Source organism: Taudactylus pleione, unplaced genomic scaffold, assembly GCF_031769625.1.
Source record: "Taudactylus pleione unplaced genomic scaffold, aTauple2 ptg000547l, whole genome shotgun sequence".
Taxonomy (NCBI): Eukaryota; Metazoa; Chordata; class Amphibia; order Anura; family Myobatrachidae; genus Taudactylus; species Taudactylus pleione.
The window spans coordinates 4,081,702-4,153,790 of NW_028284949.1; the positions used below are offsets into that span (position 1 = coordinate 4,081,702).

Genomic DNA, 72,089 nt, shown 5'->3' on the forward strand with positions numbered 1-72,089 from the left:
AGAAGTCACTGTAGGGCAATCTTATACCCTTACACAGATCACTAATACCTCACCTTACTGCTGCTAATTGTAGCAATCCACATCAGGAGCTGTGACCTCTCCCCTATACAGATAGAAATCTCACAGAGAGATGTACTGTATTACTAATGCTAGAACTGTTTCAGTAATATTAGATTTAGGTGCAAACTTTGGTGATGTACTGTATCAAGCAGTGACATGGACCAGTAGAGCACTTGCCCATAGCAACCAATCAGGTTTTAGGTAGCATTGATCAAGTACACATGGGTGTAACTACCATGGGTACAAGGGGTACAGCTGCTATGGGGCCCAGAGCTGAGTGGGGGCATCATCCTTGTCATAGTTATGTGTGTTATATACATTTGTCACTATTGTGTTGTACATAGAGGCCCTTACACAATGTTGTTATGGTAATTAGAATGTAATTGTTGGCTTCATCTGCATGCTGGTGAACAATGGCCATTTTCTTGTAGCCCAGCTATCCCTGGTAAACACACATTATAGTAAAGCACATGGAGCCATTACATGCAGTGGTGGATAGCAGGCAGGTTGGGGCTGATGATGTCATAGGCTGCCTTTGTAATGTCACTTAGGTGTGAGAAAAAGGCCCTGCTTGGTACAGGACAATTAGTTATTGGATGAGAGTGAGTTGTATGTTGGTTATATTTTGGTATAGCTATATATACGCATTTTTTCATTACTTTAACGCGTTTTGCTGATACGAGAGTCTAAGGTAAGAATATTTGAAAGTAAATATTATTTGAAAATATAGTTTAATAACATGGCACAATTATAGTGGGACCATCTAAGCCTGGCATAGACTGGTGCTGGTTGTAGCTTTTAGAGGGACCTCACAACCAGGGCTGCCGTCAGGTGGGGACTGCCGGGACTGAAGTCCCGGGCCCGGACCCTGGCTGAAGGAGGGGGGGCCCGCCGGGGCCTGCTTGCTATCACCACTGTACAGCCTGGAAACAGAAGAAAAAGGGAACAGTCCCCAGCGCCACTGCTACTGGCCGCCGACCTGGTCCCCATGAATGGAGGAGGCAGCGGGCCCGCTCGGGCCGCTCCTCCACCAACCTACATGATAGACACTTCCTGCTTGCTATGGTCAATAATGTTTTCCTCTTTTGAAGTTGACGCGTGTGACGTCATTACGTCACCCTGCGCTGCTGGAGGGAGAGCCTGAGAGAGGAGGAGCCGCGGGCTGAGAGGAGCTGGAGCAGCGTATGCAGTGCTAGGGAAGAAGCAGAGTAGGAGCAGAAGCTTCTTCAAGGAAATAAGGTAAGTGACAAAAATACTGTGCACAGTAGGCAGAGACTGGATCTAATAATCGGGGAAGAGGAGGGGGGGGGAGTGGTATAAAAAAGCTGGACAGTGACTGATTCTAATAACCTGGGGGAGGCCCTGCCTATTTTATCAGTCCCGGGCCCCACCATTTCTGATGGCAGCCCTGCTCACAACCATGTTCCTACCTGTGTATTAGCTGTAAGTAGACCATGCTATGACCATTCATGCTTAGAGCTATGTTATATTAATAGTAGGGTGGAATATTTTTTTCCCTGTCATCTTTTCTTTATTTATTTCTAATTGTTTTTGTTACCAATCATCATTAATCATATTTTCTTCTGCAATTGGGCTTTCCACACCTATAATATAAAGAAGTGCCTTAGGGGTCTATTTACTAAGCAGTGTTAGGAGACAGAGTGAAAAGTGATAAGGTGCCAGCCAATCAGCTCCCAACTGTCATTTTTCAAACACAGCCTGTGAGATGGTAGTTAGGAGCTGATTGGCTGGCACCTTATCACTTTTCACTCTGTCTCCTAACACTGCTTAGTAACTAGACCCCTTAGAATGTATCTCATCAATTTCAGAATTAGAATTTCTTATTGTACTCTCCTGTTCTGTCTGTGTCATGCTGTGGCTTGTTTGTTCTACATCAGGGGGATTCAACATGCGTCCCTCCAGCTGCTGCGGAACTACACATACCAGCATGCCCTGCCACAGTTTTAGCATGCCCTAACAGCAAAACTGAGGCAGAGCATGCTGGGATGTGTAGTTCTACAGCCACTGGAGGGCCGCAAGTTGAATATCCCTGAATTACACAATCAGCTCTATGTGGATATTTTAAAACATAAATGACTGTAATACAATCTCTTGTATAGAATCACTGTAGGGCAATCTTATACCCTTACATAGATCACTAATACCTCACCTTACGTTGTGTCTGACACACTTAGGGGCCTATTCATTACCACTAATGGACCCGCTATATATTTCCACATGTTTTCAAGTAATGTGCCCGATAGGGCCGCCTAATGTTCAGCAAACTCTGATCACTTTTCAGAGTTTGTTTGCGGATATCAACGCCAACATTCTTTTGGTGCTGATTCCAGGTCCCCAATGATGAATAGGCCCCTAAACACATACATATACCAGGAATACTCTGTATATTACATATGTCACTAACTAATAACAACCATTGCTAAACTCATACAGACTACTAAGGAATGGCTTAGTACGCCATCTTATCCCCTCTGCCTTACCCTATACATTAAGGAGCTTATTCTGAGTCACATGAGAAGTGACTATACAGTAGTTGAATTCAGAGTCACTACCTTATGCTAATGGGGGTATACATTCAGCTCATGCAGGAGTTTGTGCATCTGTACGTAGAAACCTGCGCCGACCATTAATATTACGCCGGCTGCCGTAACCATCATCATTAGTATTTGCACCTGCACCAACTCCATGCTAGGTGCAAGAGAAGAGAGACAATCAGACACTGACTTCCATTCCCCATATGATCAACTAAGAATCACATGTGGCTTTTACAGTACTACATGTCCACAACAATCCCATGACACTCCCACACGTCAGGGAGGTTACGTGTGATCGCATTGTCACTGCCCAGTTCCTACTCTACAATGACATCACATGGTGACAGTGTCTGCATGCTTCATGTGCTACAGTGACAAGGGAGAGGGATCTTGGGATCCCTCTCTGGCCAATGGTCACTGCACATGTGAGAGTATAATACTGCACGCTGACACTGTCCTTCTACACTCCACATCTCGCCATTTGGAAACGTAATAAGTTACATAATGTTACCAACACTCACATGACTAAGAAGAAAGATGCCTGACTGTCAGGACCTCTTTCCTGGTTGCTGATATCTAATGAAGCCCCTGCAAACAGAAATACTGTAGGCCAAAGTTACCTACCATGACATAACTACTCTTTCCTTAATAGGCCAACTCACCCAGGCCACACTGACTTTATCATAACTGCAACCAAATAATAACCCACAGCTACATTGTCATCAGCCAGAACATAAAGGTGCTAGACTGCCATCTTACAGTGACATTTGTGCACAGCGGCATGAAGGCGCAGAATGGGGAAAAGCAGTCATGTGACGTTACGGCTTTGGCGATCATTCTTTACCACTCTTATATTTTATTGTGTAACTCTCCCCAAGTGCAACAGAATCTGTGACACTACTTACATTGTCGCAGACATCTGGATCGCTCAGCTTATGTGAAGAAAAGTTCCCGGTTTGCTGCAATACATCCGTAGGACCGGAGATCATATATCAGCATGTTTCCTTCATGCTATTTGTTTGTTACATACCAATGATTCATTTTACTCTCATTGGCTTCCGGCAAATATTGTGACTATACTGTTACATTGATTACATATGTAGTACGACACCACACCAGTATACCATTACCTAGTGTCCTAAGCAATGGGCCAATGCTGTGCATGTGTCTTTACAGCACATGTAAGTAACATTGGTTTAGTAGGTAGAAACATATTGCCATTTTTCCCTAATTCAAGTTTCTTCTTGCACATTTACAGGTCATGTGGCTGCCTCATTTACGGCTAAGAGATACCCATAGACTCACCCTGCTGGGCCGCGGGTCTGTGGAAGCCAGCACCATTGATGCCGCCCAGACCATACTGCGGAAACAATTTAATATACAAGGCTTGCAGAGCACATGGAGAGGAATGTATAGCTCCTACACGCCTGTCACTGGGCCAGCTGTACAGATCCACCCAGATAAAGGTCGCAGACACTGCTTCATGTCCTGCTTTCGTAATAGGCAGATACAAGTTGCAGACAGTGCTCAAAAGTCAGAGTTAACCCCATGTGCTCTCAGACAACTGTATGACCTTTACCGGATTGTTGTTCGAAAAAACACGCTGAAAAACATCAAGATCCTGGACGTGGAGCAACAGCCAAAAAACTCACGTCAATGTGCTATATATGCTATAGCAACTGCTGTGGAGATCCTCTTCCACAACGACGTTCCCGCCTGCAGCTATAACTATGAACTAATGAGGGAACATCTCATAAAGTGCCTAGAAGCTGGAAGCTTTACACCATTTCCAAAGACTAGGAAGAGGAAACGTCGTGAAGAGCATGGTAGTAGCAAAAGGAGGAGACTTAGTCCAGCATGCCTAGAGACTGGGTGCCTAGAAACTGGTATAGTTACACCATTACCAAAACCTATGAAGAGAAAACGGTGTGAGGAATATGGCAGTAACAAAAGGAGGAGACTTAATCCAGATTGTTAGATACAGGGTCACATAAAATCCCAGTTGAAGCTGTGATTGGCCGACCCCCTACAGACATGCCTAGAGACTGGATGCCTAGAAACTGGTATAGTTACACCATTACCAAAACCTATGAAGAGAAAATGGTGTGAGGAATATGGCAGTAACAAAAGGAGGAGACTTAGTCCAGCATGCCTAGAGACTGGATGCCTAGAAACTGGTATAGTTACACCATTACCAAAACCTATGAAGAGAAAATGGTGTGAGGAATATGGCAGTAACAAAAGGAGGAGACTTAATCCAGATTGTTAGATACAGGGTCACATAAAATCCCAGTTGAAGCTGTGATTGGCCGACCCCCTACAGACATGCCTAGAGACTGGATGCCTAGAAACTGGTATAGTTACACCATTACCAAAACCTATGAAGAGAAAATGGTGTGAGGAATATGGCAGTAACAAAAGGAGGAGACTTAGTCCAGCATGCCTAGAAACTGGATGCCTAGAAACTGGAATATTTACACCATTACCAAAACCTATGAAGAGAAAATGGTGTGAGGAATATGGCAGTAACAAAAGGAGGAGACTTGGTCCAGATTGTTAGATACAGGGTCACATAAAATCCCAGTTGAAGCTGTGATTGGCCGACCCCCTACATACATGCCTAGAGACTGGATGCCTAGAAACTGGTATAGTTACACCATTACCAAAACCTATGAAGAGAAAACGGTGTGAGGAATATGGCAGTAACAAAAGGAGGAGACTTAGTCCAGCATGCCTAGAGACTGGGTGCCTAGAAACTGGTATAGTTACACCATTACCAATACCTATGAAGAGAAAACGGTGTGAGGAATATGGCAGTAACAAAAGGAGGAGACTTAGTCCAGATTGTTAGATACAGGGTCACATAAAATCCCAGTTGAAGCTGTGATTGGCCGACCCCCTACAGACATGCCCACCTGCCCGCAAGCTGCCATGCTGCTAAGTTACCAAGCCCGGCAGATGACTACACGCTGCACCAGTGCCGAACTTCTGGCTAAACCAGGCATGACACAAGCCTGGAGGGCACCCCTTCGTACTACAGACCCTATTGCCACTACAATGGACACCGCTGCTGCCCAGAATAAAGAAGCAGGATCAGATGGAGACACACATCCGGCAGCTTAGCCGCCTATCTCAGCACAGTGAATGAGACCCAGACAGTGCTCACTTAGGGCTCTATTTACTACAATCCGCATTTTGAATGCAGATTGTAGTGTGATATTACAGGGATTTACTAAAAACCCCTTGCAGGGACAGAGCTTGCAATAAATCTCTGTCCCTGCGAATCCCCTCCGCACACTTATCAAGGTATTTTCTCCAAAAATACCGTGACAAGTGCCCGCGCATGCTCCAACCGGCCGTCGCTAAGCCCCGCCCCCGTGATCGCGACCCCCCCCTCCCCTTTTTTAATTTTTTTTTTTTTTCAGTGTATCAACATGTGGTCTGTTTTAGACCACACAGCTGATCACTGGGGCCGGCTCCGGGCTCTGCTCTCCCTGTTAGAGCGGAGCAGGAGTCCGGTAACCGGGGGAGACCCTGGATAGCGCCACCTACAGGTGACGTTATTATCACAGGGCTTCCCCCGGTATTTTTTTCACAATTTATTTATAGTAAATTGCATACAGATCGCATTTCCCATTACAATTATGGGAAATGCGATCTGATCACTAAAAATAAGTGATAATTAGGGCTTGGAGTAGAATTTTACGAATTCTACTTCAATTGCCCTTTAGTACATTTATGTGATACTAAAATAATGTGAAATGGGTGTGAACACCCTTTTTCACTTTATTTTAGTAAAAATAATGTTAATAAATAGAGCCCTTACACTGCTGTGTCCATCCAGGGGCTGCTGTGTCCATCCAGGACAAGGGCTGCTGTGTCCATCCAGGACAAGGGTTGCTGTGTCCATCCAGGACAAGGTCTGCTGTGTCCATCCAGGACAAGGGCTGCTGTGTCCGTCCAGGACAGGGGCTGCTGTGTCCGTCCAGGACAGGGGCTGCTGTGTCCGTCCAGGACAGGGGCTGCTGTGTCCGTCAAGGGGTGCTCTGTCCATCCAAGGGTGACAGTGTATAAATAAATAAACGCTATTAATTATATAATTAATAAAAAAATAATATATATATTTTTTGTGCTGTACCCTATATTATTATTATTTTTTTACTGTGATACTGCCTGTCAGACCGCAGTGTAATATTCATACATGTATTGTTTGTGACACTGTAAGTGGAAAACGCTGTGTATTCGTAAAAAATATTGTGACACTGTAAGTTGAAAAACGCAGTGTATTCGTAAAAAATATTGTCACAGTGTTAGCGGAAATGCAGTGTATTCATAAAAAATATTGTGACACTGTTAGTGGAAACAGTGTATTTCTAAAAATATTGTGACACTGTACGTGGAAAACACAGTGTATTCATAAAAAATATTTTCACTGTTAGTGGAAACGCAGTGTATTCATAAAAAATATTTTCACTGTTAGTGGAAACGCAGTGTATTCGTAAAAAATATTGTGACACTGTACGTGGAAAACGCAGTGTATTCATAAAAAATATTGTGGCACTGTAAGTAGTAGCACAGTGTGTTATGTTTTTCTTATTCATAAAAAATCTTGTGACACTTTAGGTCATTGATACCGCAGTGTAATATTTAAAATTGGTACAAATTGACGTGTGTGCTGTACTCCACTTCATTCATGTTTCTTAATATGGAGAACGATCAGCTGAGAGGAGAGCAGGAACCACATACTAGTGGTGGAGCTGCTGCCAGTGCCACCAGTCATGACGATACTAGTCCATCTAGATCATCTACTAAAGACGATGCCCAAGGGCATACAGGGCTTAAGTCAGGGCATCTAACTAAAATCAAGCAAGCAATATTTTACAGTGTTAAAAAAAAATGAAAAGCTAAGTTAGCTGCAGAGAAACAAACAATTAGCAATATGCCATTTACTAGACGAAGTGTCAAGGAAAGGATAAGGCCTTGGCCTTTATTTATGACTGGTGGTTCTGCATCTTATGATGATGTAAGCCCTTCTCCCTGTAGAAGTGTAAAAAAAAAAAAAATTTGCTAAGGCACATGAACCAACTGTGTGCTCAGAAAAGTCACAGATCCCTGAGGAGAGTCCAAATGTGTCCGCGGTTGCCATGTGTGAGCCTGACCTTTCTAATACTGTACTTGAAGAGGATCCTCCTTCCACCATTTGTGTGCCCTCTGCAAATGTGGGGATGAGCAGCACAAGTCAACATGCTGACGTAGAAATCGAGGTTGCTTCTGTGGAATTGCACCAGGAGGATGAGGAGGATATTTCTGTAGTTGGTGCTAACAAGGATGATGAGGATGTTGATGATGATGAGGATGTTGATGCCGAGGATGTTTGTGTAAATCAGGCAACAGTTATTGCCCACGATAGGAAAAGCCCATTGTTGTCATGCCGGGGCAAAATGCAAAAAAATACACTTCTCTTGTGTGGAATTATTTACACCCAAATCCGGTCAAGCCATCTGTAAAGTTTGCCAAGCAAGAGTGAGTAGAGGTAAGAGGTAAGGATCTTAACCATGTAGGAACCTCCTCCCTGTTACATCATTTGCAGCGCATTCATCAAATTGAAAAGCGTTTTTCAAATTTAGAAACTTTGGCTAAAATAAATGTAACAATCAGTCCAGTGTCACCTAGCTGCTCCCATCTCTCTGTTAGATCCAAGCGCCTGCAATATCCACCACCAACCCCTGCATCATCATCAACACCCTCAGTCGTGATTGGAAGTAGTCCTGCATCCAATTTCATAAGAATAACTGACTCCTCTCCTATCCGTGATTCCTCAGAAGGATCCTTGAGTGCTATGCCTGTTGCTGCTGCTGTGAGTGGATCTTCATCCCAGAAGGGAACCAGGAAGAAGCCTACTTTTAGTAGTTTAACAAAACAATTGACTGTCAAACAATCCTTTGCAATGGGGAACAAGTTTGACAGCAGACACCCAGTTGCACAGCGGATTACTGACGCCATATCAACTATGCTGGTATTAGATGTGCGTCCAGTATCCACCATTAATGCAGTGGGTTTTAGACAGTTAATTGAGGTCCTGTGTCCCCGCTACCATGTCCCTTCTAGATTCCACTTCACTAAAATAGCAATTCCCAGTCTGTACAAGGACATTAAAATAAAACTTATTAGTGTCCTCCAAAATGCAGTTGTGCCCACTGTCCACTGAACCACAGATATGTGGACAAGTGTGACAGGGGCAAACTAAAGATTACATGAATGACAGCCCACTGGGTAGGTGTATTGCCTCCAACAGTTCAAACAGCAACAGTAGCAGCATCTAACAAATGCCAGCTCATTCAGAGGCAGGCTACTCTATATAACACTGGTTTCACTAATAGCATACCACTGAGAACCTCAGGGAAATCATTGCAAAATGACTTACCCCACTTGGACTCTCCTCAGGATTTGTGATTTCTGACAATGCCACCAATATTGTGCGAGCCTTACATGTGGGCGAATTCGAACACATCCTGTGTTTTGCTCACACAATTAATTTGGTGGGGCAAAAATTTATTTAAATGACAGGGGCGTGCAGGAGATGCTCTCGGTGGCCCGAAAGATTTCGGGACAATTTCGACATTCAGCAACTGTGTGTCGAAGATTGCAGCACCAGCAAGTACTGTTAAATTTGACCTGCCATCAGCTGAAGCAAGAGGTAGTAACTAGGTGGAATTTTACCCTCTATATAATTCAGTGGATGGAGGAGCAGCAAAAGGCCATCAAAGGCTACACAATGGCCTATGACATAGGGAAAGGAGCAGGAATGCATCTTAGTCAAGCACAGTGGAGAATAATATCTGTGTTGTGCAAGGTTCTCAAACCCTTTGAACTTGCCACATGTGAAGTTAGTTCAGACACTGCCAGCTTGAGTCAGGTCATTCCCCTAATTAGACTTTTGCAAAAGCAGCTGGTAAAACTGAAGGTGGAGCTGAAACAGAGTGATTCCGCTAGATCAAGCCCTTCTTTCGCTTTGCCAGGATCCAAGGGTCATCAATCTCTTGAAATCAGATCACTATATTTTGGCGACCATACTTGATCCTAGGTTTAAGTCATACCTTGTGTCTTTCTTTCCGATGGACATAAATCTAAAAAGATGCAAAGAGCTGTTGGTGAAAAAATTGTCAGCTCAAGAGGCATGTGACACGGCAGCATCTTCAGTTTCTGCGGCTGCCAGGAGAAAACTAAATTTTCCTAAGAGACCCACTGCTGGTGGTGATGCAGATCAGTCAGCAAAACCTAATAACATCTGGTTGGGTCTGAAAGAACTGCCTACAATTAGTGACATGTCTACCGTGACTTTGTCTGATACGGTTACCATTCAGAGAATGGTGGATGATTATTTTAGGGATAGCATCCAAAATAGGCAAGTCAGACAGTTCGTTTCACTACTGGCAGGAAAAAGAGGCAATTTGGAGTCACTTACACAAACTGGCTTTGCTGTACTTAAGTTGCCTACCCTCCAGTATGTACTCTGAAAGAGTGTTCAGCGCATCCAGGAACCTTGACAGTGATTGGCGTAATAGGTTACTTCCCCAAAATGTGGAAAAGATGATCATCAAAATAAATTACAAATTCCATGAAGAAGACCTTTCCCATTAATTAAGTAAAAAAATTACAGAAACGCTTGTAATGGTGGATTTCAGCGGGGACAAATTAATATTGTGTGAAGAATAGGATGTACACACTGATGGGGATGATGATGATGACAACATCTGATCTTACCTATGTTGTAAAGCCAGTTTGTGTGTGGGATCATTGCCACCAATGTCCACTGCGCATTGGCAGCTTGTTTTGTGGGGATCCAAACAAACCAATCATTTCAGCCACAAGTGGCAGTCCCTGTCACTGAAGTAATTGGTTTGTTAAACTGTGAATGTCCTGTTTCATATATACAACATAAGGGTGGGTTGGAGGGCACAAGGACAATTCCATCTTGCACCTCTATTCTTTGAATTATGTGCTGACAAATAACTTCCAGTAGGCCCAGCAAACATCACAAATTCTTGGAATTCTAATTCAGCCGGAGAACTACAGGCTGCTTTCCTCTGATGTAAACAGCAAGTCTTGGTCCCATTATCCCTTACAACCTCCATGAGTACAAACTAGTAAATGTCTGTTTACAGTAGGTTCTTGCAGCACCACCACAAGCAAGGTCACCTATTTTTTTTATTAGATGTATAAAAAATTAAAAAAAGATCAAAGATGTATTTTATTAACTGAAGAACTTGATCCTAGATTGATCTTCCCTGATATATATATATTTTTTTCAAATATCTTTTTATTTTAGCTTTTCAGACAGAAAAATATAAAAAATAGTAACAAAATACTCATATAAATATAACAAAAAGGAGTAATTAAATATGTAAATGCAAACATATCAATTAAAAACAAAAAAGTCGACCAGAATTTAAACAATTATCAAGTATCTCAGACTGACTACAAATGAATTTAAACAATGTAGTAATAAGGAACTCTAAAAGGAATTCCAATCTCATAAATCACATAGAAATTGTAAAGATTGAGATTCCAAATTCTGGTATTTTGTTGAATAAACACAATATATATCTTTAACTAAATAATTAAAAATAGTACAATAATATAGAAACTAAAATTAATATAAATAGACAATATTCAATAGGAAGGGGTAGAAAGAAAGGGAATAGAATAGAGGGGGGGTACCCATATTTCTAGGTGCCTCTAGGGCTGAGTCTTCTATAGTTGAGACATTTTAATATTTCAATACAAAAAAAAAAAATTCTTCCAAATCTCTCAAGGGAAACAGACACAGTATATGAACTAAGCCAGCTTTTGGTGCAAGTACCACGTTGTGGTTTCAAAAATGTTGTTAATATGGGATTGAGTGGTGTTATCCAAATGTGATATATAAAATCCCCATTTTCTTTGGAAACGTTCTACACCCTTCTCTATATCTGGGAGAGTGTCACGCCGGTCAAAGTAGAGTACTTGAAGTAACATACGTTTGCCATCACCAAGAAAAGGAGGGGTCTTTACCGTCCAATTTATGAGAATAGCTTTCTTAGCGATCATCACTATTGTCGTAAGGAGTGGTATTACTGTTTTTTTTATTGTGTGGGGACACATCCCAATTACTAAAATTTGCTAAAATTAAAGCTAAAGGGTCTTTTAGCAGACGTAGTGATAGCAAATCATTTATGAAGCACATAAGTTTATCCCAGAATTTGCGGATGCGTCCACATTCCCATATATTGTGCCAGAAGGTGGCTTTAGAGGCTTTGCACTTCACACACTGTACTGTCTCATCTAATACCATATGAGCTCTACTACTCTATGAAATATAAGCCCTGTGTAAAATCTTCACATGGACTTCCTGTAGGCGAGCTGAGTGTAAGATTCTCAAGGTGGTCTCATGATATCTCAAAAGAGTTTCAGGAGAATTTACTGTGGGGATATCTACTGCCCACCTCACTGCGCATTTATGCCATAGGGAGTTTGCTTTAGATGAAATTAATTCAGTTGTCAAAAATTTGGTTTTGTAATTATTTTGTATTGTGAACGTAAATATAGATTCTAATGCATCTTTTGCACCTGGGTCTTTCAAAGCAGGAGGTATATGTTGAATAAAATGTCTGACTTGGAGATACATAAAGAATTGCGAATTAGGGAGATTACATTTTTCTTTAAGAGTTTGAAACGTAAGAAAGGTGCCCCCTGGGGCAAAAACATCTTTGACTTTCGCAAGACCCTTAGTTTTCCAGACGAGGAAGTGGGAGTTTTCTAAGCTCGGGCTAAACATAGGGTTACCCCAAAGAGTGTTATATTTAGTAGAGCAGGCGTTTCGGTTGAGTCTCCGGTTGATGGTCCACCACACCTTGTAGGTGTCACGAAAAATCTTTATTTAAAATTAAATTGGGGAGTTTGGGTTTAGGTGTGTGTAAAAGGGCACTTGGAGCAAAGGGAGAAAGTATTTCTGTTTCTAGAGACAGATCCGTGTAATCATTACGTTCAAGACACCAGTCTAACACATATCTATAAAATACAGCTTCTGAGAAGTCTCTCAGTTCCGGGATACCCAAACCACCCTACTCTCTATTACCCTGAAGCTTAGCGAGAGCTATTCTGGTTTTCCCACCGCGCCACAAAAATTTGGAGGCTGCTTTTGAGTAAATGTTAATATCAATTTGGGCAAGGGCAATAGGAAGCATTTGAATCAGATAAGCAATCTTTGGGAAGATTATACTCTTCAGGACCACTACTCGTCCCATCAGTAACAAAGGAAAGTCACGCCAATCCTCCAATTGCTTATTGATTTTCGAGAGCATTGGGGAAAAATTACAGCTGTATATTTTAGTAGTTATTTCGGGGATGTAAATTCCTAAGTATTTTAAAGTGTTCTGCGATCTTATGAATTGGGAGCAAACAGTGGGAAGGATAGAAGGGGAATTTGTTCCTAAATATAATAACTCAGATTTGTGGAAATTTACTCTATATCCCGGGAAGGATCCAAAGCGTTCAATGTTTTCTAAAATTGAGGGTAGAGATGTCTCTGGATGGGAGACAAATAACATCATGTCATCTGCAAATAGATGCAACTTGGATTCTACTGTTCCTATCTTGATACCAGAAAACTGCTCGTCTTTCCTCAGGGTGAGCGCCAGAGGCTCAAGTGCTAATGCGAACAGCAAGGGGGATAACGGACATCCCTGTCTCATCCCCCTGCCTATCGCAATAGGATGAGACAGATAACCGTTGCAGGCTATCTGGGTTGTTAGACTAGCATAAATAGCAGAAATTAGATTTATAAAATTTTCAGGGAACCCAAAACGTCTTACAGATTCAAAAAGATGATCCCATGTTAGTAAATCGAACGCCTTTTCAGCATCCAGAGAGAGAAGCAAAGGCGTCCCTTGGCTCTCTTTGAGTTCTAATCCCTGCATAATCGAAATAACTTTCCGAATATTGGTTACTGAGTGTCTACCCATGATAAAACCTGTTTGTTCTGTATGTATTACCGATGGAAGGCATAGCTTAAGACGATCTGCCAAAATCTTTGTAAAAAGTTTATAATCATAATTTAGTAGAGAGATAGGTCTGTAAGACCCTGGTGGTTCAAGATCTCTTCCTGGCTTTGAGAGTAATTTAAGAATAGCACTGTTAAAATAAAGTGGTAAAGACTTATTTTGAAGTATATCATTATACATTTCTAATAAAGTGTCTCCACATTGTGGGAAGAGAATTTTCAAATATTCTCCGGTAAGGCCATCAGGTCCCGAAGCTTTATTGGGTTTGAGTGAGCGTATAGCTCTAGAGAGTTCCAATATCGTAATGGGGGTAAACAGACTTTCCGCAATTTCTTGACTGATCTGGGGTAAGTGTAATCCCTCCCAGAACCTATCTCTTTGTGTGTAGTCTATTTGACTGTTTGCATAAAGATCTGAGTAAAACATCCTAAGAGTTTCGGATATTTGTGCACCGGTGTGTATTCGATTACCTTTTTGATCTATTAGGGATTGAATGATATTTGTTGTGTGAGGGCCATGTAATAGATTGGAAAGTAGACGTCCTGTTTTGTTGCCAAATTTGTGGCATTTAAAATCTGAGACATATTGTGATCTATCATGGTAGTTTGATACAATGGAATCAAAAATCAATTTTTTATCTAGGTATATTCTTTTTTGTATGGGAGAAAGTGTTAATTTATATGTTTGGAAAGCGTCAGTTAGCTCTCGTTGGGCCTTATGGTAATTTTTATAGTAATTTCTCGTATGTTGTTTAACATAGGATATTATTTTGCCTCTTATTACTGTTTTGGACGCTTGCCAGAACAGGGTAGGGTTTCGTGAGCCTGTGCTCCTCATTATCATTTTTATATTTTTGCCAGGCAGACTCTAGCATGGATCTAAATTCTATTGAGTTGACCAGGTGTGTGGGGAATCTCCACTGTCTATAAGGACCTTTGTCAACTTCTTCAGTAATAGTGACCCGAATCAATGCGTGATCACAAATACAGATCGTCTCAATATGCGCCTCTTGTACCTTAGGGAAAAGGTTAGTCGAGATCAACAAATAGTCGATTCTAGAAAGAGAGCCGTGAGCAGCCGATAAGCAAGTGTATTCTTTTTCTATGTAGCGTTCTCTATATATCTATAAGATCTAATTGTTTTTCAAAGGATGAAATACAAAGTTTAGGCGGTTTAATTGGACGAGTCCTAATTGTTTGTCTGTCTAGAATTGATGACGATATGATGTTAAAATCTCCTCCCACTATAAGCCTAGTCCCAGTAGGTGAGTTTAGTTTATTAAGAATTTTTTGGAAGAAAGATCTGTTATATACATTTGGGGCATAAACATTGCATATTTTGTATCTAGTACCATTTATAGTCACATCAATTATTACAAAACAGCCAATGCTCAGGGAGCCCATTGTGTAGGAGATAAATCAGGTCTCACACTAGCATCACTACTAAAGGTTATCCCATATACAAGGTTGGCATTAATAAACTTTAGTGTGTACTTAAAAGTCACGTGTTGCATATTAAGTACATTATCCTCATCAAGTCGGGGGGAAAGGGGTGGATTAGTAAGTGGAAAGAGAAGGGAAGGGGGGGAAAAAAGAGAAAGAAGAACATTAAAAAAATTAATGACAAAATAAAAACATATATAATTATCCTCCAACGGGAGGTAATCTATAACTGAAGCCCTCAGGCAACGCATTGAAACCTCTGATATAATTAGCATCAACACATAAAACCTCAGGCAAAGAAATAGGAAAAGAAAAGAAAAACAATATAAACACATTATACTCTTAGCCTGCCACGGCCCTATGATATGACATTTATCATATATAGCTAGAAGAACGTTAAAATACACCAGCAGAAGAGAAACAAGTATGAAAATCGTAGTAATTACCGCATTCATTATGCACCTTTCATTAACATATTGAAGGAAGTCTCTAGGTCATCCCACTGAAGAGACAGAGTGGACGGGTGGGGATGTTTGAGCAGCGTCACCTTCTTCCGATAGGAATGCCATCACATCTGCTGCCGTGGAGAAATCTTGATATGAGGAGCCATCAAACATCCGAAGGCGTGCAGGGAACAATAGTGCAAACTTGCGTCCATCCTTAATCAGGCGAGAGCACATTGGATTGAACTCTTTACGGGCTCTGGTGACCTCGGTAGAATAGTCTTGGAACAAAAATAGCTTGGTGTTTTCCCACATTAAATTGCGTTTGCGTCGAGAAGCTGACCAGATGGCTTCTTATGTGTGAAATTTATGCATTTGAAGATGACCACTCTAGGTCTATTTGAACCTATATCTCTGACAGGCCACAGACGGTGCGCTCGTTCAATTACTAAATCAGAGCTAATATCATTCAACTCTAACAATTCAGGAAGGGTCTGACATAAGAAATGGTATAAGGCATCTCCCTTGATAGATTCAGGAAGTCCCACTAGTCTCAGGTTGTTCCTTCTGGAACGATTTTCTAGGTCGTCGATTTTACTGCATAGTTGATAGTTAGATTTTTCCAGCGTTTCACATTTACTTTTAAGAATTTGTATGTTATGGAAGTTGACCCCCACTCTATTTTCAATTGTGTCCACAAGTGTTTACACACGTGCAACATTAGACTTAATGTCGGCTATAGCCTGTGTAAAGATGGTTGCTTGATCTTGCAACATCGGACCCATTGTGTCTTTTATAGCCTGCACCATTGATGCATAACTTATAGGCTGTTCGGGGTTGGATTGTGTAGGCTTAGTAGAGATCAAGTCGGAAGATTGTAAGTTAGAGTCTTTCACTTGCGGCTCAATAACAGCGGCCATGGTGGAATCTCTGCGTCTGTCTCCCCGTTGTTTCTGACTTGACTTTCCTGGCATCAGTGGAGGGAAAAATTTCTCCATACAGTGGAGACACTCAGCAAGAGATGTGTCAAATAAAGAGGGGGGTCATGGACGCCTAAAGGGCGGTTAATATATGGTCGGGGTGGCAGTGGAGTTTCGATATAGATCTATTCCATATCTCGCCGCAGGCCCAGGGTTAGTAGAATTCTTTTACAACATGACAGAGTAGTAAGCAGGCCTGTATAGTGTGTAGCAGGCTGGGGGCAAAAGTAAACAGCACGCACCATATGAGGAGAAAAGGACTCCGACCAACAAAGACGGTCAGAATCTGTCTCAATGTCGATCAACATCGACAGCCGCCCCGTTTGTAGCGAGCCCTGGAGCGAGTGAATTTATCACAAATCATGTGATTGTCACCGTCCTGAGTGAGTCTATGGTCCTGCAGAACGGTTGTGGGAACTGAGACACCACTCAGAGCCATTTTCCTTGCGTTCGGGGTCCCAGTTGCAGGGAGTGACTTGCCCCTGAAACAGTCACATGCCTGTGTTCTTTGTTGCCACTCTCAGTTACCTCCCCCAAATGCTCCTTGACTGTCAATCACACTGAGAGCAAATAGTCACGAGCGACTAAGGTAATGGTTCTTGACGCATGCACTGTGCGACTTAGACACATGTACGGTTTACTGATTATCGCTTAACTCCGTTTATACCGGTATAGCATAAACTCTTCTGAATCAGGCCCAAGGAACCAGTAACTGTTTATTACACAATAGTAATATCATGGCTTTGGAAATCTAGGTCTGCAGGAGCAGGAATACAGTATACTGTAGCTGGGAAATTGGGGTGTGAGGTATTGTCAGTTGTGATTGGTTGTATGCTGACCTATCAGGAAGCTGGAGTATTGCTGGTCTGAATGATGGGGCTATCTGTAGTAATGTCCTGAAAAAAGCAGAACAGAACATAGGGCTACAATAATTGGATCCTGATGTGTTCCTACAAGATCCCAGTTTGGGGTAGATGGCTGAAATACAAAGTTCAGTGGCAAATGTGAATAAAGGTATTAAATTGTCACTATGTTGTAGCTCTTTCATTATTGTTCATATTCATTCCAGAGTAAAGTATGTATGTGGTAACTAATAGCAACTAATAGTATTTGTGCGTTCACTTATTTTGTTATAGAAAGGTTTAATGATGCCGTCTCCATGCTCTAATGCAGTGGTGTCAAACTCGGGCCCTTCAGCTTTTGTGGGACTACATATCCCAGCATGCCCTGCCACAATTTTAGCATTTCCTAATAGCAAAACTGTGGCACTGCATGCTGGGATATGTAGTTCCACTGCAGCTGGAGGGCCCGAGTTTGACACCACTGCTCTAATGAGATACTTATTGATTGTCTGCTGCTGGCATCTGGAGTTCACAGAAACATGAAGCAGATCTCTAGATCCTAATAATATCAGTGTCAGAGGATTTAGCATTAGTGTAAGAACGTTGTGCTGAAAAAAATAGGAATTCATAAAACAATATTTTTGTCCAAAATTTTCTATAAAATCCCCTGAAAATAACAAAATGAACATAATAAACAAATGTGTTTACCTTCTTACATCATCTTTTGAAACATCTGACTTATTTGGGGGGAATCTATAGTGGAAATACTTGTATTATCTATGGGCAGACTAGGAGTGTCACCACCAGTATTTCGCGGCATGGACGTTTGCGGTCCTTACAAGTGAGGGCGCTGTGGCACGGTCCTTCTGTTGGGGGAGCTGGCGTGTGGAGACTGGCATTGGCTGTACGCAGAGGTCTGCCAGCATTGGGCCATCCTGCCAAGGGTAAGTCTAGCGGCTTCTCTGCATCACAGGTGTCTGGGCGTCACCATGTTGTCTGTGGCCATGTGACATAGCAGGCCAATCGTCTGTAAGTCACCTGCTCTCTCTGGCCTATCATGTTCCGCTACTGGGTACTTAAGTGTGTTTGGAGCTCCCTGTAGTTGCCAGTGCATCGTGTTCATAGCGTCAGCTGTGTGAGAGAGTTCTCTGTGCTCCTGTACCCTAGACTTGTGTTCCAGTGCTTGTCCTAGCTCCTTGTCAGCCTCTGGCTCCCTGCATAGCCTGCACCGCTCTGCCTTGCCCTGCACCTTCCACCAGACCCACTCCTGCCTGACCCTGTCTCTTCAGTTATCCCCTTCAGCCACTATTCAGCAAACCAGGATATCCACGTCTCTCGCACAGTCTATCTGGATTCATCTCTGTCACTGATCTGGACATTCGTTTACTCCCAGTCACTACAGTTCCCTCTGGCCACATATATCAGTTTGTTATTACTGGACTTTAGTTTATCTGATTATTCATATCTACCAACATTCACATTAAACAATCACCTTTCATTTTAATCCTGTTCCAGTGTCTGTTGCTGTTACTACCCCAGATCCACAACAAACACAGGGCCTGATTCAGACCCGGACGCTAAGAAGCGTTCGCTCGCAGCTGCCGATGGTTCGCATTGTGTGAGTGTGTATGCAGCGCAGTGTGCGTACCACTGCGAAAGATCGGCAAGTGTTCGTTCGCTCAGCATAGCCAGCCCATCTGAATGAGTGACAGGAGAGGCCGTTTATGGGTGGTAACAGGGGCAGGCCGCTACAAACAGGGGAGTGGAGGTGCGAACGCAGGCGTGTCTGACTGTCTTAACGCCGTTTCAGAGGCGTGCATAATTAACAGGCAGCGTCATAGTACACGTCACCTGGCTGGTTTATACACTGAAGTGATCGCAGGGCTTGTGGTAGGGTATAGTCAACCTCAAGCGCTGCGATCGCATCCGATGGTGCTCGATGTACCGATGTTTGCATACACCTCCAGGAGATGATGTGCGCAAGCGGGCATCTTAAGACAGGCTGGTGGGCGTCTGCATACACATAATGATCGCACGCCAAGACACAGTGGGCGTGCTAATGCCTTGCCGTGTGATCACCTGCCTTGCTGGGTGTGTGCCGGATTTGCATATGCTGGGTGCGAGCATACGCATCTAGCGAGCGGGTCTGAATCAGGCCCACAGTCCCTAACAAGGAGCAGTACTGTATTTTGTTGTAATGAAAAAAGAAAAAGGCAAATCCCTAGTGAATGGCGCAAATAAAAAGCTGCCCCTATAATGATTCAAACACGTGAAATCTCACAAAATTTCAATACAAATAGATAAACAAAAAGAAAATGTGACTCAAAATGGAGGCGCTAAGGTGCAAAAGAATAAATAAATTGAATATTACGTTCCTTAGAAGACAGAAATATTCATGCTGGAAATTTACGTCATAAAGATTGCTCTAAAGTACTAGCTATACCAGGAGGTCTAGATAACGATGGTTTTTGTAATTTTGAAATATTGGCCCTCATTCAGAGCCGCTCGTTAGCGGCAGTACGCTCGTTCCGAGCGATGTTTGCACATCTGCGCATGCGTACGGTTTTTAGTACGCATGCGCGAACCAGTCAGTGCGGCCGAAAATCGTTTGTACGTTATATAGCGAGTGCCTGCTATTTTGAGTGACAGAATGAGGCGTCTGTGGGTAACAGGGGAAGGTGCTTGAAAACGGGGGAGTGGAATTCGAACGCAGGCGTGCTTAAAGGTCAAAATGGGCGTTTTAAGGGTGTGCATAATTAATTAAGCAGCGTCATTGACCACGTCACTTGGTTTTTTTAAACTCAGAACTGCTCGCAAAATAGCGGTTGAAAAAACCAACCACAAGAATAGCGAGCAGTTCATACGCTGTACGATGTACTCGATTAATCAAATAAATAGCGGACATGACGTATGGTGCGAGCGGCCAGGGGGCGTTTTTATCAAATAAACGAGCGTATGTTTTGCTCGCTCGTTCAGACTTAGAGGTGTGAACAGACTGCAATTTGCGAACGGATCATTTGAATAGCCACCCCTTGTTTTTGGACGAACGACCGCAAATAGCGAACGGCTCTGAATGAGGGCCATAATCTGCTATGTCTGTAAGATTTTTATGTATAGAGATTTGTATATTCTCTGTGTATATGTTGAGATATACTGTAACACATGTTTTTTCAGTCTTTTTAGATTTGACCTTACATTCCATGGATTTATGAGTGACTACGACACTATAATTTTGATTACAGAAAGAAAATTTTTACATCTTTTATCATGGATATATATGTTTATTATGTAATATCTTATGATTTCTGTACCATCATTTGTCTGTTATTGATATGTTCAGATTACCTACATAATGTGACTATATTATAATACAGTGTGGGTACGGTTCCCTCAGTTGTCATGGCCGCTATTACATTTCCGTCTTCCCAGTGAGATTTAGCCTTTAAAACTATACGGATGCACAATTTCCCTCTCTAGATCCGGAAGTGACGTGTGCGTGTTACCCAGTATTACGGGATTGCATTTGGGTGAACCTCATCGTCACTTCCGGTGGCTGCTATTCGTGGTTGCCCTTTCTGACAAGGGAACTACCGTATCATGCTGGCCTAGTATATGGGGTTTACGAGCTTTTTCTCTATATAGACCCATACTTTAATCGTTTTGCCTCAGGAGGGTTTCCGCAACGTAATTTGCGGCCATTATAAATCCGGAACTCATTAACATTTTCTATGTTCTCCGGACATAGGGCCCCATTTACAAACGAAATATAACCTCTTTAGCGCTCGCTAAAGGGGTTATACCATCTTGCTGTATTTAGTAAACAGCGGTAATCTTAGAGACCCGGCGGTGCCTTTCCGGCTTCAACGAAGCCTTCCAGGCACTGCCGGGTCTCCCTGTCATGCACATGCGCAGACGGACCGTCGCGCATGCGCATGACCCTGGATCCCCGTCACTGGTAGCGTTAGGCTGCCAGCAGCCCAGCAGAGGACCTCGTCGAGGACGAGGATTCCGCTGGACTTCGCAGGACCTCGCCGGAGGGGTAAGTATTACTAAATACCAGTGGAATTTTCGTTTGTATCACAGTGATACTAAACGAAAATTGCCGCTGGTATTTCACTTGGTTTGTAAATGGGGCCCATAATCGGTGGATATAAATATCCACTGAGAATAAAACACATATGGATTTTTCTGATTTATGAGTTGTATCCATGTATAGAAGGTTCCTAGGGTTCCATTTACTAACAAGTTTCAGCTGTTTAAACTCGTTAGTGATGGTAAATAACTGATCCTGATATTTATTAATGGCAAGTTTAGGGTGTGTTTATGCAGATAAAGGATAGCCTTTAGCTGCGTACACAAAAGTGCGTCTTTGCTATGCGCAAACCTGCGACTTAGCCACGTACTCAGTACTGCGGCACCCCTTTAAACGTAAGGTTCTATCAACAGAGGAAAACAAACTTTTTCCTCTCTTGTCCCTGGATTCTAGTCAGCTTCCTTGATTCACACGGAGACGGATAGCGATCTTTCAGCACAAAGCGGTTGCAGGCAAACCCTGCATGTGGCCACTCCACCCTTTGCTGAAATATCAATAACCGCATGTACCGTGTGAGCAGGTAAGTGACTTCACTCGATGAGCCCCCATCTGTGAATATTAAAATGAACCTCTATATACCCCTGCCTGTACCTTCTAAAATCCTTCCTATAAACCTCTAAGGATGACGCTAATTTGCGTACGCAGTCATACAATAAAGAGAGACTCCAGACTCAGAACATGTGGATCCGAAGCACAAAGTATTATTCAAGTAAAAGTACAGTCAGTTATCCTACACCCTCCTCTGTCACTACAGCCATCTCTTATCCTACACCCTCCTCTGTCACTACAGCAATCTCTTATCCTACACCCTCCTCTGTCACTACAGCGCTCTCTTATCCTACACCCTCCTCTGTCACTACAGCCATCTCTTATCCTACACCCTCCTCTGTCACTACAGCCATCTCTTATCCTACACCCAGGGCCGTAGCTAGGGTAGTGCGGCTGGTGCCATCGCACAGGGCACCACAGGTCAGGGGGTGCTGTTTGGGCCTGTCAAATATCTGTTTATTATCATTCTTGCTTGTAACTTCCTCTTATTTCATCTCCAGCATCTCCTGGCTTCTCCTATCTCTTCCCTGGCCCTTCCCCATCCCAGCATGCCCTGCCACAGTTTTAGCATGCCCTAATAGCAAAACTGTAGCAGTGCATGCTGGGTTATGTAGTTCCATAACAGCTGGAGTGTCAAGGTTAGCCAACACTGTCCTACACCCTCCTCTGTCACTACAGCAATCTCTTATCCTACACCTTCCTCTGTCACTACAGCCATCTCTTATCCTACATCCCCCTCTGTCACTACAGCCATCTCTTATCCTACACCCTCCTCTGTCACTACAGCCATCTCTTATCCTACACCCTCCTCTGTCACTACAGCCATCTCTTATCCTACACCCTCCTCTGTCACTACAGCCATCTCTTATCCTACACCCTCCTCTGTCACTACAGCCATCTCTTATCCTATACCCTCCTCTGTCACTACAGCCATCTCTTATCCTACACCCTCCTCTGTCACTACAGCCATCTCTTATCCTACACCCTCCTCTGTCACTACAGCCATCTCTTATCCTACACCCAGGGCCGTAGCTAGGGTAGTGCGGCTGGTGCCATCGCACAGGGCACCACAGGTCAGGGGGTGCTGTTTGGGCCTGTCAAATATCTGTTTATTATCATTCTTGCTTGTAACTTCCTCTTATTTCATCTCCAGCATCTCCTGGCTTCTCCTATCTCTTCCCTGGCCCTTCCCCATGAAGCCATGGCCCTTTTTTGCTTGCATTATGTCCCTTTGAAAAATTAGGGGGCGCCAATGCTCTTTCTGGCACAGGGCACCAAAAAGTCTAGTTACGGCTCTGCCTACACCCTCCTCTGTCACTACAGCCATCTCTTATCCTACACCCTCCTCTGTCACTACAGCCATCTCTTATCTTACACCCTCCTCTGTCACTACAGCCATCTCTTATCCTACACCCTCCTCTGTCACTACAGCAATCTCTTATCCTACACCCTCCTCTGTCACTACAGCCATCTCTTATCCTACACCCTCCTCTGTCACTACAGCCATCTCTTATCTTACACCCTCCTCTGTCACTACAGCCATCTCTTATCCTACACCCTCCTCTGTCACTACAGCACTCTCTTATCCTACACCCTCCTCTGTCACTACAGCAATCTCTTATCCTACACCCTCCTCTGTCACTACAGCAATCTCTTATCCTACACCCTCCTCTGTCACTACATCACTCTCTTATCCTACACCCTCCTCTGTCACTACAGCAATCTCTTATACTACACCCTCCTCTGTCACTACAGCAATCTCTTATCCTACACCCTCCTCTGTCACTACAGCAATCTCTTATCCTATCACTCGATGAGCCCCCATCTGTGAATATTAAAATGAAGCTCTATATACCCCTGCCTGTACCTTCTAAAATCATTCCTATAAACCTCTAAGGATGACGCTAATTAGCTTACGCATTCATACATTAAAGAGGGACTCCAGACTCAGAACATGTGGATCCGAAGCACAAAGTATTATTCAAGTAAAAGTACAGTCAGTTATCCTACACCCTCCTCTGTCACTACAGCCATCTCTTATCCTACACCCTCCTCTGTCACTACAGCAATCTCTTATCCTACACCCTCCTCTGTCAATACAGCCATCTCTTATCCTATACCAGTGTTGGCTAACCTTGACACTCCAGCTGTTGTGGAACTATATATCCCAGCATGCCCTGCCACAGTTTTAGCATGCCCTAATAGCAAAATTGTAGCAGTGCTTGCTGGGTTATGTAGTTCCATAACAGCTGGAGTGTCAAGGTTAGCCAACACTGTCCTACACCCTCCTCTGTCACAACAGTAATCTCTTATCCTACACCCTCCTCTGTCACTACAGCACTCTCTTATCCTACACCCTCCTCTGTCACTACAGCCATCTCTTATCTTACACCCTCCTCTGTCACTACAGTAATCTCTTATCCTACACCCTCCTCTGTCACTACTACAACCATCTCTTATCCTACACCTTCCTCTGTCAGTACAGTCTAATGAGGACAAAGTATCTCCCATCAGATCCTATTATACTCCTGCTCTCCCCCTCACATCTTGTCACTGTGTGTTACCAGCCCAGAGATCTGACCAGTCCCCTCCCCACACTCTCTGGTGTATCTCATACATCAGGAGCCATCAGGCCCTATTTTACTCCTGCAAAAAAATTGGTGGTAGAGATGGCGCTGCACACTGACCTCTGCCTACTCTTTCCAGCAGACCTATCCCAATAGGTCCAATAGGAATATCAAAAGTTAATGTAGAATAGAGTGGGGGCACTGTCTGTGTGTGAAGTCAAAGGATAACAAAACAAAGAATACTTATCCTAAGTGATATAAGATAGTCTTCTTCCTTTTTGCCACAAATGTTGTTATAGGTGATTTTTCTTAGAAGTCATCCATCAGGATAATTCCGTATATATGCAAAAATATAAAAATAAAAAACGGAATGTGTAGATCCTTCTAATCAATAGTATAATAATTCATAGGTATGTTACAAAGAAGTATACAATTTTTTGTTTCACTTTGATTCTGGATGCAGAATGCTTATATATTGGTTAAACAGCCCAGATTACACACCTAACTTACGTTAGCAAGGGGTGTTCCCAGACGCATAAAGATTTCTTTCAAACAAATGTTTAACGATACTTATTCTATATATAACAGTTCACACACCTGACTTACACATGTAAGGTATGCTGGCAAGCTCATAAAGGTTTCTTTCAAACATGCATTAATTGGTCTGATTAGTGGAGCTTCAATAAAGTGGATGCGTACCCATACTCACACTTTCTGGTGCATATTAAGACTCATCAAGGTATCTTTTCAAGAAAAAACTTTCCAAAGTGCCTCAGATAAAATGGGTAGATATTTAATTCATAATTGACGTGACACAATATAAATATTTATAAAATCATATAAATCCATATATTCAAAAGTAAAACCAATGAAGGTCAAAACAAGATATAGGTCAATTTCCCCAAAAATTGTGAAAGAAGTGAGATAGGGTAGGTACTGTAGGAACCATAGGCAAATCAACCATGTGTTCAAAAAACGCGACTTTGTGCAGGCGCCAGCACAGTCACATTGATGGTAATAGCGAAAATAAAAGAACACATACTTCACCTCTATTCCAGTACCAAAAACACCTATCTGGACAGCCTCCAGGACCAACGCGTTTCGGGATCAAAACTCCCTTTATCAAGGTATGGAAGTACTGTTCCTAATGCTTTCTTTTATAGTCTCCATGAATTGTGCCCCAGTGACGTCACTTCCGGTTTCGTATTACAGATACACTGTACTTGATAAATCCTTTCTGGTAGTGGTATATAGCCACATATGTCATCATCTTTACCAGCTGGTTCTTATCTTTATTTGTAGTGTACTGCTGTGTCGCCCGCAATCAGCCTTATGTCAAATACGCGAAACCGGAATTTCCCCGGGTAGCGCAGGGTCTCTTGGGATATGTAGTCTTCTCTGCTGCCGTTTTTACAGGAGTCTCTCCACAGTAAAATACTCTATAAGATATGTATTAGGATATTCATACTCGTTTCAAATGCTGAACTAATTAGGTTATTAGATCTCATCACTATAAACCATTAAAAATGTCATTAAAAATTCAAGAAATTCTTTACAAAGGAGCTTGGGAATTGTAGTTCCACATCTATATTCTATGGATGGGAACTAATCAAGCATAGATATTGCACTTCGAGTATATAGCTCCAATTTCTTATCTCTATATTCCAGATTATTATCTGTCTTATAAGATAATTATTATTAATGTAAAATGACGTTAAAATGTCCCAAACATGGAAGTAATAGCAAATATTTCAATAAAATACATCAATATCAATATAATGACTCCAATAAATGTATATGTATATGTGAATTATTTTACAGGTGATTGAGAGGACATGGAAAATTAGAAAAAAAACCCAGTCCAACTAAAATATGTCTAAAAACATATAGTGAAAAACTCCTATTGATATTAATTACAAGATGTAAATGGGCTGATGTAAATGAAATTGCTCTTATAGAAACCATTTTAATTCAAAGTCCTGATTTAGTCCTCTTGGACTGAGTGTGTGAAATTTAAAAATAAGTCTCATTTCCGTCTTTGCTAGATTGGTTTCAATGTTTTTGTCTCTCCAAGAGGCTTTTGTGTGTTGAATGCCCACAAATCTTTTGATATGTGCAGTAGAGCAGCTGTATACATTCTTAAAATGATTGGATAAGTTGTGAGTTTCAAATCCTTTCCTCACATTCCTCAGATGTTCTGAAATTCTGGTCTTCAATGGTCTTGTTGTGCGTCCTATATAGCTTAGTCCGCATGTACACTCCACCAAGTAGACTACATTAGAGGTGTTACACGTGATAAAGTCTTTTATTTTCATAGTTATACCATTAATTGACACTTCATTATATTTATTATTGTCATCTTTAATATTTCTGCAACCTATACACATACCGCAACGATGAAATCCTTTGGTGCGGATGAGGTTTTTTGATGCGGCAGGTAGTGTACTTTTAACTAAATGTGTTTTGAGGTTTTTGGATTTCCTATAGATAAAACGTGGTTTTGCAGGGATGATTTCCTTCAAAACAGGATCTCTAGTTAGAAGGTGCCAATGTTTTTGAAATAATTTCTCTATCTGCTTGTGCTGAGTATCATACTGTGTGATCAATGCCCAGTTTTGTTTCTCATTAATTTCCTAGATATAACCATCTATGTGGAAGAGGGAAATTTTCAGACAAAAACTTTCTGTAAACCCACTGATGTAAATACATTTATACCAACAAGCAGTCAACATCATTCACAGTGGCTCAAGAGTGTCCCTAAGAGCCAATTTCTTTGGATAAGACGGAATTGTAGCAAAAATGAAGACTGCATTGAGCAAATGACCCAAATGAAAAAAGATTTTATGGAAAAGGGATATGACATGAAAAATTTGGATAAGACAATTGAGGAAACATATGGAAGAGATAGAAGGCAGCTTGTAATTCCCAAGGAAAATAAAAGATTGGAAAATAATGAGGAACAAAACTGGGCATTGATCACACAGTATGATACTCAGCACAAGCAGATAGAGAAATTATTTCAAAAACATTGGCACCTTCTAACTAGAGATCCTGTTTTGAAGGAAATCATCCCTGCAAAACCACGTTTTATCTATAGGAAATCCAAAAACCTCAAAACACATTTAGTTAAAAGTACACTACCTGCCGCATCAAAAAACCTCATCCGCACCAAAGGATTTCATCGTTGCGGTATGTGTATAGGTTGCAGAAATATTAAAGATGACAATAATAAATATAATGAAGTGTCAATTAATGGTATAACTATGAAAATAAAAGACTTTATCACGTGTAACACCTCTAATGTAGTCTACTTGGTGGAGTGTACATGCGGACTAAGCTATATAGGACGCACAACAAGACCATTGAAGACCAGAATTTCAGAACATCTGAGGAATGTGAGGAAAGGATTTGAAACTCACAACTTATCCAATCATTTTAAGAATGTATACAGCTGCTCTACTGCACATATCAAAAGATTTGTGGGCATTCAACACACAAAAGCCTCTTGGAGAGACAAAAACATTGAAACCAATCTAGCAAAGACGGAAATGAGACTTATTTTTAAATTTCACACACTCAGTCCAAGAGGACTAAATCAGGACTTTGAATTAAAATGGTTTCTATAAGAGCAATTTCATTTACATCAGCCCATTTACATCTTGTAATTAATATCAATAGGAGTTTTTCACTATATGTTTTTAGACATATTTTAGTTGGACTGGGTTTTTTTTCTAATTTTCCATGTCCTCTCAATCACCTGTAAAATAATTCACATATACATATACATTTATTGGAGTCATTATATTGATATTGATGTATTTTATTGAAATATTTGCTATTACTTCCATGTTTGGGACATTTTAACGTCATTTTACATCAATAATAATTATCTTATAAGACAGATAATAATCTGGAATATAGAGATAAGAAATTGGAGCTATATACTCGAAGTGCAATATCTATGCTTGATTAGTTCCCATCCATAGAATATAGATGTGGAACTACAATTCCCAAGCTCCTTTGTAAAGAATTTCTTGAATTTTTAATGACATTTTTAATGGTTTATAGTGATGAGATCTAATAACCTAATTAGTTCAGCATTTGAAACGAGTATGAATATCCTAATACATATCTTATAGAGTATTTTACTGTGGAGAGACTCCTGTAAAAACGGCAGCAGAGAAGACTACATATCCCAAGAGACCCTGCGCTACCCGGGGAAATTCCGGTTTCGCGTATTTGACATAAGGCTGATTGCGGGCGACACAGCAGTACACTACAAATAAAGATAAGGACCAGCTGGTAAAGATGATGACATATGTGGCTATATACCACTACCAGAAAGGATTTATCAAGTACAGTGTATCTGTAATACGAAACCGGAAGTGACGTCACTGGGGCACAATTCATGGAGACTATAAAAGAAAGCATTAGGAACAGTACTTCCATACCTTGATAAAGGGAGTTTTGATCCCGAAACGCGTTGGTCCTGGAGGCTGTCCAGATAGGTGTTTTTGGTACTGGAATAGAGGTGAAGTATGTGTTCTTTTATTTTCGCTATTACCATCAATGTGACTGTGCTGGCGCCTGCACAAAGTCGCGTTTTTTGAACACATGGTTGATTTGCCTATGGTTCCTACAGTACCTACCCTATCTCACTTCTTTCACAATTTTTGGGGAAATTGACCTATATCTTGTTTTGACCTTCATTGGTTTTACTTTTGAATATATGGATTTATATGATTTTATAAATATTTATATTGTGTCACGTCAATTATGAATTAAATATCTACCCATTTTATCTGAGGCACTTTGGAAAGTTTTTTCTTGAAAAGATACCTTGATGAGTCTTAATATGCACCAGAAAGTGTGAGTATGGGTACGCATCCACTTTATTGAAGCTCCACTAATCAGACCAATTAATGCATGTTTGAAAGAAACCTTTATGAGCTTGCCAGCATACCTTACATGTGTAAGTCAGGTGTGTGAACCGTTATATATAGAATAAGTATCGTTAAACATTTGTTTGAAAGAAATCTTTATGCGTCTGGGAACACCCCTTGCTAACGTAAGTTAGGTGTGTAATCTGGGCTGTTTAACCAATATATAAGCATTCTGCATCCAGAATCAAAGTGAAACAAAAAATTGTATACTTCTTTGTAACATACCTATGAATTATTATACTATTGATTAGAAGGATCTACACATTCCGTTTTTATATTTTTGCATATATACGGAATTATCCAGATGGATGACTTCTAAGAAAAATCACCTATAACAACGTTTGTGGCAAAAAGGAAGAAGACTATCTTATATCACTTAGGATAAGTATTCTTTGTTTTGTTATCCTTTGACTTCACACACGCCCCCACTCTATCCTACATTAACTTTTGATATTCCTATTTTACTCCTGCTCTCCCCCTCACATCATGTCACTGTGAGTTACCAGCCCAGAGATCTGACCAGTCTCCTCCCCACACTCTCTGGTGTATCTCATACATCAGGAGCCATCAGCCCCTATTATACTCCTGCTATCCCCCTCACATCATGTCACTGTGTGTTACCAGTCCAGAGATCTGACCAGTCTCCTCCCCACACTCTCTGGTGTATCTCATACATCAGGAGCCATCAGCCCCTATTATACTCCTGCTCTCCCCCTCACATCATGTCACTGTGCTATCTGACCAGTCTCCTCCCCATACTCTCTGCTGTATCTCCCTGCTCTTACCAGCTACACATTTTTCTCCCTTGCTTGGAAATATGAAATTTTCCCATGATCCTCCACATGCCATACCATGTGACATAATGATCCTACCTGAGTGCTATCCCATTTGGTATTTACCCATGATTCTTACTGACAACTACTGCCTGCCATTATCAAAGATCACCGATGGTAATAACACTTTTGTACGTGCTGTCTTGATCTTGTTCTGATTATTTAGTTATTTATTTATGTATGTATTTATTTATTTATTTATTATTACCAGTTATTTATATAGTGCAGACATATATTCTGCAGCGCTTTACAGAGAATAGTTGGCCATTCCAACCAGTCCCTGCCCCAGATGAGCTTACAATCTATGTTCCCTCACACACATACTCATTAGGGTAAATATTAGGGAGCCAATTACCAGTATATTTTTGGAGTGTGTTATGAAACCGGAGCACTTGGAGGAAACCAACGCAAGCACAGGGAGAATATACAGACTCCACATAGTTAGGGTCGTAGTGGAAATCGAACCCACGACCTCAGCGCGTAAGCAGTAATTCTAACCATTACACCGTCTGTCCTGATTATATTCTGTGTTACCTGATAAATGCACAAAACAATATAATGACGCTCAGCATATAGATAAGATGCTCTCCTTGCAGTGTGTGTGTGTGTGTGTGTGTGTAATATCTTTTTTCACAGTTTGTGCAAACCTCAGACATAAATAGGAATAATACAAATAGTGTAATCCTGGTATCATACGTAAATGTTTTTAGTTATTTGTACCAATAAAAGAGTAGTCTATTGTTCTCCACCACCACAGAAAGAGATTATGTATGACAGGTTTGTCCCCCATGCAGAGCACTCACAGCCTCCTGCCCAATAAAGGGCACATAGAAATAATACTTCTACAAGGTCTGGAACCACCTTCTTTTCCTCTCGGGGTATCAGCCAACCAGATATGTATATCCATAAACTAACCTTCTATTACATAAATATACAAAACATCAGGTAGGTGAACTGGACTCTTACTAGAAGGCAGAAGATTTTTAGCAGTGAATGTAGATTGGGATCCCAAAAACTGTATCCGGATGAGAGGTCAACAGTAAAAAGATCAACACCAAATGGTCAACATGCAATAGGTACAAAAGGTTCTCAGATTCAAATGGACTACATATATTTTTAAGGTTAGGGATAGGCACTTGGGGAGGGTTAGGGTTAGGCTCCTGGGGAGGACATTTAGGTTAGGCATTTGTAGGAGGGTTAGGCTACAGTTAGGGTTAGGCATTTGGTGGAGGGTTAGGGTTAGGCTACAGTTAGGGTTAGGCATTTGGTGGAGGGTTAGGCTACAGTTAGGGTTAGGCACTTGGGGGAGGGTTAGGGTTAGACTGTCGGTGGGGGGGGCATTTAGTGTTAGGTCCTTGGGGGATGGTTGAGGTTTGGCCCTTGGGGGATGGTTAAGGTGAGAATTAGGCACCAGGGGGAGGGTTAGAGTTAAAATTTAAAAAAAAAGTGTCTACTTTTTTGTGTCGACCATTTGAATCTGTCAACCCTTTTGACCTATCACATGTCGACAATTTGGTGTTGACCTATTCATTGATGACCTTTTTTCTGTCGATCTGCTATACCACACCCCCCCCAAAAACCACTGCAAGTTGGTACTCCTTTCTTCTGGAAACCGTTCAATAACGCCAACAAATAAGAGGTCTCCCAACAACGCATTTCCATCCCTTAAGGGATCTTTTCAAGTTATAGGGGGGGATAATGAACAAGTCCAGCTTTAAATACCTTATCCAATTATCCTTTTATCCAGTAACAAGAATAAGCCACCCTGCATCATGGATAAAAAAAAAAACAACAACATATAATCCATATACATCCATGTTAAATTCCTTCACACGGCCCGCCGAACATCAAGACTTCTGGTATCCGGGCCGAAAGTGATGTAACTCCCAGCATCTATTGCGGCGAGACCAGAAGTGACTCACATCACTTCTGGGGACCAGGGAGCGACGCCAGTGGTAGTGTTCTAGTCCATGCTCCATTCTTACCGGAAATGACAGGATTTCTGATCGGATGTTCCACCAGTTTTGTATGGAAATCACCATAGTAACCATAAATAGAAAACAATATGTAAATAATCCACTGTTATTCTAAAGAGGTATTTAAGCTTTATACAAGATACAAATAATGAACCAAAAAAAAATCTAAATATATAACACATTAAAAAACATTAGTAAACAAGAACTATGTACAAGGGTTAAAAAAAAACAAACAAACAAACAACATTTTAACTCTAAATTGCTCTTTAGGTATCTATGTATTATACTGAAAACTCAGTTTCATGTCTGTTTTAGTGATCACATTTATGGCATGTTTATATCTCCTATTACCTCACTCTTATTTAATACCATGTGCCCTTATAAAATGTGCTGAAAGTGATGGGTTTCCAGCCCTGTTTTTTATATTTCTCAAATGGACTGTTAATGCTCCCGTAGTCTGCCGTGTATAACCTGTATTACACTTACAGGAATGAAGCAAGATAGAAGAGCAAGTATGATGCGCACAAAATGAGCAGCAAGTCAGTGATCTCTATAAAAGGTGGTTCCCACACCTCCACCACCAACAACGATTGACACGGACCCAGGCTGGGGAGCTGTATCACTGAAGTGACCGGGACTTCTACTGATGTTTTACACCACATGCTCCTTTCAAGCACGGATCCGGTAAACGTCATCTTTGTTGCCTCCTTGGGGATCCCTGTGTGATTGTTCATTCACTTGTTTTTATGTATATACTTTATTAAACTGTACTTTACCATATGCATATTATATTTCTTTTCTGGGTACACTGTGATTGGTCTTGAGAGCTTACAATTCCAGAGTTCATCTCGATCTCCAGTCCCAGATTACCTATTACCATCTGGTCTTATAGGAGCGCAGGTTATATGATCACTATATAATTTTATATTGTATTACACTTACACTCTATGGCATAAACTACATTATTAGTGTTACATGTTATATTGGCTGCTATGAGCAGTTTCTCCACTTTATCTCTCTCTAAGGTTTGATACATCTCCCCCTGTATACTATTTAGTGACTACTACCCGGCCAGTGTTACTCCTACACCCTAAACCTCCTCATGACAAACATCAGCAAATACATGTCTGTGTCTATTGTGATCACTACTTACCATAATATGTAACATAAGACAAAGCAATGTTACACCATAGCATGTAATAGGACCTAGTTACTCTCTGACTTCCTCACTCACAGACTGAGACGTGACAATGATGAGGTCACTGACTGTATGGAGATGTTGGGGTACAGCAATGCACGTCTTATTATAGTAACACAGTAGTGCTGCAGGGATGCTAATTCACATATATATATTCTGTTCCCAGCAGATGGACACAACAGCAGGAATAACTCGGGGAGACATCTCATATTATCTCCAGATTGTGACCTAGATGATAATGACTTCTCACAGGACTCTCCAGGAGAAAACCCCATTACCCCAAGTATACACCCAGCATATCACAGTGCAGATCTATCATCTGATCCTTCTAATCATCAAGAATGTTCCCCTGATAATACCAGTATTGTTACACACAGCTCAGATTATACAGATGATAAACCATTTATATGTTCTGAATGTGGGAAAAGATTTACAAAGCAGTTAAGTCTTTCTCTACATCAGAAGAGAGTTCACACAGCTGAGAGGCCATATTTATGTTCTGAATGTGGGAAATGTTTTACACTGAAAACACATCTTAATATGCATACAAAGATTCACACAGGTGAGAAGCCATTTTCCTGTTCTGAATGTGGGAAATGTTTTTCACAGCAGGGAACACTTGATCGACATAAGAGAACTCACACAGGTGAGAAGCCACTTCAATGTTCTGAGTGTGGGATATGTTTTCCACATCAGGGAACACTTGATGATCATTGGAGAACGCACACGGGTCAGAGACCATTTCTGTGCTCTGAATGTGGGAAATGTTTTCTTTACCAGTCAGCACTAGATGCACATCACAGAGTTCACACAGGCGAGAGGCCATTTCCATGTTCTGAGTGTGGGAAATGTTTTACACAGAAAGGACATCTTGATAAACATAAGACAGCTCACACAGGTGAGAGACCATTTCTATGTTCTGAGTGTGGGAAATGTTTTACAGTGAAATCAGAGCTTTTTAATCATCAAAGAGTTCACACAGGTGAGAAGACATTTTCATGTTCTAAATGTGGTAAATGTTTTGCACGTCAGGGAACACTTCGTGGTCATCAGAAAACTCATATGGGCCAGAGACCATTTTCGTGTTCTGTGTGTGGGAAATGCTTTATTCATAAAAGAGATCTTAATAGACATCAGAAAGTTCACACTGGTGAGAGGCCATCTTCAATTCGGAATTGTGTTACACGCTATTCAATACTTTGTACATAAGAGAACTCACACAGGTGAGAGGCCATATTCATGTTCTGAATGTGGAAGTGGAAATTGTTTTGCACAGCAGGGACCAGTTGCTGCACACATATATGAGACCATGTCTTGTTCTGAATGTGGGAAATGTTTTATATACCAGTCAGTACTTGAGGCACATCAGAGAATATGCACAGATGAGAAGCCATTGTCATGCTCTAAATGTGGGTAGTGTTATAAACCTAAATCAACTATTTTTAGTCATCAGAAACATCATGGACATCACAGGATAAGTAGGATCAGTACAGATTATCCTCAGTATATCCTGCACTGTCTCATATCCCACAGTGGTGATACCACCATTAATGTCCATTAGGTGCATCAGACTCCCAGTATCCCCAGCAGAATACTGAGTACAGATGTGAGCAGGGTACGTAGTAACCGAAGAATAATACAGGGACATCATAGGACAAGTAGGATAAGTACAGATTGTCCTCAGTATGCCCTGCACTGTCTCACCTCCCACAGGGTGATACCACTAGTAATGTGCAGGGTCAGGAGATGGAGATTATTTGGCAGTGAGGGAATCTGTATGGACCAGGCCAGTAACACTGAGCAACACCCAGAGGACAATTCAAGCTTTGGTAATAACTTACAATGAGGAGGGCAGAGAGTTTAGTAGGAAGTTAGAGAACAAGTCGCTGCACTGAGCTGTCTGACATCCATGTGACATAACACAGCTGTATGTGATGGTGGTGTGTGTTTGTAGTTGTACATTGTTAGTAAAGCTGGAATAGTGTATAATTGTCCTGTCAGTGATGCACATGTTCTGCGATGGCCTTGGTGTAGTATCTAGTGACATGATGTAATGGAAACACTGATATTACCAGAGAATTCCCAAGGAAGTATAGAACTATCAGGCTAGTCACACTAGGCCACAGCTGGCAGGGGAATATAACATAGAGCTGTAACCAGGGACAGGGCAGTCAGCTATAGACCAGAGTATGGGCCGAGTTTAGGGCCACTAAAGAACAAACATCAGCATAAACTGCGGTGTTCGAGATTTGCTCTCAGATAAACACCTGAATGGGTACACTGGGCTGTCCACTTATTATCCCTTATTATGATATTTGTCCTCATTTTGAGGATACATATGTCTTTATAATATGTCATCTCTACTGTATTTATGTGTCCTGGACTGAATTACAGCACTGTGCCAGTATTCATATCCTGCAGATTATAATACTTAACATAAAATGACATGTTTTACAATAATTTGTAAAGACAATAATAAAAGGGATGACTTTGAATAGCTGGATGTTACAGGACTGTTATGATCATGATTTACTCTCTGTATAATAAACTACAGACTGATTACATCTCTGATGAAAGAACCATATTATACCATAGCAGGAAAGCCAGCACAGCTATTCCCTATGGATGACTTTAATACGTACAGACTAAAGATGATGGAAAACACCAGGATGCTTCATATCTCTCATCCATGTACAGGCGCACGTCACATTACAACGTTACTGCACCAGTATGGCAGGAGCCTCACATCATTACTCTGTGCTGTTGCCTAGCTGCATCCGTTCAAACTGAAGGAGTTGGATGAGCTGGAATACTCTGTGCTGCTGTAACCATTCTAACTCTTATTAGTTACAGATTTCCAGCTTCACTCACTTTATCTCCTGTTTGTGTGTCTGCCCTAGTTTTAAGGACCAAAGTATTAAATAGCTTAACTCTCAAATGGAAGACAGTCATTACATATAAAACCATCAGCTGCACACATGCTGACCACAAGATGACAGTAAGAGAACACGTAATAAGTATAAAAGCATTTTATAATGTAACTTTCAAATTTACCACTGGAAGGCAGTCATTATACGAAACCACCTGCAGTTCAGACTGACCACAAGATGTGAGTGAGAGATTTCATTATATATATATATATATATATATATATATATATAGATAGATATATATATACAGAAGGTGCAGCACTCAGCTCCATAAATGAGACATACACAGAATAATTTCAATCAATGTTTCAGTGTTCGAGACACTATCATTAGGATCCTGATGATAGTATCTCGAACACTGAAACGTTGATTGAAATTATTCTGTGTATGTTTCATTTATGGAGCTGAGTGCCGCAACTTCTGCCTTCTACTACTTTTTCATGTGAGGGCACCTACCAGAGCTACAGTATTTCCACGCTGGGAGTGCCAGACACTTGGATGAGCTATATATATATATATATATATATATAGTGATAGAAGCACTGGAGAAGTGTGGAATGGCTTCTATATCTGTCCCAGGTTCTTGTCCTATGTCTTTTCGAAAAACCCCAGGAGAAGTCTGTTGGACAAAGAAGACTAGAAATGTCGGCTTTTGTGAAAAGCCAGAATGGGTCCTGGGGGTGTGGATGTGAGGAGAAGGAGGGCTCCATCCACAGGCCACTCCGAGTGTTGGGCCTTTCAGCCTGGTAGCAAGTCATTAGGGCTTGCACATGGAAATGGCTGTGATAAGATAGGTTTACTTGTGGCTGAGTGTCTCATACCTGGGAGAGCAGGCCAGCAGGTTAGCTTGCTCTGAGACACCGTTTGCTACAAACCAGAAGGTACTGTGGACGTGAATTTATGTTAGTGTTCAGTTAGTGAGGGAACTTGCTGTCTAGTTAGAGCCCAGACGGGCTATGGTTTTCTTTTGTTTGTTTATTTGATTATTGATGTTGCACAATAAAAACTGGTGCCGACCAGCTTACACGAAAATCCATGACTGGAGTGCTATTTCCTGGCTGCTGTGTGTAAGGAGGTGTCCATCTACCCCAGGAGAGGGACCCCCTACCCCGATCTTATTACAAGTGGTGGAGAATGCGGGCACGCACACACTGAAGTTGCAGCAAGGAAACATTTTTCCTTTAAAATTTAAAAGGACAGGCACGAATTGTGGTGTCCATGAAGGTGGCGTTAGCAGATGCTCCGAAAGGCCAGGTTCTGCTTTCAGCCTACCCCTAAGGACAACATGGAGGATGTTGTAAAGGCCTTGCTTCAAGCTACGTCCGCTCAGCAAGAAGCTACCAGAGCTCTGCAGGAATCCACCCAGGTGCAGCTATTAGCCTTGGAGGCAACACCAAGGCAACAACAAGTTACCATCGAGGAAACCCGCCAGGCCTTAGCGGAGAACAGCCAGGCCATAAAAGAGAGAGGGACCCCCTACCCCAATCATATTACAATATATATATATATATATATATATATATATGGCTAACACTGCTCCTTACCTCTATGGGGGGGATTTCAAGTGTGTTGCACGCTGGCGGCCACTAGGTGGCGGCTAGAGGAGCAATTCAATTGTTGCTCCATTCAGACACGCACGGACAGGTCTATTAGGTGGACAGCACGATACAGGGGACAGCACTATACAGGGAGGCAACACTATATAAGGAAGGCAATACTATACAAGGGTCTCATTATACAGAGGACAAGTCTATTAGGTGGACAGCACCATACAAGGGCAGCATTATACAGGGAAGCAATATTATACAAGGGACAGCACTATACAGAGGACAGTTCTATTAGACAGCACCATACATGTGTGTGTGTGTATTGTTCTATGTTAGTATACCGGTATTAGGCACACAAAAAAAACTTTTTTAAGATAAGGTACATATGAAACCATCTGCAGTTCACTGGATGACCACAAGATGGCAATGAGAGAATACATAATGAAAAGGATGAGTATTATACAGTGTAAATATCAAATTTACTACTGATGGCAGTCATTTTGTATGAAACTATCTGTAGTTCAGAGACTGACCACAAGATGGCAGTGAAAAAAATACAGATGGATAAAAGTATTATATAGTATAACTTTAAAAGTTACCACTGGAAGGCAGTCATTATATACAATTCACTGGTTTACCACAATACATAATGCTAAGGACAAAAGTATAATGTAGTGTAACTCTGAAATATACCACTAGAGGGCAGTCAGTATATATGAAACCATATGCAGCTCACAGGCTGATTACGAGATGGCAGTAAGTGAATACATAATGAAGAAGGATAAATATTTTTTATAGTGTAACTCTCAAACTGACCTCTGGAGGGCAGTCATAATTTGTCATTAGCTACAATTTTCAGACTGACCACAAGATGTCAGAGCGAAATTACAAAATGATATAAAAATATATTTTGTTTTTCTCAAACTTCATTTCAGAGGGCGTCATACCAGCTGTCTGCACCTCCATTGTCTGACCACAAGATGGCAGTGCAAGAGAATAATCCTGGTAATACTGTCATTCTCATACAAACCACTGGAGGGCAGCACTAGCATACAGTAATCACCTGCAACGCTCAGACTGCATGACGGCTTCGTCACAGAAGGCTGATCCTGCAATGCATTCTGGGAGTTGAAGTTCGAACTTCTGGATAATAATTCAGAGTGTTTTAGCTCTGGACTGCAATTCCCACAATGCCTCACGGCAGTCATCACCGTGGTTTGTAACTAACCCGAGACCCAAAAGAAGATGATGGATTGAGGCTTGGAGCGCACAAGCCGGAAGTAATGTTTAACATCTCTTCCGGGTGAGAGGGGAGGAGGAGTAAACAGGAGACATTAGTGTGACTGGTAAAAACAATTATTATAGTACAGGTGGAGCAGCCTCTGGTGTACTTTATTGTTGTTGCCATGAAGCAGACCCTGCTCTGTTGTTATCGTAAAGGTGGAGCAGTCTCTGGTGTACTTTATTATACTTGAGATGGAGCTGACCCTGCTTTGTTATAGTACAGGTGGAGCAGATTCCTATGTCCTGTTTTGCAGGTCTCACATACTCTAGTGTCCTGTCCTGTTATAATACAGGTGGAGCAAACTGGTGACCTGTTATTGTAATACAGATGGAGCAGATTCATGTGTCCTGTTACTGTGTGTGTGTCAGGTTCCTATAAGATGTGAGGACGTCGCTGTCTATTTCTCCATGGAGGAGTGGGAGTATATAGAAGGACACAGGGGTCTGTACAAGGACGTGATGATGGAGAATCACCGGCCCCTCACATCACTGGGTAAGAGGGGACTGTCATGTATTGTAATGGGGAGAGCGGCTATGGGAACACCTATACACACATCATCTGATAATCACATATATACAGTGTAATCAGTCACTGTGTGTCTCCTACAGATGGGGCCAGTAACAGGAATACCCCAGAGAGATGTCCCCGTCCTCTTTATTCCCAGGATGATACAGAGGAGAATCACAGTGTCCTACAGGAGGATCAGGTAGGTGGAAACACCAATATATCAGTGACTTCTTGCTGTATGGTCTGTAGTGAGGCTGTATCAGTGATATAACCTGACTTTCTTTTATTTAATCTTAGTGTTTTCAATCTGACATTATCAAATGTTATTTTCATTGTTTCTGAATTAATTTGGGTTAAGTCCTGATTGAGAAAACCTTACAGTATAGGAAGTTAATTGAATTTTGGCTGATTACTATACATAATATACCTGTAGTGTTTATACATAAATTAAATATCCCTCTCCCCCTCCCCCTCCCCCTCTCCCTCTCTCTCTCTCTCCTTCGGGAACGCCTCCGTTTGTGTAGCCAACCCCCCGCCCCGCCTACAAAAGGGGGCGAGCTGTCGATCAACATCGACAGCCGCCCCTTTTGTAGTGAGTCCCGAAGCGAGAGAATTTCTCTCTCGCTCCGGGGCTTGCGTATGCGCGTGGTACCCCACCATCGACACGCTTGCAAGCGGGTCTGAATCAGGCCCCGAGTGACAGCCTGGCAGATTTGCTGTACAGAAGCACTATGATGATTGGGTCCTTCATACACAGGGCAGTGATGTCACAGCAACTCAGTGTGAGCTTTGTGACCTTTATCAGCTTCCATCAGGGCACTGACTATGTGGGAGGAGCTGCAGGTGTCTGTATAGGGGGCAAGGTGATACCTGTGTAATAGAGCTACAGTGTAATGTCAGGGTATCACTGAGCTGTGTATTCTGCCTTCCCTTTCCATCATGTATCATTTCACTTGTTATTCCCTCCAGCATAATGCATGTGCTTATAATACAGATTTATTTCACTGTTACTAATGTATAAGGGACACACAGCAAATCTGATATATGGTCTGATCAGGAAGGTATAATATAACAGCCATAAAGGGGTTTCTCTCATTAAATCAGACATTATCAAATTCTTTTTATTGTTTTACGGTTATTTAGGGTGATTACTTGACTGATATAAAGGAGGAAGAAGAGACGGATGAGAGAGGTGATCATCAGTGTAAGGAGGAGGAAATCCCTACAGCTATCAGCACAGGTGAGTAATAATCACTAAGTACAGAACAGTCACATATTCTCCTTGTTCTGTCACCTCAGCCATCTCTTATCCTACACCCTCCTCTGTCACTACAGCACTCTCTTATCCTACACCCTCCTCTGTCACTACAGCCATCTCTTATCCTACACCCTCCTCTGTCACTACAGCCATCTCTTATCCTACACCCTCCTCTGTCACTACAGCCATCTCTTATCCTACACCCTCCTCTGTCACTACAGCAATCTCTTATCCTACACCCTCCTCTGTCACTACAGCCATCTCTTATCCTACACCCTCCTCTGTCACTACAGCAATCTCTTATCCTACACCCTCCTCTGTCACTACAGCAATCTCTTATCCTACACCCTCCTCTGTCACTACAGCAATCTCTTATCCTACACCCTCCTCTGTCACTACAGCAATCTCTTATCCTACACCCTCCTCTGTCACTACAGCAATCTCTTATCCTACACCCTCCTCTGTCACTACAGCAATCTCTTATCCTACACCCTTCTCTGTCACTACAGCACTCTCTTATCCTACACTCTCCTCTGTCACTACAGCAATCTCCTATCCTACACCCTCTTCTGTCACTACAGCAATCTCTTATCCTACACCCTCCTCTGTCACTACAGCAATCTCTTATCCTACACCCTCCTCTGTCACTACAGCACTCTCTTATCCTACACTCTCCTCTGTCACTACAGCACTCTCTTATCCTACACCCTCCTCTGTCACTACAGCAATCTCTTATCCTACACCCTCCTCTGTCACTACAGCAATCTCTTATCCTACACCCTCCTCTGTCACTACAGCAATCTCTTATCCTACACCCTCCTCTGTCACTACAGCCCTCTCTTATCCTACACCCTCCTCTGTCACTACAGCCCTCTCTTATCCTACACCCTCCTCTGTCACTACAGCCCTCTCTTATCCTACACCCTCCTCTGTCACTACAGCCCTCTCTTATCCTACACCCTCCTCTGTCACTACAGCCCTCTCTTATCCTACACCCTCCTCTGTCACTACAGCAGTCTCTTATCCCACACCCTCCTCTGTCACTACAGCAATCTCTTATCCTACACCCTCCTCTGTCACTACAGCAATCTCTTATCCTACACCCTCCTCTGTCACTACAGCAATCTCTTATCCTACACCCTCCTCTGTCACTACAGCAATCTCTTATCCTACACCCTCCTCTGTCACTACAGCCCTCTCTTTTCTACTTCAGGGTCCATAGGGTATCCACAGGATACCTTGGGGTATAGGTGATGACGTCAGTCTTCAGGCACCACAGAGTTAAAGTTTTCAGCCTCCCAGGATGCATCTGGGTCCCTCTCCTGTACCCCGCCCCCGGGCCAAGGCATCTCAGTTTCGTCGGTGCCTGGCCGGAGTCGGAGGCACTGTGCAGAGGGGGGCTATGAAGAGCCCCTGAAGTTTCTTTTAAAGGCAGCGCTGGCTGCACATCGGGGAGTACAGCATGGACAGTCAGTACTGACGTCCATGCCGTCTCCCCTACACCCCGCCGGTACCAGAACGCCGGTACTGATCCGGGGATGCTGGTAGACATCTGGGGTCACGGCTAGCGGTGTCCCCAGATGTTTTGGACCATGGCCGGATCCAAGGGGATGCAGGTAAGCAGCGGGGTCCCGTGGTGGGTCCCCGCTGGTCACATGGTCCTGAGTCCCCAGGCAGGGGGCTCCCTGGGGACTGGCTGCAGCGTGGAGCCAGGCGACCAACCTGCGCTTCCACTACCCCCTGGGACAGCGGGCCGCTGCTGAGCGGCATGCGCTGCGGCGTCCCAGGGGTTAAATGCATGCCAGGGGAGCGCGCTTTCCCTGTCTCACAGCCGGCGCCTCCCCTGCTGCACACAGCCTCTCTGCTCTGCCTGATTGGCCACAGTGTGTCAGCTGTCCTCCCCAGGCCGGCCTCCTTCATCTTCTGCTCCTCGGTGGCCATCTTTAAAGCATGGTGAACACTGCTGGAAGCCTGTGAGCGGTGGCATTGCGGTCTGGGTCCCCCAGCATACCTCTCCTCTGTTTGTCACAGGTCAGTGTATGCAGCGCTGAGTCCTACCAGCCTGAGGGTCTGAGTAGTTGAGAATCGGCGCTAATAGTGCAGGGATTTGTTTCTTCTGCATTGTATGTGACTGAACTGCTAGCCTGCTGTCTGTACTTTCACTTTCTACTGTGAGCTTTATTACTGTCCCTGATCTTGCTCTGCTCAAAGCCCTTGCGGTGCGCGGTGTGCAGGTTGTTATTCACACTATACCAATACGTATAGGTGTGAGTGTCACATACTTACCATCATGTCTGAGACTGATTTTCCTCTCCAGCTCATGTGTACTAAATGTAAGGTACCAATAGCGGAGGGGGAGGGTAACGCGGAGGGGTTATGCCCCCAGTGCCTGGCACTGTCACGGCCGATTATGGTCACGGTCCCGGTACAGGAACCTCTCTGGGCTTGTTTCGCTAAGGCGCTTACAACCCTTGTGGGCCAGCTAGCTCCGCCACCTGCGTTTACCCAGACGGGTTTGTCCCAGCAGTCAGTGGTATCGTCACCCATGCGGGAGTTCCCGAGACAATTGATGGTACCCCACAGTCTCCCTGTCCCTTCCCAGGTTTCTCCGGAGCCTGCGTGGGTTAATACTCTTAACTACATCGGTTCAGCATTTGTCCGATGTTTTACAGGGGGAGTCTGTGTTGCGGCCTCATAACGGCCGGTGGCGTCTTTATCTGCTCCTTATGGGGATGACGATGAGACGTCAGATCATGGGGAGATTCTGGATCTATCTGACCAAGAACCTCTCCGTACCAAAGAGTCGGACGCTAAGTCCAAGGTGTATATCCCTGGTCTTATTCGAGCGGTCCGCTCGGCTTTAGTTATTGAGGATATTGATCCTTTGGTGGCCACATTCATATATGCCTTTTTAAGGATATTAAGGGTGAGGCTACGGTGTTCCCTCTTTCTGATCAATTAGTGGATCATTTAGAGGAGGCGTGGAAAAATCCAGGTAAACGGTTTCAGCCCCAGAGACGCTTAGCCGTGGCTTATCCGTTTGCGGTCAATTATTTTTCTAAGCGGGAATCCCCTACGCAAGTGGATTCACATGTCACACGCCTAGTCAAAAGTGCCACATTGCCTATGCCTTCGATGTCATCCTTGAAGGATGTCACTGACCGCAAGGTGGAGATCTGCCTCAAAGCCGTTTATTCCCTTGCAGGGAAGCATCCAGACCGGCTCTGGCCGTGTGTTGGGTAGCCAGAGCTATGGAGCGCTGGGCGGATAATTTGGAGGCGTCTTTGGACTCTGACTGTTCGGCTGAACAGACCGAGTTGGTGGGCAATCTCCGAGACTCGGCCACTTACATTAATGAAGCGGCCTTAGATATTTGTATGCTCACCTCTAGGATCTCCTCTGCAGCCGTGGCTGCTCGTCGCACCTTATGGTTGCGTTCTTGGAAAGCGGACGCGGATTCCAAAAAGGGATTAGAAGGTCTGGACAGGTACTATTTGGTCCAGATCTGGACAAAATTGTAGTTACGTTGGCAGCAGCAAAATCTGCATGTCTTCTGTCTGCTACGATTCTTTCTAGTGCTGGTGGGTCGTCCTTTTGGCCTCACAGGGCCCAAGGTAGGCCTAAAGTACAGTCCTGTCCACGGCAGGCTGGGGCCAAGAAATTCTCCAAGCCCAAGAATCAGGTCTGGAGTACCAGATGTCCGGCTCCTAGGTCAGATAACAAACCTGCGGCCTGACGGTCCAGGCCTCCTTTTGGGGGACCCCAAAGTGGGGGCGCCTGCTTCAGTTCGCCCGGTGCTGGTCGCAGTGCATGTTCCAATTTCCCAGAGGGGCCTGGGTTTCTATTCCATTCTATTTTTGGTGCAGAAACCCAATGGGTCTTACCGTTCAATACTAAACCTAAAGGCCCTCAGCAAGTCCTTGAGGGTGCCTCTGTTTCGGATGGAGACCCTGCGGTCCATTATTCTGGGGACTACATGGTGTCATTGGACATCCAGGACGCTTACCTGCATGTCCCTATTCTTTTGCGCCATCAGCAGTTCCTCAGATTGGCAATCTGCAACGAACATTTCCAGTTCCGGGCACTGCCTTTTGGCCTGGTGACTGCTCCACGGGTATTCACCAAGGTCATGGCGGTCATGGCGGCTCTCCTGCGGACGCAGGGAGTCCGACTGTTGCCTTATCTGGACGAACTCCTGTTGATAGCGGGGTCTCCAGAGTTTCTTTTACACCATCTGGATCTGACGATTGCGGTACTGCAACGTCACGGCTGGTTGACAAACTGGCAGAGGTCCACTCTCACCCCGTCTCAGAGGATCCTGCACCTCGGGGGCTTATTGGACTCCAGGCAGCAGTGGATCTTTGTGACGGAGGAAAAGATCCTTGCTTTGTAGTTGAGGGTGCGCAGTTGTCTGCAGTGTCGTCGAGTGTCGACACACTTGGCAAAGAGATTATTGGGCTCAATGGTGTCGGTATTCGACATGGTGGAGTACGCCCAATTTCACTCCAAACCTCTGCTGCTATTGATCCGGTCCAGATGGAATGGATTGCCTCAGTGTCTCAAGTCCCAGACGATGGGGCTCACTCCGGATGTTCGCCTGTCTCTAACCTGGTGTTCGCAGACGCCCGTTCTGGGTGGCGAACTGGGTCCTGTTAACAACGGACGCCAGTCTCCGGTGCTGGGGAGCTGTCACGGGTCCACACTTGTTTCAGGGCAGGTGGACTCGGGCGGTAGCGGAGCTTCCAATAAACATTTTGGAGCTCCATGCGGTGTCAAGAGCTCTCCAGTGGGCACAGCCGGTTCTCCAGGGTCACCCTGTGCAGGTCCCGTCGGACAACGCCACCACGGTGGCCTATTTAAACCAGCAAGGAGGAACCGGGAGAGTGGTCTTTATACCAGGACGTCTCTCGGAGTCTGGTGGACAAGTGGGGTCTTCCAGAGATAGACCTCATGGCGTCCCGGCACAACAACAAGTTGCCGGTGTACGGGTCTCGAACATGAGACGAAAAGGCGTCTCTGGTGTATGCCCTGTCCGTCTAGTAGATGTTCCAGTTTGCCTACCTTTTCCCTCCGTTTTCCCTTCTTCCGCGGGTATTACGGAAATTCAAATCAAGAAGGAGGTACGCTACTGTTGATAGCTTCCGAGTGGCCCAGACAGCACTGGTTCTCCGACCTCCAGAGTCTGTCAGTAGACGTTCCTCTGAGGTTACCATTACGACCGAATCTGCTGTCATAGGGTCCTTGTCTTCACCCGGACCTGACTCGGTGTGGCTGTTGAAACGGTCATGCTAAGGTCCAGAGGGTTTTTCTAGCTCCGTGGTGCAAACCATACTAAGAGCTTGTAAACCTTCCTCGGCAAGAATCTACCATCGTGTGTGGCATACTTTCTTCCGGTGATGTAGACCTAGAGGTTATTCCCTTAGGGAGTTCCGCCTGTCTAGGGTGTTGGCTTTCCTACAGGCTGGACTGGATCATGGGCTTCGCCTGGCTTCTCTGAAAGTGCAGGTGTCTGCCCTGTCAGTCTGGTTTCATCGTAGGATTGCTGCGCTCTCTGATGTGCACACCTTTATGCGAGGTGTTCTTCGCATTCAGCCACCTTTTGTTCCACCGGTGGCGCCTTGGAATTGGGCTGTGGTCCTGAGAGTTCTCTAGGGACCGCCGTTTGAACCACTGGACTCAGTGGACTTTAAATGGCTTACAGCTGAAACCATATTCCTTCTGGCCATTGCCTCGGCCAGACGGATGTCGGATTTAGGGGTTCTCTCTTGTAGACCCCCTTTTCTGAATTTTCATAGGAATAGGGCGGTGCTTCGCACTCGTCCGGGATTCCTTCCCGAAGTGGTATCCAGTTTTCACATCAATGAAGAAATTGTTGTGCCGGCTTTCAATTCACCTGGACTTTCAATGGGTGACGCCACTTGGGATGTTGTGCGGGCATTGAGAATTTATGTTGACCGCACTTCTTCTTTTAGGAAGTCGGACGCCTTGTTTGTCCTCTATGGCTTCCGTAAAAAGGGTTGGCCTGCTTCAAAGTAGACTTTGGCAGGCTGGATTCGTATGGCAATTTCAGAAGCTTATCTTCATGAAGGTCTTCCAGTTCCCTCCTTGGTGAGGGCTCATTCCACTAGGTCTGTGGGTCCTTCGTTTGCAGCTAGACGTGGTGCCTCTGCAGTTCAGATCTGCAAGGCTGCTACGTAGTCTTCTGTCAATACCTTTGTGAGGTATTACGCTTTTGACATCTTTGCCTCTCAGGATGCTTCCTTCGGGCGGCGGATTCTCCTCTCAGCACAGGAGCGTCCCCACCCTTAAAGGATACTGCTTTGGGACATCCCCAAGGTATCCTGTGGATACCCTATGGACCCTGAAGTAGAAAATATGAGATATGGTAAGAACTTACCCTTGTTATCTCTATTTCTACGAAGTCCATAGGGTTCCACAGGACTCCCGCCCTGTCGCACCTGTACTGCAGATGGGCTTTATTCTGGTCACCGTTTTTTCCGTCTCCCTATGGTGAGAATGTGATTCTTGTGAGTGTCCAGATTTTTTTCTTCTCTCTCTTTCTTCTCCTCCTCCGGCCTATGGCTTGTGACGTAACTGAGATGCCTTGGCCCGGGGGCGGGGTATAGGAGAGGGACCCAGATGCATCCTGAGAGGCTGAAAACTTTAACTCTGTGGTGCCTGAAGACTGACGTCATCACCTATACCCCAAGGTATCCTGTGGAACCCTATGGACTTCGTAGAAATAGAGATAACAAGGGTAAGTTCTTACCATATCTCATATTATCCTACACCCTCCTCTGTCACTACAGCAATCTCTTATCCTACACCCTCCTCTGTCACTACAGCAATCTCTTATCCTACACCCTCCTCTGTCACTACAGCACTCTCTTATCCTACACCCTCCTCTGTCACTACAGCAATCTCTTATCCTACACCCTCCTCTGTCACTACAGCACTCTTATCCTACACCCTCCTCTGTCACTACAGCAATCTCTTATCCTATACCCTCCTCTGTCACTACAGCAGTGTATCTAATTAAAAACTAAACAAATCCAAGTAACATAGAACGTAACAGAACATATTTGGTAGGAAGACAGTAATCATTCACCATTATTAGAGTCCTGAGACAAACCTGTTAGGTAGAATACCAGTGCTCAGCCTGAGGGCATAGGTAGTGTATGGTGAAAGAGATGACAGCCAGTTGGTTACTACTCACTGAAGAACCTGGTGACACAGCAGCAGCGCTAGTAAGTTACTGTCCATTCCATATACATGGAGAGAGTATTGCGACAGAACATGAGAGCTTGTAAGTCAGTGCCCAGTATATAAAACGGGTATCATTGGAGAACACGACAGGTTATTGGTACTTTATAAAGTACATTATAACTAGCAGCCCGCACCATTAAATAAATATATATATATATTTAATGGTAGCATCTAGGGGGGAGTCATCGCTCTTTTAACCTGACCCACTTATAGAAAAGATGAGCCGTCCGGCCACAATAATACACACAGTACAAAGTGAGGAGGTTGCTTAGAAAACCTCCTTCCCCTAGTGGTCAGCTAAAAACAGAGAGGGGGCCCCGGGGCCGTATTCTGCCATCAACTAGCATTGAGTCCTGAGCTTACCTGTAGTGCCCCCCCCACTGACCACTGTACACCAGTCACCCAGCCATGTTCTGCTTCTCCCTGGTCTGGCTGCACAGAGTGACCGCGACGTGATGTGTGGGGGATGTCTACAGCAGCATCTTCCAGAGTGCGACTTAGAGCTGGCTCTCTCCGGACACTGGGTCACGGTCTCTGCTGGTTCTTTCAGTTGACCATTGACACCTCCAGGAGCTATCTGAGTGTGGTTCACCGCTGTGGCTCCTGGCTGTATAGGTTACAGAAATACCTAGAGGTCAGAGTGATGGGGAAGGGTGGGGGTGTGGACCGTTTCAAGAGAGACAGGGCTGCATATTAGTTCTAGCAACATTGTGTTTATTTGTGGAGTTGTACGCATCTCTGCGACAGGACCGCCATTATCTGTACGCTTGGCTTCATAGTCGTTCTCAATGTCAGTGTGCATGTACACTAGCCATATCCCTGGTGCAAAATATCCGCCTGATAACACGCGTTCCAGGGCCACCTATATACACATCATCTGATAATCACATATATACAGTGTAATCAGTCACTGTGTGTCTCCTACAGATGGGGCCAGTAACAGGAATACCCCAGAGAGATGTCCCCGTCCTCTTTATTCCCAGGATGATACAGAGGAGAATCACAGCGTCCTACAGGAGGGTCAGGTAGGTGGGAGTGAAGGTATCGACTGATGCCAAAAAGTGTTAATTCTCTTTTTTTCTTCTAAGAATAGCGATCACTATAACAGTAGGTATTAAATATATAATGAATATGAACATTTTGTGCTGCGCTAAATAAGTGCGTTATTTATTGGTGAGACAGATAGAAGTAATGACGATTAGTTCTCTGTCTAGCATGGAAAACATGTAATAAATATCTTGTGATCAAAATGTAACATGTTCTGGGTTTAGAAAGAAAGAGAAGGAATTTCTTACTTAATATTATCATTACAAGCCTTTATATCGGACCCGAGACACACTTGAATGTGTATTAAATAGATTAAATTTCTTCTACAATCATGTATCTTTTTTAAGTCTTGACATGTAGGATATGTGTACATGTATTTGTAGGACTGATATTATGTTATATAGAATTTTTCTATTATATTTTAAATACATCGAATCTATTTAATACACATTCAAGTGTCTCTCGGGTCCGATATAAAGGCTTGTGGCGCTATCCACATCTAACATATTTTACCTTGAGTTTATTGAGGGGTTGGTGGACCCTCAGGAGAGCTGCCGGTTATTTTCCAGCATACCGTCAGGAGGGCGCCCTTACATCTCTGTAATATTATCGTTATAAGCTTTTATTTTTCAAAATTAAAATAAGTAAACGGACTCCGTCAAATTAAAGTGAAATATAAATTGCTATTTAAGTAGGAAAATGTGTGATAAATAAAGTAATTTAAAACGACGTGTCTGCCTGTATCACATTTATTATTCTCCCATAGTTATTTCTTTATATGTTATATATTATGTATGCTTTGAACAACAATTGTTGAGAGGCTGTTTTGTCCTTTATAAGGAGTGATGTTGTACAGCAGTCTTATTGTTAAGGTTTGTTTTATTCTTTATAAGAATTCATCTGTGGAATGTGTCGTGCCAGACGTCTCAACTGGATGGGCATTTACATGTGCAGCCTCTACAGCAAGTGTACGGGCGGACGGCTGATATTATTATACAATGTGTGATGACTTGGGGTATTTATCTCGGCAGAGGGTGGATGGGTGCAGTGTTTAGGTGCTTATTGAGGGTCCACACACGGTTTTCAAGTAAACAAACAATGCTTTTACTTCCAGCTTGTGAAATTCAGGATATAGAAAATAACAAAACACAATCCTGGTGGCCTTCCCTGTATCACACAGATATAGGCCCTGGCTTTCTCAACCCGCAGCTTAATGCTTCAATGTCCCACGGTCAGAGAGTTTTGTGGTCCCCCCTTGCCTCCTGCAAGGTCCGGACACCGGCCTCCTGTCCCCCAATGGCTCGCTCAGCTTCACTGGGCTCTCTGGCTTACTACTTCAATGTCCCACGGTCAGAGAGTTTTGTGGTCCCCCCCTGCCTCCTGCAAGGTCCGGACACCGGCCTCCTGGCCCCCAATGGCTCGCTCAGCTTCACTGGGCTCTCTGGCTGGTACAGTCCCAACTAGACTGTCTCTCCCGGCCTGACTGCTGGCCTTCTCACTAGCTCACACCTGAGCTCTTTCCCCCTGGTAGGTGTATCACCACTCAATATTTCAACCCTGTGTGGGAGGATCTCTCCAATCCCATACAGAATCTACTGCTCACCAACGCCACCTCTGGTGATACTGCCACAACTGATATTCTTCTGTATGGTCTTTGTTCTGTAACTCAGGAATCATTACATTGTGATATTTACTATTCTAGGGGAAAGACCTAATTATTATTAAAGTGGAAGATCTAAAAGAGGAAGAGGAGACGTATGTGAGGGGTGATCATCAGTGTAAGGAGGAGGAAATCCCTACAGATATCGGCACAGGTGAGTAATAATCACTAAGTACAGAACAGTCACATATTCTCCTTGTTCTGTCACTACAGCAATCTCTTATCCTACACCCTCCTCTGTCACTACAGCAATCTCTTATCCTACACCTTCCTCTGTCACTACATCAATCTCTTATCCTACACCCTCCTCTGTCACTACAGCAATCTCTTATCCTACACCTTCCTCTGTCACTACATCAATCTCTTATCCTACACCCTCCTCTATCACTACAGCAATCTCTTATCCTACACCCTCCTCTGTCACTACAGCCATCTCTTATCCTACACCCTCCTCTGTCACTACAGCAATCTCTTATCCTACACCCTCCTCTGTCACTACAGCAATCTCTTATCCTACACCCTCCTCTGTCACTACAGCAATCTCTTATCCTACACCCTCCTCTGTCACTACAGCCATCTCTTATCCTACACACTCCCCTGTCACTAGAGCAATCTCTTATCCTACACCCTCCTCTGTCAGTAAAGAGGGAAAGAATCTGTCCAGTGGGAGAGTCAGGAGCCATCAGCCCCTATTATACTCCTGCTCTCCCCCTCACATCATGTCACTGTGTGTTACCAGCCCAGAGATCTGACCAGTCTTCTCCCCACACTCTCTGGTGTATCTCATACATCAGGAGCCATCAGCCCCTATTATACTCCTGCTCTCCTCCTCACATCATATCGTTGTATGCTACCAGCTACCCATGTTCCTCCTTGTCACTTATAAATATGACATTAACCATAATCCTTCCTGAGTGCTATCCTATTAGACAACTACTTCCTGACATCACCTATGATTACTGATGGAATTAACAACATTTTACCTGAGCTATAAACCACATCTGCTTACATATCTAAATGCAACACCCTCTTTTGCATAAGTACAGATGTGGTCTGTAAAATGACAGAAGCCGATTGGATGCTAAAGGCAACTTCTCCACATTAGCACTTTTTATGGTTTGATACATCTCCCCCTGTGTCCTATTTAGTGACTACATGTCTGTGTCTAGTGTGATCACGACTTACCATAACATGTGACATAAGGCAAACAGCAGTGTTACACCATAGCATGTAATAGGACCTAGTTACTCTCTGACTTCCTCAGCCACAGACTGAGACGTGACAATGACGAGGTCACTGACTGTATGGAAATGTTGGGGTACAGCAATGCACGTATTATTATAGTAACACAGTATGGTATAGTGCTGCAGGGATACTAATTCCCATATATTTATTATGTTCCCAGCAGATGGACACAACAGCAGGAATAACTCGGGGAGACGTCTCATATTATCTCCAGATTGTGACCTAGACTATAACAACTTCTCACAGGACTCTCCAGGAGAAACCCCCATTACCCCAAGTATACACCCAGCATATCACAGTGCAGATCTATCATCTGATCCTTCTAATCATGAAGAATGTTCCCCTGATAATTGCAGTACTGTTACACACAGCTCAGATCTTACAGATGATAAACCATTTACATGTTCTGAGTGTGGGAAATGTTTTGCAAAGCAGTTACGTCTTTCTCTGCATCAGAAGAGAGTTCACACAGCTGAGAGGCCATTTCCATGTTCTGAGTGTGGGAAATGTTTTACACAGAAAGCAGAGCTTAGTAGACATACAAAGACTCACACAGGCGCGGAGCCATTTTCCTGTTCTTATTGTGGGAAATGTTTTAAACTGAAAGGAAATCTTAGTAGACATACAAAGATTCACACAGGTGAGAGGCCATTTTCCTGTTCTGAATGTGGGAAATGTTTTACACAGCATTCAATACTTGCTGCACATAAGAGAACTCACACAGGTGAGAAGCCATTTCTATGTTCTGAATGTGGGAAGTGCTATACAGAGAAAGCAGGTCTTTATAGACATCAGAGAGTTCACTCGGGTGAGAGACCATTTTCATGTTCTGAGTGTGGGAAATGTTTTGCACAGCAGAGAACACTTGATGATCATCAGAGAACTCACACAGGTGAGAGGCCATTTCCATGTTCTGAATGTGGGAAATGTTTCACACAAAAAGGAGATCTTTATAGACATACAAAGATTCACACGGGTGAGAGGCCATTTTCATGTTCTGAATGTGGAAAATGTTTTGCACAGCAGAGAACATATGATGAACATCAGAGAACTCACACAGGTGAGAAGCCATTTTCTTGTTCTGAATGTGGGAAATGTTTTGCACAGCAGGGATCACTTGATGGACATAAGAGAACTCACACAGGTGAGAAGCTTTTTTCCTGTTCTGAATGTGAGAAATGCTTTATACACCAGTCAGCACTTGCTGCACATAAGAGAACTCACACAGGTGAGAGGCCATTTCTGTGTTCTCATTGTGGAAAATGTTTTGCACGTCAGGGAACACTTGATGCACATCAAAGAACTCACACAGGTGAGAAACCATTTACGTGTCCTGAATGTGGGAAATGTTATACACAGAAAGGAGATCTTAATAAACATCTGAGAGTTCACACAGGTGAGAAGCCATTTCCGTGTTCTGAATGTGGGAAACGGTTTAGACTGAAAGTAGAGGTTATTAATCATCAAAGAGTTCACACAGGTGAGAAGCCATTTTCATGTGCTGAATGTGGGAAATGTTTTGCACAGCAGAAAACACTTGATATACATCAGAGAACTCACACGGGTGAGAAGCCATTTTCATGCTCTGCGTGTGGGAAATGTTTTACACGGCAGAGAACACTTGATGAACATCAGAGAGTTCACACAGGTGAGAGGCCATTTTCATGCACTGAATGTGGGAAATGTTTTGCAAAGCAGAGAACACTGGACGTACATCAGAGAACTCACACAGGTGAGAGGCCATTTTCATGCTCTGAGTGTGAAAAATGTTTTAAACACATATCAGCTTTTTGTAGTCATCAGAAACGTCACAAGAAAAAAAAACAATGTTTATGATGGTCTAGATATATAGAAATTCTGCGTTATTTGCAGTAAATACAATCTTAGCCTGCTTAATGAGGGGTAAATTACATTTTAATTTTCACACTATATACTAATATATCACAATTTAGATAAAACCCACTCCCAGCTGGGATGAATGTCACCAACATAAGGCTGCAACATATTCCGTATGTAAATGGCTTTCAGTTTCCACACTTTATTACATTGTGGCATTTTTGTACAATAACAAGACCACTTGCCATAATATCGGCTCCTAAGTACTTTGTCATCTTGACAATTTGCTGGGAAGAAAGGGAAAAGGGACGGAGTCTGCACAAGTTACTTCTACGTTCAAATCAGTCAAAAATGGAGTATAAGAGGTATATAAATAATTGATAACCAACTTAAGTACAAACTCTATTTTGACATAAAGTAGTTGTCTGTGCTCCCTACAGATATCTTAAGCTGCATACACACGATACGATCTGAACAACCAACGATATCGCTGAACAATTTACCTTCAACTTTCTGTAGTGCAGGACAAACGATATTGGGTGAACACACTGAAAGATATTTATGATAGATATCTATCAGTGAAGTCATCCTGCCACATCACTGAACAGCCAATTCTTGACGATATCGTCCAGGTCACTTCTACCTATTTTGTATCTTTTAGACATTTATTTAGTGTAACTGTATCGATGTGATTCTTCAGAGTTATTGTGTTCAATTTAAATGTGATTTATCCTGAACATGTTTTTATTCTATTTATAACTTATTAATATTGTATATTAAACAGTTTTGAATCCTATTGCGCTCCCTTTTGTTGCATTTTGGTTTTCCTGATTTAGGGGTTAGCCACCCTTTATGGAGAGCTGCACTGGGATTCCACTTTGAAAATGATTTAAAACCACAACGCCTTATATATATTCTTTTAGTATCGTCCAGGTTGGCCTGCATGTACGGACGACCATGGATATCGTTGGAGCGCACATCGTTGGTTGTTCACTGCATAAAAATAAACTATATGAACGATTTATCGTTGAACGATATTGTTCATAGATATCGTACCGTGTGTACGCAACTTTAGAAGCAGTAAAAAATAAGACTCTATTAGGGGCACTTGTAGTTTATATTTGTTTGTGGTGATATTATCTTAGTTAAAACTTTTATTCTTTGACAAAAAAAAGGAATATGAATATTAATTAAAAAAAGTGTGTGTACTTATAGCTATGGATCCGTGTATCAATTCACTGCTTTCCACAATTAATTTGTGCTGCTATTAGCCACTCATTTATAAGGCTATGTACAATATATTGTTTATAAGTCCAATAAATATTATCATAACAATATTTAATCACGTGTGTTGATTATATCAGTATGAAATATATCAGTTTCCAGCTCACTCTTTAAACAGCATATTGTTTTAAACTTTTAATTAACAAACTTTTCATTCTCCTTAATAACCAATTTGTTCTGAAAGATCAAACAACGGTCTTTCAGTAAATAAATAATTGTCACTGTGTTATTCTGAAACCTCAGTCTTGGTAGATGCCACACTTGCAGTTTTTTTCAAATCACTGGTGCCAGGGTTGAAAATTGACTCCAGTGGTTGTCTGGTCATGTGACTCTAGCGGTTGTCTGGTCATGTGACTCCAGTGGTTGTCTGGTCATGTGACTCTAGCGGTTGTCTGGTCATGTGACTCTAGCGGTTGTCTGGTCATGTGACTCTAGCGGTTGTCTGGTCATGTGACTAGCGGTTGTCTGGTCATGTTACTCTAGCGGTTGTCTGGTCATCTGACTCCAGTGGTTGTCTGGTCATGTTACTCTAGCGGTTGTCTGGTCATGTTACTCTAGCGGTTGTCTGGTCATGTGGCTCCAGTGGTTGTCTGGTCATGTGACTCCAGCGGTTGTCTGGTCATGTAACTCCAGCGATTGTCTGGTCATGTGGGCAATATACACAGTTGCAATGTAAAAGTTAGTGTATATAAAATGTCTCTTCTATATGCATACGATGAACATGTTATTTGTGGTACTTAAATGCGCATATATCAGAACTTCTTGTTCAAAAGGCAGCAAAGATTGCAGCTCCGATTCCCGTCAGTTTTCAAAAGTGTTTAGGCTATTCTATGTGCTATGGAAGTTCAATTTCCCTGTGAGTCCAACTGTTTGCAGGGGAAAATTGCAGCAATAAAATTAATGACAGCAGGGATTGCAGATCTGATGGTCACCTGATTTCTGATTTGTTTAACCTATCATATTGTCCACAGAAATTAAATTTTAACTGTCAAATATTCCACGGAAGTTCAGTAGCCCTGTGTGTCTGACCGTATACAGGAGAAGATCACAGCAGTGTAATAATCAAACAAGTGTCTTATACCTTCTCATTCACCTGTCTGCAGTGCTTATCATGCACATGATAGAGAATCACAACGGGCAAATTAGATTGTTAAACAATTGCACTAAATAACATGCAGATATTTTTTTAACATTTCCTCTAGGTAGATCTGGATATGAGTAAATAGGACACAGTGTAGTAAAAATTCCAGTAAGTCTAATTTCCTTCTGTTTCTACTTTCACTCTGTCTTGGGAGGGCAGAGGACGGTGGATGAGAGAACAGAAGGAGGCTGCTGGAAATGAAAAGATAGTTCAAGTAGGTACTTCTGCTGTCAGTGTGCTTGTAGCTTTAGTGCCTGTCTTCGTGTGCCTTCAGAGCTGGTGGCACCTTGATATAGTTGAAGACACGCGTTTCGCCTCTGGGGGCTTGGTCACATGACAGCCTGTATTGTGACTCTCCCTAGCCAATCACTATAAATTGATGCTGATTGCCAATCGTGTTAGCCAATCAGTTTTCCTTTAAGTTCAGCCAATTATGGCTATTAGCTAATAGATTTGCAGTAGCAGTAGCCAATGGTTGCATGGTGAATAGCTTAAGTGTCTGGGAGAACATCATTAACCCAATCCTACACTGAAATATGTGCAAAGGTCCCATGTGGGTGCTGACAAGGGGTTGTTTAAAAATAGTACGCTAAAATGTCCAATCTAGATGCCCACCCGGGGAGGTGAATGGTTTGACCCTTGCCGATATTTGAAGCATTCCAGAATTTAGACCCCACAGCTAATGCCGTCTGAAGATGGAGTTGTGCTGCTGTGGCCTATGGGCTACCTCTCCTAACATTTACGGTGAGAGGTAAAATGGACAATCCCATAAGATTTACCTATAAATGTCAGGAACAAAGTATCAACTTTTTGGACGTAACAATTTACAGAACAGGGTCTCTATTAGCTACAACTTATGTATACAAAACCCTCAGACAGAAATAATTTGATGCAATACAATAGCTTATATCCTCCAGCTCTCCGAGGGGCCCAATGATCATGGCGGGATATTAGCACCCATGAGCGCATTACAGGATGCGATCATATCACCCAGATGTAATAAAAAGCACCCGCAAGGACAGGGGTTGTGGAAGAAGCCCGTCCCTGTGATGTGTTTGGAGTGAAGTGACCGTGTCACTCCTGTGCTGGGGATCCTGTGCAGGCGCTGTCTATAGACCATGCGGGCCATTGCCCTGGGAGGGTTGCAGCTATGGCCATCTTCAGATGGCGTAGCTGCGGGAGCCAATCAAGTTGGTAAATATGGCAGCATAGTGTCCCCCATAGAAACTGGGTGTTTCTATGGGGGTTGTGGCTGCCAGCGGGAATTGGAGGGATCACAGAAGGTATAGGAGATATCTGCAGTCTCTATGTCATATATTTGGGGGATACTAAATATTTGTGGTCACCACCCGACAATGGGTGTTTTGGGGGCACAAGCCGCAAATATTTATTGATAAATAGAGAGAGCTTACTATACTTACAATTGTTATGGGTCAGATATATAATCAGTCACCTTGATGATGCTAAAAATTAAATAATGGTAAAGAGATTAAGGGGTCTATTTACTAAGCAGTGTTAGGAGACAGAGTGAAAAGTGATAAGAAAGTGATAAGGTGCCAGCCAATCAGCTCCCAACTGCCATCTCATAGGCTGTGTTTGAAAAATGACAGTTGGGAGCTGATTGGCTGGCACCTTATCACTGACTTATCACTTTTCACTCTGTCTCCTAACACTGCTTAGTAAATAGACCCCTGAAATCCTTATGGCCAATCATTAACAGAAGAATTTAAAGGACCTACCAGTTAAATATGATAATTCCGAGATTATAAATATGTGCAGTGAGCCATATATTGAGTAAATGGAAGCACGATATGCAGCTTTATGTCCACTGGATATCATATAGGACACCCTAATTCAGGTAGAAAAAAAAAACACGACTAACACCATTTGGCCTACACTAGTTGATTTGTAATATATTGTATTATTCGTTCCTGTGGATTTCTAGACATAGTGAAAACAGAAGCAATTTAATGAGCATATGGCGTTTCATGGGAGTGATTCTGTCAGAGGCGTGGGATTCTGGGACTGTGTTCCCGGACTGGGCCTTGGACCTGTATTACTGAGCTCAGGTGCTCGCTGGAGGAGACTAGGTTTGATGAAGTTCCTCTGCATGAGAGGATGCAGAAGACTGGTAGAGGATTGATATAGCACGGGAGTTGCTTGATGCGGCTGGAAAGCCGTGTAATGGATGGTGGAAGCACGGACTGCTAGGTGCGGCTAAGGAGCCGTATGGTAAAGATGGCAGCAGGGGCTGCTGGGTGAGGCTAAGAAGCCGTAGAGTGACGGTGGTAGCTCGGGCGCTACTTGTAGCGGCTGAGTAGCCGAATGAAGATGGTGGTAACGTGGAAGCAACTTGGAGCGGCTGGGTAGCCGTATGGAGACGGTGGTAGCGTGGAAGCTACTTGGAGCGGCTGGGTAGCCGTATGGAGACGGTGGTAGCGTGGAAGCTACTTGGAGCGGCTGGGTAGCCGTATGGAGACTGTGGTAGCGTGGAAGCTACTTGGAGCAGCTGGGTAGCCGTATGGAGACTGTGGTAGTGTGGAAGCTACTGGAGCGGCTGGGTAGCCGTATGGAGACGGTGGTAGCGTGGAAGCTACTTGGAGTGGCTGGGTAGCCATATGGAGACGGTGGTAGCGTGGAAGCTTCTTGGAGCGGCTGGGTAGCCGTATGGAGACGGTAGCGTGGAAGCTACTTGGAGCGGCTGGGTAGCTGTATGGAGACGGTGGTAATGTGGAAGCTACTTGGAGCGGCTGGATAGCCGTGTGGAGATGGTGGTAGCGTGGAAGCTACTTGGAGCGGCTTGGTAGCCGTATGGAGATGGTGGTAGCATGGAAGCTACTTGGAGCAGCGACAACACCTATGGAGCTCAGTGGTGAGACTCACTAGTTAAACTAGGGGACTTGTTGCACTGGCAACTAGTGAAAGGAATGAGGTTTCCTTTTATAGAGAGCGCTGGATGCTTACTGGCTGAAGGAGGAGCAAGTCCACTGGTGGAAACCGCATCACATGGGCAAACCAAGATGGCCGCGCCCATGGACCGGAGACCCGCGGTGGACCCACGTGTGAGACGCCGGGCCGGAGACTGAGGAGAAGATGCAGGCACCTTCAGGAGACAGGGAGAGCGATCGCCTTCAGGTACAGGACGGCGAGGCAGCAGACCACCGCGCCGCAGCACTCTGAGAGGTAAGTGCCGGGGCCTGATTCTGGGGTCTCTGTGGTGAGCTGTGACAGTACCCCCCTCTTGACGAGTGGCCTCTGGACACTTTCTGGGTTTATGAGGGAACGTTTTGTGGAAAATCTTGATCAGACGAGGTGCATGTACATCAGGAGCATTAATCCAGATTCTTTCCTCTGGACCGAAACCCTTCCAGTCTATGAGATGTTGAAGGGGATTGTATCGTAAATGAAAATCCAGGATACTATTGACCTCAAATTCCTGTCCAGGTTTAGCTTGAACACCAGCAGCTTTAGGAGGTTCCCTTTGAAATCTGTTGAGGATCAATAGTTTCAGAAGAGAGACATGGAAAGAGTTAGGAATGCAGAGGTGTGGATGTAGTTTTAGCTTGTAAGCTACTGGATTCAGAACCTTGGCAATTGGAAATGGCCCAATATTACGTGGAGCGAATTTCATTGAGGGAACCTGGAGTCTGATGTTACGAGTTTAGAGCCAGACCAAATCTCCAGATTGAAGACTAGGTACCGCTCGTCTCTTGCGATCAGCAAATCTTTTATATCGTGCAGAAGTTTTAATGAGGGCAGAGCGAACATTCCTCCAAATATCAGAGAACTGCTGGAGAGAAAACTTGGCAGCTGGCACATCCAGTGTCGGAAGAAGTGAAAATTCTGGAACTCGAGGATGATGACCGAACACTGTAAGGAAAGGAGTGGAGTTAGTGGATGTGTGATAATGATTGTTGTGAGCGAATTCAGCCCATGGAAGGAGCTCTACCCAATCATCTTGCGAAGAGGAAATGAAGGTGCGAAGAAACTGTTCGAGATCTTGGTTGACCCTCTCGGTTTGTCCGTTGGTCTGGGGATGATATGCCGTAGAGAAGTTAAGTTTCACCCGAAGTGTTGAACAAAGTGATCTCCAAAATTTAGCTACAAACTGCACTCCTCTGAGACGATTTCTTGCGGAAGACCATGAAGTCTGAAGATCTCCTTAATGAAGTTTTGGGCGAGTAATGGTGCCGATGGAAGTCCAGTGAGAGGCACGAAGTGGGCCATTTTGGAGAATCTGTCCACAATAACCCAGACCGTGTTGTGGCCTTGAGATGGAGGAAGGTCATTGATGAAATCCATAAATAAATGTGTCCATGGTCGTGAAGGAATGGCTAAAGGCTGAAGTTGCCCGGAAGAAGCTTGCCGAAGTACATTATGCTGAGCACACTTAACACAGGAGGAGACGTAGGAGACATCTGTTTTCATTGAAGGCCACCAGTAGGATCGCTGGATAAATTGTCGTCTTCTCAATGCCATAGTGTACAGAGAAATGAGATGCATGAGCCCATTGTAACAACTTTTTACGAAGGTGGGGTTCCACAAAAGTCTTCCCAACAGGTGGAGTTATAGAAATGCTGGTAGTAGAAAACGAGGTTGATCCAAAGAGCTGTTTAGGACCACTCTCCAGAGAGAGGGCGTCGGCCTTACAGTTTTGAGAACCGGGGTGGTAGGAAAGCTTGTAGTTAAATCAAGAGAAAAACATTGCCCATCTAGCTTACCGTGGATTCAAGCAGTTAGCTGATAGATGGTGATGGGAAACTGAGCCCCCTCTAAAAGCTATCGCCATTCTTCAAGCGCCAATTTTATGGCAAGTAACTCCTGGTCTCCGATGGAGTAGTTCCACTCAGCTGGCAAAAATCTCCGGGAATAGAATCCACAAGGATGAAGTTTTTCGTCTTCAAAGCGTTGAGAGAGGACTGCTCAAACTCCCTCGGATGATGCATCGACTTACAAAATGAAAGGTCTTGTCATGTCTGGTTGTTTCAGCACAGGGGCCGAGATGAATGCTTGCTTCAGAAGTTGAAAAGCAGAAGTGGCTTCTGCTGACCAAGTAGTTGGATCCGCCCCCTTATAGGTGAGAGCTGTGATGGGAGCTACCAGGGTAGAGAACCTTTAATGAATTTACAGTAATAGTTTGCAAAACCTAAAAACCGTTGAATGGACTTCAGTGATGTAGGAATAGACCAGTCGAGGACGGATTGAAGTTTTGCTGGATCCATCTGAAATTTGACCCGAAGATGACGTACCCTAGAAATGGTACACTGGAAACTTCGAAAATAAATGTTTCCAACTTGCAGTAAAGCTGATTAGAGCGTAATCTTAGAAGAACTTCCTTCACCTGATCCTGATGACTAGCCAAATCTTGAGAAAAGATCAATATATCGTCTAAATAGATGACCACAGTCTTGTACAGCAGGTTCCGGAAGATCTCGTTGATGAAGAACTGGAAGGCAGCTGGAGCATTACAGAGACTGAAAGGCATGACGAGATACTCGTAATGCCCATTCCTGGTGTTGAAAGCTGTCTTCCATTCATCACCGGGTCGGATACGAATCAAGTTGTAGGCGCCTCTTAAATTGAATTTTGTGAAGATTGTGGCTCCTTTGACCCTGTCGAACAACTCGGTTATGAGAGGTAAAGGATACCGATTTTTAGTAGTTACGTCATTGAGTCCGCGATAATCTATACATGGACGTAACCCTCCGTCTTTCTTTTTTACGAAGAAAAAAACAGCCCCTGCTGGAGAAGAGGAAGGCCAGATTTTTTAGGTTTTCCTCAATATATTCGGACATGGATTGAGTTTCTGGGAGTGAGAGTGGATAGGTGCGTCCTCTAGGAGGGTTCTTCTCTGGAATTAAATCTATGGGGCAATCCCATTTGTGATGGGGGGGGTAGAAGATCCGCTTTTTGCTAACTGAACACATCCGAGAATCCGAATAGGGTTCAGGTAGACCCTTAGGTAGTTGTAGATCAGAGGACCGAACGGGAACCACCCGATGTAGACAATTCTTGAAGCAATTGGCTCCCGAAGAGGTAATTTGCATGGTTGACCAATCGATTTGTGGAGAATGTCTCTGCAACCAGGGTAACCCGAGAACTAGGGAATGAGAGGCTTTTTGGAATCACTATGAAAGATAGTTCCTCAGAGTGGAGAACCCCAACGGTGAGTTTAAGGGGTTGAGTGCGTTGAGTTATGGTTCCACTATTAATTCGACTACCATCGATGGCAGTTAAAGTCACTACTCGGCTTAGAGCTTCAACAGGAATCCGATATTTATGACCAAAGTCCGTAGTCATAAAATTTTCTGCAGCCCCTGAATCTAGAAGGGTTAGAACGGCAGTTGGACCCTGTGGAAGTGTCAATTGAGCTTGAATTGTGGAATCTGACTTCCTGGGTTATTCAATGGCTACTCCTAACTTAACCTCTCTGCGATAAGTTAGGAGGAGGCGTTTCCCGGACGGATGGGACAGGATTTAACTAAATGATGGGAAGATCCGCAGCACATGCAGAGGTTCTGTCTCTGCCTTTTCTGCCGTTCCTCAGAACGCTTGCACAGGAGGTGCGGGAAAAAACCTTCTGGCGCATGATCAAAAAAAACACGCACCTAATAGAATAGCAAAAAACCCGCACCTGGATGAAAAACCTTGCAGGTGCAAGTTTTTTGCTATTCTCGCGCCCAGTTGTGCTTTCTACGATTGTGATGTTGGGGAGAGAGGCTGTCTTCCACCTTTGAGCAATTGTAGCTTTCGTAGCAATTAACACATGACCCATCATATATCTCTCACCACGTGATAATTCCCCAGGATAAAAGTGGAATAAAGCAATTAGAGGCTCCACCTGAATGGTTACACCAACTAATTTACTTATCATAAAATATACCGCATTCCACAGGGGGCGAAGCAGAGGACAGGACCAAAAGACATGATGGATGTCTCCCACCAAACCACAATCTCTCCAACAATATTGAGAGACAGAGGGCCAGATCTTATGTTGCCTTTCAGGTGTAAAATATGCTCTCTGAAGTAATTTATAATACATTTATGAATGATTGATACATTTGGATATAGTAAAACTGGAACGAAAAATAATATTCCAGTCCTCATCCGAAAGGTTCACAGCCAGATCCCTCTCCCATTTAAGTTGACGCAGAAGTTTCCCTTTTTTATTTGACATTATCTGATACTGATACTACCAACATAGACCACCTTTGTGATTAGAGGCTCGTAGGTGAGTCAGCAGCAGCGATGGGAAGGCAGGTTTTTTAAGTGGAGAAGGGAGGTGACTGTGCAACCAATGTCTCAGCTGTAAATATTTATAAAAGTCCTGCCTCGTTAAACCAAATTGATTTTGAAGAGACACAAAAGAAGCAAAATCCTACCCTGTGAATACATCCCCCAATGAAGAGAGGCCCGCCTCCACCCATGAACCTAAGTGCATATCAGGGATCAAATTGGCTATTGATCGGAGAGACAGATTAGGAGAAGGCAGGGAAATCTCTTCATCTAAGGAAACACAGGTATGCCAACACACTATTGTAGTCTGGACTGCTTTACAGAATCCCGGTCTGAAGGGGATTTCAGAAGAGGGCAGCCAGAATAGATCAGGAAGGGGAAAGGGACGCATAAGTTCCCTTTCAATAATTACCCAGGGTTTGGGAGAGTCTATTATATAAACCAGTCCCTTGCCTGGCTAAGCACACACGCTGAATGGTATCTCTCCAAAGGGTCTATTTACTAAGCAGTGTTAGGAGACAGAGTGAAAAGTGATAAGGTGCCAGCCAATCAGCTCCCAACTGTCATTTTTCAAACACATCCTGTGAGATGACAGTTAGGAGCTGATTGGCTGGCACCTTATCACTTTTCACTTTGTCTCCTAACACTGCTTAGTAAAAAGACCCCCAAGTCTGGAAAGGCCACTCCTCCTGCCGCCTTAGGAGGGAGAGAGTATTTCTCGCTATTCTGGGTCGATTCCCCTTACAAATATATTTAGTGAGTATTTGGTAACATTTATTACATATGGATTTAGATGAGGGTCTAGTAATGGTCCAAAATAAATACATTAGTTTTGGGAGTAGCACCATTTTTGCAGCCGCAATCCTTCCTAGCCAAGACACCTCATGTAGCTTCCATACCTTTGTTAAAGTTTCATAAGCTTTCAAGAGGGGCCCAAAATGACATTCAATAAGATCATGATCTCTAACTAAATGCACCCCCAGGTATTTGAGGGACTTAGATTTCCATGTATATCTATGTCTCCTGTAACTTCCCCAAAAGTACATTTGGGATGTTAAGAGGAAGGGCTTCTGTCTTAGCTGTGTTAAGTTTGTAAAAAGACACTGCTGCATATTGATCTAAGATGGCATGTAATGCTGGAAGGGACTCTTCTGGGTGGAGTAAGCATAATAAGATATCGTCTGCTAATAAGTTTATCTTATGGGAGGAGCCTCCAAGTAAGGGGCCGTGTATAGTTTTGAGGGTTCTCATCGTCTCAGCCAGAGGCTCAATGGCAAGCGCAAAGATGAGTGGTGAGAGTGGGCACCCCTGGCGTGTCAAATTTATCAGATAGACAACCGTTTACAAATACCATCGCGGAAGGGCAAGTATATAGGGCCGAAATGGAATCTAAAATTCCTCCCTGGAAGCCGAAACTGTGCAAAACCTTCATCAAATAACCCCAGTGCAGATGGTCAAAAGCCTTTTTGTCATCAAGCGATAGAATCAACAAAGGCTCCTTATGGTAGTCATAATATTCTATGCTGTTGATGTCTGAGGCCTGCCTATGCATCACAAATCCAACCTGATCTGGTTTAATGAGAGCTGGCAATAATTGAGACAGGCGACTAGCAATCAACTTGGCAAACAATTTGCCATCTGTGTTCAGCAAAGCAATAGGTCGGTAATTAGCTACAGCGTTAGAGTCTTTGCCGGGTTTCGGTATGGCAATTATTCGTGCCTCAGGGAATTGCTTAGATTCTGTTGCTTCACTAAACAAGGACAACAAAACCGGAGCCAGTTCTGTTTTAAATGTTTTATAAAAATTGGCAGGATAGCCGTCCGGACTCGGAGCCTTATCTGATTGCATATTACCAATGGCTACATCTATCTCCTCCAGTGTCTATGGGGTGCTAAGGGACAGGCAGGCCTCAGAAGACAATTTCGGGAGAGAAAGCCAACTCAAGAACTGCTCAATAAGGGCTGCCGTTGGTTGGACAGTATTGGGGTCATCTTTGAGGTTATAAAGTTGCGCATAATAGGTAGCCAAAGCGTAAGCTATCTCGACCAGGGTCCGATATCTCAGCCCCATGATGATTATAGATTCTCTGTATCTGACCCCTAGCCCTTCGTCCGCGCAATTTGCAAGCCAACAGCCAACTTGCTCGGTTACCAAATACATAACATTTTTGATTTAACCCAGCACTACACTGACCACAGTGTCCTGGACCGCTGGCGGCGGCGCCCCCCGTGACGCAGGTCCGATGGTGCCCAAGGCACAAGCCTTGCTCAACCCCCCCAGTTGCGTCACTGGTTACAACTCCTGCACATGCTCAGTCATGTGCTTCCGAACAGTCTCCGTCCCTGCTTTGGGGTGATGGGTAAGTACATCTCCAGCATGTCCAAAGTGATTGATATGTGTATACAGGCTTTATACTAGCCTGTATACATGTATATTTATGTGCTTTTATGTTTAACAGTTATATAAAAATGTAAAATATAATAGCACATAAATATACATGTATACAGGCTAATATAAAGCCTGTGTACACATGTCAATCAATTTCGGCAGATTTAACAGGCTCTAGAGTGACTTACTTGTCCGCGGTCATCGCAAATTAGGGACGAAGACTGGGCGGAGTTACACGATGCTGCAGAGACTTAAGCTGGGCATCCACTATACAATTATCTGTCAGATATCTGTCCAATCTGGCTGGTTGGAATAAAAACCTGGTAATGTATGGGAGCAAATGACAGTCGATCATATGGTTTTAAACACTGAAAAAAGCACAAAATAAATTGTTCAAATTGGTTACATTTGTGTGTTTTAACTAATTTGTCTGAACAACAATTTTTGGCTATTTTCCAGTGTTTGTGAGAAAATGGACGATTGTCATTTGCTCCCATACATTACCAGGTTTTCATTCCCACCAGCCAGATTGGACAGATATCTGACAGAAAATTGTATAGAGGATGCCCAGCTTTAAGGGAAAATTTCCCTCTGTCCTTGCAGTTTTCAGGGAATTTAATGTAATTTCTTCATATAACGCCATTCTAAGATGGCGTTATATAAACTAAGGATTTTCCGAGTAATTTAACTCTTTTTGTTTTGCTGAATAGCAAAAAGCGTTAAAGCACCGTAGAGATCAATGGCTGGTCCCTACAGTGCGGTACTCTGCGAGATGGGAATTAGTGGAGGAGAGAATTACGTTATCTTCTCCATTATCCCATTGCTGAATAGGGGATTTACATAAAAAATGCGGATATGATGATTTCCGCCTTTTTTATGTAAAAAAATCATTGCTGAATAGACCCCATAATGATAATTATAACAGTGTTATACAGCCATGGCCAAAAGTTTTGAGAATGACACAAGTAGTGGTATTCACAAAGTTTGCTGCTTCAGTGTTTTTAGACCCTTTTGTCAGATGTTACTATTTTATACTGAAGTTTATGCAAAGAGTCAATATTTGCAGTGCTGACCCTTCTTTTTCAAGACCTCTGCAATTCGCCCTGGCATGCTGTCAATCAATTTCTGGGCCACATACTGACCGATGGCCGCCCATTCTTGCCTAATCAATGCTTGGTGTTTGTCAGAATTTGTGGGTTTTAGTTTGTCCATCCACCTCTTGTGGCAAACGCAGGAATTCTAGAGGGGGGTTTCCAAATGCTTGATTTTAGAGCGAGTGTGGCCAGTCCATGAAGAGGGAAGAATTACTACTTAAACAGCTTTAATATGCATCATACAAAGTGTATTATGTGTAATAATCCCAGCATATACAGGACCAGTGATCACAGTAACCCATTAGATGCGGCAGTAGGGCCATCCTGCCTGAGCTGAATGTTTTTATTTTAGATGTGGGCACCATTCCTGACTATTGGAGCAAGTTCAGGAGCCTGGAGGAGCAGCAGAAGGACCTAGCACTGCCCTGGACATATATGTACATATTGGGCTCTATAACAGTGCATACCTAACAGTACATGTTTTCCAGCTCTCCTAGTTGGTGCACAGGTTATTTATCACTGGCTGATACATGTTAAAAGATCCACAGGTTGTGCTAATTATTTCATTCGAGATACTGAGAATAAAATGCAGCACTATTAAAATTCTATTATATTATTATTTCTGTTGTGTTCATGTTGTGGGCTGGGGAGGAGGGTTTCCAGGCAGATGGAAACCCCCCCTGTGTGTGCCTATGTGAGGATTGACCACAAGTTAATGAATAGAGTCAGGGAAAAAGGGATATCGTTGCACAGACTATGAGATCTATAATAAGATAGTAGTAACCACTATTCCTATCAGTGACTGAACATTTCTGAAATGGATATACTAAGGTAATGGTGGTGCACACTAGAGTCATAAATGCTAGAGAAAACAAACAGGAGAGGAAAAACTCTGTGACGTGAGCACTCTTGTAATATTATACAGTAATTAAAACATAACTTTTAATATATATCTGCAATTAAAATAAATGTCCTATACTAACCACTATGTATGGCAATAAAGTAGTTTAGCATTGGCAAAACAATAAATTATACTGACGCAATAAGCATAAGTAGACATATAGACGCATCTATTACATTGATATAGCTGGAAGAGACTCCTAAGGATACAAAAACCTCCAACAACTCGAAAAAATGAAACAACATAGATAAAATAATGTGCTATAAGTTCTAGCAGTTCAACATTAATTATAATGCATAAATTGATGTTAATAAACATCTGGCGAAATATAAAATAGAACAATATTCATATCAAAAGAAAACCTATCATAGTATCATAATGATAATCCCAGTCGGTATTTGATGAAATAAAGCATCACATCATGTTCATAGATGACCTCAAAGAGAAATAACAGAATAGTCAGGGAAAGAAAAAGGTTGCTGCTAGTAACTCTGCTAAGTCCCACTTGGCCCAAGGTCATCTATGGGAAAGCTAGAGAGCTGGCTGCAAGCATTATCCCTTAGAAATTAAAGAGTGAGTGGAACGTTTCTCAGACTTAATCTCAAGTTCTTGGACGTCTTGCTTTCGTATAGGACGTACAGTGAAAGGACTAATAGTCTGAGCTAATAACCAGTCAATCAGAAAAATACAATAGTATTAGACTAGTGCTGGACACCTATAGATGGAGGTATGATAGATGACATAAAGGACCACAATAGTGGTTGGATCTCAGATAATGACCTAGAAGGTGAAGGTATCAGAATAGTTAGGGAACAGGACCGATACTCCCAGTTCTACCACAACTAATTTGGTCCAATAGCCATTGATGAGAGGTGTGTCATAGGAGGACGGTTATACCCTCTGAAAATAATAATACGTTACTCAGGTATTTCTTTCTGCTTTCAGATGTCATACACCAGGCATAGAACATCTGATGAGAGCAATACTAACCTGAGATTGTACCTAATCAATCAGAGAAATACAAAAGCACTAGGCTAAACTGGTTAATGCTGTATATACAATCAATTTTAAGATCAGACGAAAATAACAAAATAAATGTAAATAGGATGAAAAAATATCATTACACAAATCAGTAAATATATAAATATAAAGGGAGCAGCACAGCGTTCTCAATGATGCAAAATGTGCACACACAATTTTAACCAAGTCACATATGTGGGATAGGTAACATGCCCAAAAAATGTGTAACATGTTCAAAATCAGCAGTATATATAGAAAAAAACGTGTAATAAAAAAAAACAGAGTACTGATAATATTGATATAATCTTTAGATACAAAGTATCTCCAAGAGACCTTTATGCTGGCGGGTCTCAAATGTATAAGAAGCTTCTGTTTCAAAGATGTATTAACACAAAAGACAGTAATACAAGAATTACACTGAGACAAGGTCATTGCCTTCAGCATGGAATAAATCACGTACGTGTGTGAGATACTATACCAGGTAGTGCTTAAGGCATATTGAACAGTATACATAAAAAAAGCTATATTCTCACAAAACATATTAGAAAAGAAACACCCTGACAATGTTCCTCTAATCTAGTCTCCAAAAGAGACCTGGGAATATAGAGTCTTAGATGTGTGCTTGAGTTAGATATAAAATATCTCCAGGAGACCTTATTACTAGCGGGTCTCATAAGTATAAGGAGATACTGCTGCAAAAATATATTAGCACAGAAGGAGAGTAATACGACAATTACAATGAAACAAAGAAATTGCCTTCAGTATGAATCAAATCACGTACTTGTGTGGGATACTATACCAGGTAGTGCTTAAAACATATTAAACAGTACACATGAAAAAAGCTATATTCTCATAAAGCATATTTAGAAAAGAGAGATCCTGACAATGTTCCTCTACTTTATTGCCATACATAGTGGTTGGTATAGGACATTTATTTTAATTGCAGATATATATTAAAAGTTATGTTTTATGTACTGTATAATACTACAAGAGTGCTCACGTCACAGAGTTTTTCCTCTCCTGTTTGATTGACCACAAGTTCTCAATGGGATTAAGGTCTGGGGAGTTTCCTGGCCATGGACCCAAAATTGTGATGTTTTATTTCCCGAGCCACTTAGTTATCACTTTTGCCTTATGGCAAGGTGCTCCATCATGCTGGAAAAGGCATTGTTCCTCACCAAACTGTTCTTGGATGGTTGGGAGAAGTCGCTCTTGAAGGATGTTGTGGTACCATTCTTTATTCATGGCTGTGTTTTTAGGCAAAATTGTGAGTGAGCCCACTCCCTTGGATGAGAAGCAACCCCACACATGAATGGTCTCAGGATGCTTTTGCTGTTGGCATGACACAGGACTGATGGTAGCGCTCACCTTTCCTTCTCTGATAAGCATTTTTCCAGATGCCCCAAACAATTCATCGGAGAAAATGGCTTTACCCTAGTCCTCAGCAGACCAATCCCTGTACCTTTTGCAGAATATCTGCATGTCCCTGATGTTTTTCCTGGAGAGAAGTGGCTTCTTTGCTGCCCTTCTTGACACCAGGCCATCCTCTAAAAGTCTTCACCTCACTGTGCATGCAGATGCACTCACACCTGCCTGCTGCTATTCCTGAGCAAGCTCTGCACTGGTGGTTCCCCTATCCCGCAGCTGAATCAACTTTAGGAGACGGTCCTGGCGCTTGCTGGACGTTCTTTGGCGCCCTGAAGCCTTCTTCTCAACTACTGAACCTCTCTCCTTGAAGTTTTTGATGATCCAATAAATGGTAGATTTAGGTGCAATCTTACTAGCAGCAAATATCCTTGCCTGTGAAGCCCTTTTTGTGCAAAGCAATGATGACTGCGCATGTTTCCTTGCAGGTAACTATGGTTAACAGAGAAAGAACAATGATTTTACGCACCACCCTCCTTTTAAAGTTTCCAGTCTGTTATTCTAACTCAACCAGCATGACAGAGTGATCTCCAGCCTTGTCCTCGTCAACACTCTCACCTGTGTTAACGAGAGAATCACTGACATGAGGCTGGTCCATTTGTGGCAGGGCTGAAATGCAGTCGAAATGTTGTTTTTGGGATGAAGTTCATTATCATGGCAAAGAGGGACTTTGCAATTAATTGCAATTCATCTGATCATTCTTCATGACATTCTGTAGTATATGCAAATTGCCATCATAAAGACTGAAGCAGCAGACTTTGTGAAAACCAATACTTGTGTAATTCTCAAATTTTTTGCCCATGGCTGTATAATATAAGTTTCAAAGTTTCCACTGGAGGGCAGTCATTATATATGAAACAGTCTGCAGTTCACTGGGTGACCACAAGATGGCAGTGAAAGAATACATAATGATAAAGATAAAAGTATTATGAAGTGTAGATTTCACATTTACCACTGGAGGGCAGTCATTATGTAACTGCCTCTGCAGTTCACTGGATGACCACAAGATGGCAGTGAAAGAATACATAATGAAAAGGATAAAGGTGCGTACACACTGGGCGATCAGGAAAAACAGTACGATTACGACATCGTAATCGTACCGTCGTTCCTGATCACCTGTAGTGTCTGCACTAAACGATCAGTCGTTCAGTGCAGGCACAGTCCATCATTCCTGAACATGCCAATCTGTCGTTATCGGCAGATTGGCCTGCATGTTCAGTCGATGGACAATGTCGGAAACGACCAGCGGGCGTGCGCATTGCTGGTTGTTCCTGACATAAAAGTGCACGATTTGTGCACGATTACTCAGTGATTGCATGATTACGATGTTGTAATCGTGCAAACGCTCAGTCAGTACGCACTTTAAGAATATTATACAGTGTAAATCAGTGCTCGAAGTGGGAATTTAGAGGTGTGGGTTTGGAGATTGAATCTTCCCCCCTTTGGGCCCCTGATTCCATATCACCCTATTGTACTTCTCACCACCCCACACTAC

General features: G+C 43.0%; 1 protein-coding gene across 3 annotated transcripts; it reads left to right on the forward strand.

The window, feature by feature from the left end:
• Nucleotides 1-39,280: 39,280 nt before the first annotated feature.
• Nucleotides 39,281-55,413, forward strand: LOC148500803 (uncharacterized). Of its 3 annotated transcripts, none has more exons than XM_088451339.1 (7): nucleotides 39,281-39,346; nucleotides 39,539-39,777; nucleotides 39,894-39,991; nucleotides 40,936-41,032; nucleotides 49,244-49,341; nucleotides 51,066-51,177; nucleotides 52,429-55,413. In XM_088451339.1, the coding sequence occupies exons 2-7, from the start codon at nucleotides 39,693-39,695 to the stop codon at nucleotides 54,102-54,104; spliced, it is 2,166 nt and encodes a 721-aa protein (XP_088307465.1). In that variant the 5' UTR covers nucleotides 39,281-39,346; nucleotides 39,539-39,692; the 3' UTR covers nucleotides 54,105-55,413. The 3 variants fall into 3 exon arrangements, with proteins under 3 accessions (XP_088307465.1, XP_088307466.1, XP_088307467.1); XM_088451340.1 differs by having other exon boundaries at nucleotides 39,292-39,346; nucleotides 39,654-39,777; XM_088451341.1 differs by having other exon boundaries at nucleotides 39,316-39,777; nucleotides 52,432-55,413.
• Nucleotides 55,414-72,089: the final 16,676 nt, after the last annotated feature.

Bases quoted from the DNA above. Each gene is read 5' to 3' on its own strand.
- LOC148500803 (XM_088451339.1), top strand. From the start codon at position 39,693: ATGGAGGAGTGGGAGTATATAGAAGGACACAGGGGTCTGTACAAGGAC. The intron at 39,778-39,893 runs GTAAGAGGGGAC...TGTCTCCTACAG, and splicing joins CCGGCCCCTCACATCACTGG to ATGGGGCCAGTAACAGGAAT. The intron at 41,033-49,243 runs GTGAGTAATAAT...TGTCTCCTACAG, and splicing joins CCCTACAGCTATCAGCACAG to ATGGGGCCAGTAACAGGAAT.